This window comes from Hippocampus guttulatus, chromosome 18, assembly GCF_054856545.1.
Source record: "Hippocampus guttulatus isolate MCC_2025c chromosome 18, RoL_Hgut_1.0, whole genome shotgun sequence".
NCBI lineage: Eukaryota > Metazoa > Chordata > Actinopteri > Syngnathiformes > Syngnathidae > Hippocampus > Hippocampus guttulatus.
This window is the reverse complement of record NC_141278.1, coordinates 12,346,119-12,413,375: the sequence shown is the minus strand read 5'-3', so window position 1 is coordinate 12,413,375 and position 67,257 is coordinate 12,346,119. Positions and strand designations below refer to the sequence as shown.

At 45.1% G+C, this 67,257-nt stretch overlaps 1 non-coding gene and 2 pseudogenes across 1 annotated transcript; 1 reads left to right on the top strand and 2 right to left on the bottom strand.

Annotated features, from left to right (window-relative positions):
* Window positions 1-23,637: 23,637 nt before the first annotated feature.
* trnaf-gaa (transfer RNA phenylalanine (anticodon GAA)) lies at window positions 23,638-23,710 on the top strand. The gene has a single exon. It is a non-coding gene; the product is annotated as a tRNA-Phe (tRNA).
* A 13,596-nt stretch (window positions 23,711-37,306) lies between these two features.
* On the bottom strand, window positions 37,307-66,843 carry LOC147191271 (stAR-related lipid transfer protein 13-like; annotated as a pseudogene).
* Window positions 57,876-58,954, bottom strand: LOC147191272 (uncharacterized; annotated as a pseudogene).
* Window positions 66,844-67,257: the final 414 nt, after the last annotated feature.

Here is a 67,257-nt window from a genome sequence, read left to right as displayed (position 1 = left end):
GAAGCAGCGCTTAGATCCAGGAGCATCAACAGACCAGTTTCATGTTAGGTATGCATACATTAAGTCTGGCTGTGCGCGCATCTTGGAGGCAGAAAACACGCTTTACAGTACAAAAGCGTGTGAGTAATGCCGTCCTCATGCTGTACCGTGGGTTATCAGAATAGAAAGAGCACACTCAAAGATCTAGTCTTTTATAGAATTCCTGCTGGTAAACACCCCTTTCAGAAAAAAACTGCGAAAATTATTGTTCCAAGCTTTATGACGTGAGAATTGGATTGAGGAGGCAATTAAGAATGCTCGTCTTTGCAGTGCTCACTTCATATATTGTAATTACTTGGGAATTAGATCAAATGATATTCTATGTCGTGAAAGCCCAAAATAACTGAACTGTAAAACTGAATTATAGTTTATCTTTAAAATAAATTTATTACAAGAAAAATACAGTATAGACTGATGTCCATCCATCCATTTTCCGAACCGCTTGATCCTCACTAGGGTCGCGGGGGGTGCTGGAGCCTATCCCAGCCGTCTCCGGGCAGTAGGCGGGGGACACCCTGAATCAGCTGCCAGCCAATCGCAGGGCACACAGAGACGAACAACCATCCACGCCCACACTCACACCTAGGGACAATTTAGAGCATCCAATCAGCCTGCCATGCATGTTTTTGGAATGTGGGAGGAAACCGGAGCACCCGGAGAAAACCCACGCAGGCCCGGGGAGAACATGCAAACTCCACACAGGGAGGCCGGAGCTGGAATCGAACCCGGCACCTCTGCACTGTGAAGCCGACGTGCTAACCACTGGACTACCGGGCCGCCCTATAGACTGTACACCAAATTGAAAAACTTGTAGAGATACATGAGTTTAGAAACACACACAAGCATATATATATACTGTAAATATATATAGAAAAAAAGATTTTCCCACAGATATCTACGCCAACCATGAAGATACTATGACAGTTGCAGAAGGTTTAGTGAGCCTTCATTTACAAGTAATTTGTAAGTCATCTGAAAAATAATGTCCACTCATTTGGTAATAGCAAAACAAAACAAAAAAAGCCCACTGGTAAAATTTTTATCTACATGTACAATATGTGATATGATTTATTCTACAGACGATCAAACTGTACCCTTTAATGTGCAGCTGCCTCCATCACAACAATGTATGATCAACCTTCGATGAAAGTTCTTCAGGTGTTAGATCATATGCTGACTCTTCATCCAACGTTGTAACTGGCTCAGGAAGACAGTCCTCGCACTCTGAAGCAGTCTTTCTATCTGTGGAGTCCTCATGTGAATAAATGCTTGTGAGAACTGCAGCTTTTGATGTAATTGATCTCAGCAAGTTTTTGTGTTCGTAGGTTAGCCCTAAATATGAAATCAAATATATAATCATGAATAAAAGCATTTGAAACATGCTACATTTAACATGTTGAGTACAAGTGCCTGTTTCATATGTGTGTATCAATATTCACATTTGGTTGAATTAGGATATTGCTATTGCAATCTATTTTCAGCAAATTATCGAGACATCTTTGCTTCATTATGTGACTCACGCCCAGTTACCACAATGCTGTCTGGATATCCTGCTTAATGACATTGCACATGATGTTTTATACAATACAATACATCCTGATTCATAAAGCGCTTTCACAACAGCTACAGTTTTGCCAGTTCTCTTAACTTTCTTCAAATTGATATCACACACACATACTGGTTCCACTTTCTTTCTGGACATGTCATTCCATACACAGGATCGTGACGTGCAGGCTGAAGAGGAAAGGCCCAGTCTCACTGCCATCTCCACCTTAAACATGATTGCTGCTGCATGGCTGCAACATGAAGCAACGCTGAAACAAAAACACTCATAATTCAAACTGAATAGAAAACCGTTGAACATTATTTGTGATTTTATTGAGACAAAGGTGTAAATATGTAGAATTTATATTAAAGTTGTGTTGAATCTTATATCTCTTTAAACTTCAACTACTCTACATGTTACATCAAACTGCCACAACAACTAAACTTATTATAATTCGTAAATGCTAGATACAGCTAACAACTATTGCAGTGTTTTTCCAACTTTTTTGAGCCAAGGCACACTTTCATTGAAAAAATCTCGCGGCACACCACGAGCTGAAAATGTGAAAAAAAACCCCCGCTTATTTTAACAATTAACGTGTTATATTGTTACTATGACTGTTTTTAACATTGAAGAATGACGTTATAACAGCTTGAATTGGAATCAAATAAGCATAAAGAAAAAAGTACTTAAAATCTTTCATACTTATTGTTTCACTGTCGTCCTTCATTCATTCATTCATTCATTCATTCTCGCTGTTGCTGCTCCCTAGCGGTACGGGAGGGTACTACACGATTACTTTCTGGGCGATAGACCGCACAGGCATACAAATGGGATATTTTTCAGCGGCACACCTGACAATGTGCCGCGGCAAATGTTTTGAAAAACACTGAACTACTGCATGGTTATTTGCTAAATGATCCTCTCAGCATTTATTAGTTTGATAATTGAATTACCGTATTGGCCCGAATATAAGACGGCCCTGACTATAAGACGATCCCTTTTTTCAAGACTCATCCATCCATCCATCCATCCATCCATCCATCCATCCATCCATCCATCATCTACCGCTTATCCGGGGCCGGGTCGCGGGGGCAACAGCTTTAGCAGGGAAGCCCAGACTTCCCTCTCCCTAGCTACTTCTACCAGCTCTCCCCGGGGGATCCCGAGACGTTCCCAGGCCAGCTGGGTGACATAGTCTCTCCAGCGTGTCCTGGGTCTTCCTCGGGGTCTCCTGCCGGTGGGACATGCCCGGAACACCTCACCAGGGAGGCGCTCAGGGGGCATCCGAATCAGATGCCCAAGCCACCTCATCTGGCTCCTCTCGATGTGGAGGAGAAGCGGCTCGACTCTGAGCCCCTCCCGGATGACCGAGCTTCTCACCTTATCTCTAAGGGAGAGCCCGGACACCCTGCGGAGAAAACTCATTTCGGCCGCTTGTAACCGGGATCTCGTTCTTTCGGTCACGACCCATAGCTCGTGACCATAGATGAGGGTTGGAACGTAGATCGACCGGTAAATTGAGAGCTTCGCCCTTTGGCTCAGCTCCTTCTTCACCACGACAGACCGATACAACGTCCGCATCACAGCAGACGCTGCACCGATCCGCCTGTCGATCTCCCGCTCCCTCCTGCCCCCACTCGTGAACAAGACCCCAAGATACTTGAACTCCTCCACTTGGGGCAAGATCTCCTCCCCGACCCGGAGGGGACACTCCACCCTTTTCCGACTGAGGACCTTGGTTTCAGATTTGGAGGTGCTGATCTTCATCCCAACCGCTTCACACTCGGCTGCGAAATGCTCCAGTGAGAGTTGGAGAGCCCTGTTTGAAGGAGCCAACAGCACCACATCATCTGCAAAAAGCAGGGATGCAATACTGAGGCCCCCAAAACGGATCCCCTCAACGCTTCGGCTGCGCCTAGAAATTCTGTCCATAAAGGTTATGAACAGAATCGGCGACAAAGGGCAGCCTTGGCGGAGTCCTACCCCCACTGGAAACGATTCCGACTTACTGCCGGCAATGCGAACCAAACTCTGACATCGGTGGTATAGTGACCGAACAGCCCGTATCAGGGGGTTCGGTACCCCATACCCACGAAGCACCCCCCACAGAACTCCCCGAGGGACACGGTCAAACGCCTTCTCCAAGTCCACAAAACACATGTAGACTGGTTGGGCGAATTCCCACATACCCTCGAGGACCCTGCTAAGGGTGTAGAGCTGGTCCACCGTTCCACGGCCGGGACGAAAACCACACTGATCCTCCTCAATCTGAGGCTCGACTTCCTGACGGACCCTCCTCTCCAGCACCCCTGAATAGACCTTACAGGGAGGCTGAGGAGTGTGATCCCTCTGTAGTTGGAACACACCCTCCGGTCCCCCTTTTTAAAAAGAGGGACTACCACCCCGGTCTGCCCATCCAGAGGCACTCTCCCTGTTGACCACGTGATGTTGCAGAGGCGTGTCAAACCGGACAGCCCCACAACATCCAGAGCCTTGAGGAACTCCGGGCGGATCTCATCCACCCCCGGGGCCTTGCCACCGAGGAGCTTTTTAACCACATCGGTGACTTCAACCACAGAGATAGGAGAGCCCACCTCAGAGTCCCCAGGCTCTGCTTCCTCCAAGGAAGGCATGTTGGTGGAGTTGAGGAGGTCTTCGAAGTACTCTGCCCACCGATTCACAACGTCCCGAGTCGAAGTCAGCAGCGCCCCATCCCCACTGTACACAGTGTTAGTGGTGCACTGCTTCCCCCTCCTGAGACGTCGGATGGTGGACCAGAATTTCCTCGAAGCCGTCCGGAAGTCGGCTTCCATGGCCTCACCGAACTCTTCCCACGCTCGGGTTTTTGCCTCGGCGACCACCGAAGCTGCCTTCCGCTTGGCCAGTCGATACCCATCAGCTGCCTCTGGGGTCCCACAGGCCATAAAGGCTCGATAGGACTCCTTCAGCTTGACGGCATCCCTTACTGCTGGTGTCCACCAGCAAGTACGGGGGTTGCCGATACGACAGGCGCCAACCACCATACGGCCCCAACTCAGATTGGCTGCCTCAACAATAGAGGCACAGAACATGGTCCACTCTGATGCAATGTCCCCCGCCTCCCCGGGACATGGGGAAAAGCTCTGCTGGAGGTGGAAGTTGAAACTCATTCCGCCAGATGCTCCCAACAAACCCTCACAATACGTTTGGGTCTGCCAGGACGGACCGGCATCTTCCCCCACCATCGGAGCCTACTCACCACCAGATGGTGATCAGTTGACAGCTCCGCCTCTCTCTTCACCCGAGTGTCCAGAACATGCGGCCGCAAATCCGATGATACAACTACAAAGTCGATCATCGAACTGCGGCCTAGGGTGTCCTGGTGCCAAGTGCACATATGGACACCCTTATGTTTGAACAAGGTGTTCGTTATGGACAATCCGTGGCGAGCACAGAAGTCCAATAACAAAACACCACTCGAGTTCTGATCGGGGGGGCCGTTCCTCTCAATCACGCCCCTCCAGGTCTCACTGTCATTGCCCACGTGAGCATTGAAGTCCCCCAGCAGAACAAGGGAGTCCCCAGCAGGAGTACTCTCCAGCACACCCTCCAAGGACTCCAAAAAGGGTGGGTATGCTGAGCTGCTGTTTGGTGCATATGCACAAACAACAGTCAGGACCCGTCCACCCACCCGAAGGCGGAGGGAGGCAACCCTCTCGTCTACCGGTGTGAACCCCAATGTACAGGCACTGAGCCGGGGGGCAATGAGTACGCCCACACTTGCTCTGCGCCTCTCACCTTGAGCAACCCCAGAGTGGAAGAGAGTCCAACCCCTCTCGAGAGAACTGGTACCTTCTGAGAGACTCTTTGACTAAAAACTGAGCAGGATAAAGGTTTCCATCCTTTGTGGATTCTCATGTGTTGTTTTAAACAGCTCTTATATGCAGAGGTATTCACCCAATGACATCACTGCGTTTCGCGTTGGGATTAAGTTTGTTTGAAAGACGTTGCCGTACATCATTGTTGTGGGCTGTGCCTACGCCGAACACACTACTTATAACCGTTTCACTTAATTAAAAATTGGACGGTTCAAAATACCACCCTCTCTTCTTTCACTACAACTGAACGCATGAAAGTCTCGATGCCGTATGTAAATCATTCCTTTATTGGACGATAACATCATTTGCTCAAGCTTCTTGGCCTAGTTTAGCTTACTTAGCCTAGCTTGCTAGCCGCGAGCAAAGAGACGCGTTTCGGCGCCCAGCAGAGATCGAGAGTGAGTGAGAAATCTAATGTATGACTCATGTAAAAATGTGTGCAGGGGAACGGCAGATTACGAGGATGATTTGCTCGGCGAAAAAGAGGAAGGCGACACTGGTTTCGAGATGTTTCGAGTTTGGTCGACCAAAGCAGGTTTGGTACTTGTCGTTCTTTCGATCGATTGCAGGGGCCACCAACCGTTTTTGAAAGCGAGAGCTACCTTTTGGTCGCTGCCATGGGCTACATCTTTTATACACAATTCTGAAATAACACATTTGCGCAGATTACGTTTTTATTAATGTTTTAATGATGTCTCTTTGTACCTAAAACGGGACCAAGATGGCTGCTGGTTAGACACTGTGCTGCCAGCACTTCCTATCCGACAAATATCATGAAGATAATTTGTCATCCAATCTCCTTGTGATTTTTTTTTTTACTTTACAAGAAAGTAAAGATTAAATTTGCATGATTACTTTCTGGCATTTTTGAAGATTTGAGTTCTTCCTGACATGTGCTTGACATTTTTATTTTTATTTTGTGCATGCAAATACGTAATGTTTTTTTACTTTCTTTCCTCCAAATTTTGCTGCTGTAAATTGTGAATTTTTCCATTGTGAGACAAATCAAGGTTTTCTTATTTTACAAACACTGAAACTGGATTACCTAAAATCTCAGCAAGCCCCTCCCCGCCCCATAGCTTCTTAAGGTTTTTTTTTTAATTTTTGTTTTTTGAAAGTATAATTTTGAAATCAACAAACGACATAACAACAAAGAAGTTGGCAAAGAGCATGGAAAAAGGTTTTCTTTAAATCTCTCAACTTCATGTCAGAGGATCTTAGTCAAGTCAAGATTTATTGTCAAATATGCTCTATGTGCAACATACACTGCAGATGGAATTACTTTTTTCTCTTAACCACAGTGAAAACATGCAGTGCATTGAAACACACACAGCTAAAAATAAGGGCGGCAAACTGAACTGCATAAAAATCCATAATGACATAAATATAAAAATATGAAAAAATAAAACAACAAATAGCAAACAACAGACAACCAAGGGCAGGTTGAAGTTTAGGTAGTGAATTGTTTTAAGTGCAATAATCGGATGTCAGATGCTGGGGGAGGGTCACCGTCTGTGGCAGGAGGGAGTGGGGAGTGGGGGGGGGTGGGCAGAACTTTGAGGGAGTTGAGTCTCCTGACCGCCTGGTGGAATAAGATGTTCTTGAGTCTGCTGGTTCTAGCACAGAGACTCCGCAGTCTCCTCCCCGACGGCAGCAGGTCGAAGAGGCTGTGAGATGGGTGGGTAGGGTCACCTGCGATATGGATGGCTTTGTGAGTCAGACGAGAATTGTAAATGTCTGCGAGTGGAGGAAGACAAACACCAATGATCTCAGCTGCTCTCACAATGCGCTGCAGACTCTTTGGGCAGGACACGGTGTAAGCGCCGTCCCACACAGTGATGCAGCTGGTCAAGATGCTCTCAATGGTGCCTCTTTACAGAATGTCTGCATCATGGGGGGTGGGGCTCTTGCTCTCCTCAGTTTGCGGAGGAAGTACAGGTGCTGGTAGGATTTTTTGGCCGGTGAGGTAGTATTTAGGCTCCAGGTCAGGTCTTCAGAGATGTGCATAACAAGGAACATGGTGCTACTCACCCTCTCCACTGCGGCACCGTCCATGGTCAGCGGAGCATGCTGGGTGTGCGTTCTCCTGAAGTCCACAACAATCTCCTTCGTTTTCTCCACATTCAGGTCTAGATTGTGTTCTTTGCACCACAAGGCCAAGATTTAACTCTCGTTAGAAGACACACAGGTGCCTGTTAACTGACAACTTGGAAAGGAAGATTTAACTTTGGGCAAAAGGGAGTACTCGGTACGCTTCATCATGAGAAAGGGTCATTAGCCAGGTTACAGATGTATCAGTTCAGGGGAAAGGTCACTCATTAAAATGTCTATGTGTCTATTGATGTATGGATGTTGGTTCTGGTACAAGGGGAATGCCTTGTCCTACAGGGGTCCACTGAGGGGTGACCCAATGGGGCCGTCCTGGGGCTTGGTATGTAAATGAAGATGGGAGTGTTTTTCTGATGTATTACTTGTAATTTGCATACACAATCAATAAAAGGGCTGGCAGAGGCTGCAGAGGTCGGGTGTCAGTTGAGAAGCGCACACGGAGTGGCTTCAGAGAAAACTGCGCCTCCTGCAGGCAGTGAAAGTCGATCTGTTCCTGCTTTCGAGCCTTTGTTCAACTGTCCGAACGAACATCTCTGACAGAAGGGAACCTTAAAAACACACACAAGAACCAACACTGGTGAGAAACCTTTTTCCTGCTCAGTTTGTGGGCAAAGATTCTCTGAGAAGGGAATCTTAAAAACACACAAGAACACACACTGGTGAGAAACCTTTTGCCTGCCCAGTCTGTGGTCAAAGATTTACTCAGAATGGAGCCTTAAAAGGTCACACAAGAACCCACACTGGTGAGAAGCCTTTTGTGTGTTCCAACTGTGGTCAAAAATTCTCTTAGAAGGGGCACTTAAAGACACACACAAGAACCCACACTGGTGAGAAACCTTTCACCTGCTCAGTTTGTGGACAAAGATTCTCTCAGAAGGGAAGCTTAAAGCATCACACAAGAATCCATGCCGGTGAGAAGACTTTTTCCTCCTCAGTGTGTGTGCAAAGATTCTCTGAGAAGTGAGAGTTAAGAAGGCACATAAGTACACACTCTGGTGAGAAACCGTTTTCCTGCACATTTTGAGGTCAAAGATTAGTACGTAATTTGAAAATGCACACAAGAACCCACACTGGTGAGAAACCCTTTTCCTGCACAGTTTGTAACAAAAGATTCTCTGAGAAGAGAAACTGGACAAGACACACAAAAACCCATACTAGTGAGTAAGTCTTTGCTTGTTCAGTTTGTGGTCAAAGATTCTCGTGGAAGTATCAAGCTAAGAATCACAGGTGTGTTGGTGCAATGTGCAGTCATCAATGAAGTTTTTCATCTGAGCAGGCTTCATCAGTTCACGCTCCAAGAATGATTGAATTCGATGCAGCATCTTGCAAGGTTGCTCTAATGTTGTTTTTCTTTTTCGAAGTGAAATGTTTGTATTTTTTTTCTTTCAAAATATTGTGAGTTGTCATCTTGTTTATGGTAGTTTTGTTTTTGTTTGGATTTGAAATTTTGTTTGACTTTAGTTCATTTTCAGAGTGTGTTTGATCATTTTTATACATTTTATTTCTTTTTGTATTCTTGATGTCGGGATTTCAATGCGCGGGTGGGCCGGGACCATCAGCTTTGGGGAGGGACTCTGGGGAAGGAAGGCGTTGGCAACTGCAACGAAAATGGAGAACTACTCTTTGGTCTCTGCGCAGAGACGGAGATGGTAATAACCAACACACTGTTTCGGATGGCCAACAAGCACAAGACCACCTGGCAACATCCAAGATCCGGCCACTGGCACCTGATCGATTACGTCCTTACCCGAATCTGCGACCGATCCGACGTCATGGTCACGAGGGCCATCCACTCCATGGATGACGGATGGTCCGATCACAGGCTGGTAGCCTCAAGACTTAGGCTGAAGATCGCGCCTGCGAAAAGAAGGAAGAAGATCCCCAAGAGGATACGTTTCAATGTTGGGCTGCTGAGGAATCCCCAAGTCCTCAAACAGTACCAGACGTCCCTCGCGGACAAACTGGACACTCAACCTCGGACCCTTCCTGCCACTGTCCACTCAGACTGGGAGCACTTGAAAACTGCGCTCACCAAATCCGCGGAAGAGGTCCTCGGTGTCCGGAAGAGGAGAAATCCCGACTGGTTTGCCGAAAACCTGGAAGAAATTGAGTCACTGATTTCAAGAAAGAGAGAGGCTCGCATTGCATGGCAGAACTGCGTTTCCTCCAAGAGACTTGAAGAAGCCTACCGGACAGCCAAGAGTGAAGCACAGAGAGAGATCCGGAGGATCCAAAATCAATGGTGGGTCAACTTTGCCCACCAAATGCAGAGTTCCGCTGACCGTCACGATACCAGATCCTTCTTCGAAGCAACGAGGAGGATCATCGGTCCGGCTCACAGTCCTCCAATGGCTGTGAAGGCAAAGGACGGCACCATCCTGCAGGAAAAGGAGGATACTCACCAGCGATGGAAGGAGCATTTCATGGAGCTCCTGAACCGTCCGACATGCGCAATAGACGGCTTCCTCGATCCTGTCCCCCAGCTCCCCGTGCAACACTGGATGACGGAGCTGCCGACTCTCCGGGAGATCTCCGGAGCCCTGAGGAGGATGAAGAAGAACAAAGCTGCTGGAGTCGACGACATCCCCGTAGAACTTTTACAAGCTGGGGGTGCACATCTCCTCACCCGCCTCCACACCTTCATCCTTCAATGCTGGGTTGAGGAGACGGTGCCTGGGGAACTGAAGGACTCCGTCATCGTCACGATATTCAAGAAGGGCGACAAACTCGACTGTGAAAACTATCGTGGAATTTCGCTGCTGTCAACTGCTGGAAAACTCATCTGTCGTATACTGGCCGACCGACTCACTTGTCTCGCTGAGCGGGTTCTTCCGGAGTCCCAGGCGGGCTTCCGTCCAGGAAGGGGAACCGCGGACATGGTGTTCTGCGCCAGACAGCTCCTGGAGAAGTGCCGGGAGCAGCGGAGGGAGTTCCACGCCATCTTTTATGATCTGGCCAAAGCGTTTGATTCTGTGCCCCGAGCAGCACTCTGGAAAGTGCTGGAACGTCAAGGCTGCCCCCCCAAATTCATATCCCTCATCCGGATGTTTCACGACGGCATGAAGGGTTGCGTCCTGACTCAGGGCGAAATGACTCCCCCATTCCCGGTTCGGACCGGAGTCAAACAGGGCTGCACTGTGGCGCCGACGTTGTTCTGCCTCTACATCGCCGCGCTCATCCACCACGTCACCCCTGTCCAGGAGCACGGAATCACTCTACGCTACCAAACTGAAGGGTCGCTCTTCAACCTCAGCCGTTTGAGGAGCAGGCGGGGGACCATGGTCACGACCGTCAGCGAACTCCAGTACGCTGATGACAATGCTGCGGTCTCCAACTCCTCCGGGGGCCTCCAGCTCATCGCGGACGGCTTCGCCGCGGCGTACAGGACCTTTGGCCTCTCCTTCAACACCAAAAAGACAAAGACCCTCCACCTGAACCATCGTCCACCCCAAATCTCCATAGACGACGAACCCATCGAGCAGGTCTCGGCGTTCCCTTACCTGGGCAGCATTATCCAGGAGGACGCCGGCCTCATGGAGGACCTCACTTACCGTATCCAGGCAGCCCACACAGCCTTTGGACACCTCGGTCGTCGGGTCTTCAGGAATCACGCCATTTCCACCAACACGAAGATCATGGTGTATAAGTCTCCTCCCGACCCTTCTCTATGGCGCCGAATGTTGGACCCTCTATCGGAGCAGCATCAAGAGGCTCGAGAGGTTCCACCAAGGACGACTCCGATCTCTCCTCAACGTTTCCTGGGAGGAGAGAGTGACTAATAATGAGATCCTCACCCGGGCTGGCCTCACGAGTATCGAGGCCATGATCACCCTGGCCCAACTGCGGTGGGCCGGCCACGTGCAGCGGATGAGCGACGACCGTCTCCCGAAGCAGCTCCTCTACGCGGAGTTGCTGGAGGGCACCCGTCCCCGCGGTGGCCCGAAAAGACGATTCAAAGACCAGCTAAAGGGTCATCTTCAGCGGTGCCGGATTCCCCCAGCACAGTGGGCTGACCTGGCCGCGGATCGGGCGGCCTGGCGTGGGGCTGTGCGGGGCGGGGTCCAGGTCCTCGAGACTCGACGCGTCGCTGCGGAGGAGGACCGGCGAGCGCGGAGGAAGGAGAGGGCCCGGCAACCGCCCGGCCCCCCAACCCACTTCTGTCAATCCTGCGGGCGGGGCTTTCGGGGAAGACTGGGCCTCCACAGTCATCGGAGACACAAGCACCAGGAGCCGTCGCCTTGTCCTGGGGGCCGCATTCCTAGTTAACGAGGGCCTTCACCGACCGTCACAGTGTTAAAATAGAAGGTCACGTTTGCTTTTAGCGCTATGTTGTGCACATCAGACTGATCATCAGACAGATACAAAAATAAATGAACATCGACAAACTGTAACGCAACAATCAGTGTGTTTACAATAATGTGCGGTCCTACAAGATCGTAACGTCGCGCCTGTGCCTTGCAGCTGATATGAACACACCCATTTGATCATGAAATTTGCCATCAAAGTGCAATAAATTAATACAGAAGTGGATTTTGCCTCTTGAGGATGCCATTCCCAGGTCAACAGATTCATGACTACCAATCAAGCCGTACGTGTTTATTCGGCCAGAATCACTTCCAAGGTCTCCTGTGGATAGGTGTTAAGAATTAGCACTATGCAAAATCATTGCACTCATACATCTGTTTTGTCCAATGTTTGTCAAATAAGAAAAGCACTGATTAAAATAGACTCCGTAGAAACCAAGTTCGATATTACTTTGTTTTACTCTGCTTGTACGCTGCCAAGTCTCCATTGCAAATTAAAATATGTTCTCAATGGGGTTTTCTGCATAAATAAAAAGTATTAAAAAATTTATTTTGTGAATGCAAACACTTTGTTTTTCTTCTTTCTTCTTTCTCCCCACAATCTTGCTGCTGCAGACTGCAAATGTCCCCAGTGTGGGACAAATAAAGGATATCTTATCTTACAAGCGACTGAAACACTGAACGCTTTTTAAAACGGTGATCGTAAATTGTAAATCAAGCAAAGCACGTCAAATGTGAGGACAATCTACATGACCATATTAGGAGTTAGGAAGTCATACAACCAGGTAATGGCGCAACTGCAGATTTAGAACCATCAATTTTGAATGGGACTCTCCCACTTGCCACTCTTTTTGATAGATATTACGTATTGCTTGCTGACCAACAAAGAGAGTCCCATGCAATATTGGTGGCTCAAAAATGAAGTGACACCTCAGCTTGCTGTAAAACTTCGTGTGGAGGCTGGCTTGACAGCAGGGAGAAGGTCCAACGTGCACTGAGACGACTGAAAAGGAAGAACGATTTAACGCGAGGTCTTTATGTAGGAGACTGTTTATGTTATTCAATCGATTTTCTGTTTTGTGGCATTATTTTCACTTTTCTGAGCGTCATTGAAGTGATCATTAATTTCGGAGGCGGCCCTTGAACGCCTCTCGAGTTAGTAGATGGCAATTGAGAAGGCGCGCAGTCCAACGTCAACGTGTCTGTACCTGCTTCAGTGTTAAATGTATTAATAAAGTGTATGTTTTAAAAATAAAACAACACGACAGCTTTCTTTGTTTCGGAGCTGCAACATATTTTGGCGAGCTAGCCAGGAGAAGGGTTCTTAGTGACCGGTGGAAGTTACAGTTAGCGACGACTGTTAGCGCTCGACTGTTAGCGCTCTCCGCACCGCTGAAGAGGGCCCTTCTTCTACGAACCGGGATATTTCTGAAAACGGATCCGCTTGTGAGTACCAAAGATGGAGTGCGAAGTTACCACCACGCTGTGCAAGCTAAGTTGGGATCAACTAATGGAGGTGTGTAACTTTCTTGGTGTCTACGATGACGAGGAAAGGGAGACTACCAACGGCAACAGTCGGCGAGAGTTAAGGAAACTGATCGAAAACAAATTGGATGAACGTGAGCAAAGCCACCAATCGGATGATGGACAGTTTATTCATGAACTTTTATCGTTTATCGAAGAAAGTCTGTCGAAAGGCGATGCTCGCGAGTGGCGCTCTTTTTCCCGCCCCACGCCTGCGGCCCACCAATACGACTTGCGGGAAGAAATACAAGCGTGACAAGAAAAACTGAAAATGGTTGACGCCCCACCCGCCTGGACACAAAGTCAGCCATCAGAAAAAATACCTGAGGTGACTATCCGAAGGGAGTTTCGCATCAGTGGCCAAAAAGGCGAAGGCGGGCAGCGCGACAGGCTGTCATACACCAACTTGCTCCACCAAATGGAAGTTGGACTTCGTAAAGGTCACATTGAATCAGAAGTGATCGAAGCAGTTATCAGAGCCATCTGCCCAGGGCTCAAACTGCTAGACATGCTTGAACTAAAGACCGATATTACACTCTCTCAGTTAAAAACAATATTGAAAGAACATTACAGAGAAGACGACACATCTGACTTGTATCAGAAACTTTGAAGTCAAGATGGCGCCCGTGGAGGCAGCCGTCGGCAAGTGTTCTCATGAGCCTTGCTTTTTTTGTTGTTGTTGTTTTTGTGTTTGTTTTGTCACTTTCTGTTTGTTGTTACGTCGTGTGGACCTGATGTGGACTTTTTTTCAGCATTTTTTGCCCACGACATTCATCAAGGAGGAGACTCTGTGCTTTGTGGTTGCGCCTTCTCGGCAGCATGGGTATACCAGCACTGTTTTTGACTGGGAGGAATGTCGGCGCCATTTGACTGTCGTTGCTGGACAGTCCCGGGGCGCTTGTGTCTTGTGCCTGTAATGGGCAGCATTTTTCACAGCCCCGCTTTGTTCAGCGGAGAGATCGGTGCTGTTGAACGGTCTGCGGCTGGATGGATGTAAGGCTTGAGGAGCCGATGATGAGAAGAAAGGAGCGTGAGCCAATGCGGATTTGGAACTGGGGGTTGCGGCTTGGAGTTTGAAGCGGATTACGTGGGACAGGAGAAGTGAACTAATCTCTTTTTGTCAAGCTACAGCTTCGTGTTTGCTTTCAAAACTTAGCTTGTAGCCACCCACTGGTGAAAGGACACTTTGATGACTGAGGGGAGTAGCTGGAAAAGGTGGTGGGCAGGGTGCGGGGGATCCAGGAGGATTTTCCGTGCCCTTGTCTTGATTCTTGCAGTGTGCAAGTCCTCAAGAGTGGGTAGGGCGGTGCCAATGATTTTTTCCGCCTTCCTAACTGTCCGTTGAAGTCGGATTTTGTCCTTTTTTGTGGCGGCCCCAAACCAAACCGTGATGGAAGAACACAGGATTGATTCGATGACTGCCGTATAGAACTGTCGTAGCACCTCCTATGGCAGGCCATGCTTCCTCAGCAGCCTCAGGGAGTACATCCTCTGCTGGGCCCTTTTCAGGATGAAGATGGTGTTGACTTCCCACTTCATGTCCTGCGAGACTGTGATTCCAAGGAACTTGAAGGTCTCGACGGGTGACACAGGGCAGTTGGATAGTGTGAGGGGCAACTGTGAAGAAGAATGTTTCCTGAGGTCCACGATCATCTCTACAGTCTTGAGCGTGTTCAGCCCGAGGTTGTGTCGGCTGCACCAGAGCTCCAGCTGCTCCACTCGCAGACTCGTCGCCGTCTTTGATGAGACCGATGACCGTGGTGTCGTCTGCAAACTTTATGAGTTTGACAGCTGGATTTGTTGAGGTGCAATCGTTTATGTAGAGGGAGAAGAGCAGTGGAGTGAGGACACATCCCTGTGGGGCTCCAGTGCTGGTGGTGCGTGTTGATGATGTTGTTGCTCCCAGTCTCACCTGTTGTGTCCGTCCCGTCAGGAAGCTGAGGATCCACTGGCAGATCGTAGGGGACACACCGAGGTGGAGAAGTTTGGGGGTGAGGAGTTCCGGGATGATGGTGTTGAACGCAGACCTGAAATCCATAAACAGAATCCTTGCGTAGGTCCCTGTGCTGTCGAGGTGCTCGAGGATGTAGTGCAGACCTACAGTATGTTGACTGCGTCTTCCACAGACCTGTTTGCCCGGTAGGCAAACTGGAGAGGGTCCAGCAGGGGTCCGGTGATGTTCTTTCCGTGGTTCAGCACAAGGCGTTCAAAGGACTTCATGACCACAGACGTCAGGGCGACAGGCCTATAGTCATTCAGTTCCGATGTTGCCGATTTCTTGGGAACTGGGATGATGGTAGACTGTTTGAAGCAGGATGGGACCTCACACAGCTCCAGGGATCTGTTGAAGATTTGTGTGAAGACCGGAGCCAGCTGGTCAGCGCAGACTTTCAGGCAGGAGGGGGACACTTTGTCGGGCCCCGCAGCTTTCTTGATCTTCTGCTGCTTGAAGAGCCGTCTCACGTCCTGTTCGTGGATCTGTAGTGGAGAAAAAGAGGGTGGGGGGGCAGATAGAGTAGTTTCTGGTAGAGGTGGGTGTGTGTGGAAAATGGGGGTGTCCTTTTCAAATCGGCAGAAAAACATGTTTAGTTCATTAGCAAGACCCTTATTGTTCACTGTTTGGGGGGATGGCATTCTATAGTTTGTGATTGCTTTCAGGCCATTCCATACAGATGCAGAGTTGTGAGCAGAGAACTGTTTTTTCAGCCTCTGCATAGCTTCTCTTAGCGATGTTAATTTCCTTTGTCAATTGGTTTCGGGCGTGTTTGTACAGTGCCCGATCTCCACTTCTAAATGCGGCCTCTTTCTCTTTCCTGAGTTGCCTGAGTTTGGGAATAAACCATGGTTTGTTATTGGTGAAGGAGCGGAAGGACTTCGTTGGTACACACATGTCCTCACAGAAACTGATGTATGATGTTACAGTGTCTGTGTATTCATCCAGTGTGCCCGTTGAAGTTTCAAAGACGCCCCAATCAGTGCAGTCTAAGCATTCTTGTAGAGCTAGCTTTGCTTCATCTGTCCATTTTTTCACAGTCTTAACAACCGGCTTAACACATTTCAGTTTGTCTGTATGTAGGTATTAAGTGGATTAAATTGTGGTCAGAAAGACCCAATGCTGCACGGGCGACCGATCGGTATGAATTTTTGATTGTTGTATAGCAGTGGTCTAGAATGTTGCCTTCTCTGGTTAAACAGTCAATGTGCTGCTTATATCTGGGAAGTTCACGGTTAAGATGTGCTCTATTAAAATCGCCCAAAATGATCAGGGGTGACTCTGGGTATTTTAGTTCGAGTTTGTTTACTTGTTCGGCTAGCGTTTGTATTGCCGTGTTAGCGTTAGCTTGTGGCGCAATTACCTGTTCATATACCCAACAAACAAACAAACAAACAAACAAACACCCATCAGGAAGCGATAACAAAATAGCAGGGTTAAGCACTGTGCATTTTTCCAGTGTTAAATGGGATCGACATTACAACATAGCCATGCAAAATAAATGCCTAGCAGGTGACAAAAACTCTCATGTTAGTGTGCAGCAGCTCATCCATTTGGGTTTTTTTTGGGGGGTTTTTTCCCTAGCACTCTTCCAGCATGCAGAGATCGCACCATAGACCGCTCAAGGCTGCCAAGTGGCTTATCTACGCCGCAACTGTCTTTGGTAAACACCACCTAGGGTGTGTGGTTTTCAAAAATGCCACTGCTGACCTGAAAACGTGCAGTCATTCGAAGTGCTTTACACATTTCTGTGTCCAGCAGTTAAGGAAGAAGAGTGACTACAAAATTGGTTGTTTGTGCCTATCAAAAAAAAAAAAAAAAAAAAAGCATTACATTCACACTCAGACAATAAGAAGGAAACGTTTTGAACACTGAATTATAATTTGGCCATCAAATGAGACATTCAGTTAAAATTTTCATGGTGTGTGCAGGGATGTGTGCATCCTGTCCTGGGATGCCTGGTTATGATTTTGTGTGTACCCCAACTCACACTGGCTTTGCTGCGCTGCGGACCACAAAATCCCCTGTAAGTACTGCTGCATATTGTTCGCCTATGATCGATTTGCTTTTTTAAAAATATATTCCATCTATTTTCAACACCACTCATCCTGCTCATGTTTGCAGAGATTTTTCTTTTGAAAATTGTTAGACGTGATACAACCCCCCTCGGTACATATAAATCTAAGGGGTAGAAGGTGGAGAATGTTCCACATATGAATATATGTATTAATATATGTATATATATATATATATATATATATACATATATTAATACATACATATATATATATATACATATATATATATATCAATCAGTGGCAGGCGGTGTGTTTTGGACCCGGGTATTTTGTGATCTAATCCACCCGCACGCATTGATAGGAAAGAGGCTTGGCATTAAAGAGCATTTCATGTATTTGACGATATTACCAAAAAATTGTGACGTTTATCTTCCAATAAATCACCTCAAGAACTCCAAACCTCTATTGTACAATAAAGTACTTTACCGTGAAATTTTTATCAATATGAAAACTCAAAATAAATAGCATTGGCAGAGATGCTTTGCATAACTCCCTGTGGATGCAAAATTCATCATTCACCCCCACCCACTGCGCAATTCCACAAGTTCCGTTTTTCTTGAAAATTACACCTTGAAAGTGAATTTTCAATCAGCTTCCTCAATCTTAAATCACGCTCCAGCCCGCCTATCGAGCTGAACCAATGAGAAGATGGATAAACTCCCTCGTCATGGGGCCTGCGGGTGGCGAATCTCAAATCTGATTGGCTAAAAGAAGAACCAGCCATTTCAGTGTGTGTGTGCGTGTATTTGGGACCATATCAGCGGTTGTTTCTGAGTTTTACCATTCAATGTGTTTTGATGAGGAGCAAAATGATAAATTTGTCCCACAAAGAGCGATAGAAGGCCGCTTATTTCGAGCCTTGCATTACTTCTGTTCTATAAATCTTTTCTTTGACAGGAGGCTTCTGTTCAACTGGTCTCATGCTTTGATCGCAGTGGTATTAAAAATTCTGGCGAGTAAGTACTGCGCTTTTACAAATACACATCACAGTCTATTTTCTTTTTTTTTTGTACAGTGGAACTGCCGCCGTGGGATGTCTGAACGAATATTGGCCCGTTTCTCGGAACATATTGTGTTGAACCCTTGGGCCTAGTTGTTCAAAATTAATCCAGACAGATTTTGGATCATGGATTGGATAAATTCTTGAAAATGGGCAGACACCAAATTCTGAAATTGGTTCGATGACGGAAGCGGTCGTGATTGGGGAGCCTCCCCTTGGTGCACATTTGTGTCGTCATTTCGAGACTTCTATTTATGAATGAGCACACATGCATGTGCTCCATTTGATGGACTCTCAACACCAAAGTTAATTAGCACCCTTGGTCAGCAGAGCAAGGTACGTGAGCGAGGTACGTGTGGTTTTGTTTAAAACCCACCAATTGCAGCGCACACATGCAACCCGTACTCGCTCACTTCCACACCATCAATGAGCAAGAACTGATCCCACACTGCCCGGAAACCAATCAAGCGAGTGTACCACCACACCATCAGCAATAGTGTAAAAATATTCAATCAACTCTAATTAGAAACTCAATATTTACAGACATCAAAATGTTCAAAAAATAATTTCTGACAGTTGCATCCCTTACTACATGTCCAGTCACTCTCTCATCCTGAGAGATTGTCAGGGGTACCTCATGTCTTTCGTGTCAGCTGGCTCATATGGGGACATCCCACTATGACAAAATATGAATATTTCTGACTGATCCAAGTTTGTTATGAGCAAAGGTGATTAAAGTATGATGGATTAAAACAGGGATTTCAAAAATTCAAATAAATTGTCACCAAATTACACTTTTTGAACAATTGGGCCTCTAGGTTCCACCACAGTATGTTTCATTTCCATTCAAACATAAATTTTAATATTTGAGACGATAGATGATTGCTCAGGAGCAGCTCTTTAACCAAATTCTTCTCTTTTTGGTGCACAAGTTGCAGCGATATTCACTGGCCTGAAGATAATGGACAACACTATTGATCAATGGCTGATGAAAGTGATGGGTGGGCTGGTCACCTGGGAGGCTTTGTTCTGTATCTTGTTGGAAATCAACTTCAAGCGGAAGGTTGATGCGTTAGGTGAATACAGTGTACTGTACTTTGACTGCCATTTACATTTTTTTTTTTTACCGTATTAAAACTTCGACCATGAAACATATTTATCCGCTTTATCCTTACAAGAGGCACGGCCGTGCTGGAGCCTATCTCGGCTGTCTTCGGGGCAGTAGGAAGGGGACACCCTCAACTGGTTGCCAGCCAATCGCAGACATACAAAATCAAAACCCACAGAATTTTTAAGTTAAAAAAAAAAGGTAGATGAATTATTGCGGGGATGAGAGTGGCTTGTGCGGAAAAAAGCGGAAGAGGGCCAGGACGGGGGCGGGGCCACTTACAAAAGTGGCACTAAACATGCTGAAGTGTATTCAATTTACACACTATTTGAAACTTTAACAGAAAAAAATCCCAAGATTGTTCACTATTCTTTCAAGTGAAAATTTGTGAAATTTTGCTTATGCATTCCTGGTGAGCACCAACATGTAACTTCAAATTTGCTGCTCAAAATCAAAACTAAAAAAAGGAAACATTCCCTGCCATATTTAAGATTTGTTCATTACTTGTATTCATAAAGTGTTGTGTAAATGTGATAAAAAGCTGTTGATTCTTACCTCATACAGTGATAGTGAAGTCCCACACTGTTTACTATATATAGGTTATGAATGTATTTTATTATATAAAGTGGATGTCTATTTACAGTATATACAACAATATACAGTTTCGTGAGGTACAATACTTTATTTTCTCTTCATTTGAAGCTTTTTAGCAAGCACTAAAAGCTTATTGGTCCTCTCCGTCTTTTTCCACTCTCTTTTTAGCCAACTCTTCTTGTTTTTACACATGCTCCAGGCTGTCGAAAAGCGCTTGAGATCGAGTAGTTACTTTTCAGTAGAAATGTCTGCTTTCCATCCTCTCGATGCATATAGAATGACATCGTCACACACTGTACACAGAGCTTTACCGGCGACATCGAGCTTTTTGACGAAATCTGACACAAGCACAATGGTTCCTCTTTACTGTTTCCCACTGGGGACACCGTCAGCTTTCTATCCAACCAGTCCCATCGAAACGTGTTTTTCAGATCCGCATCTATCTGACGCAATTTAGCTTCCTCGCGAATCTCAATAACATTCGGGGTTCGCGAGAAAGGGGTTTAGGAAGGCGAACACGGCTTGGTTGTGATTTGCATTTGCCGATAGAGCGACCAATCACAACAAGTAAGACCAGTGGCAGGCCGTGCATTTCAACCTTAGCTCTTCAGTGACGTCACATATATGAACACAATATAGGCTCGTCAAGCAGCACTTAATTTCAGGAGCATTTAAAACCATCAATCTGCCGAAGACAAGTCCGGAACCCCCCCACAGAATTTTTTTACGGATTTGGAACAATATAAAGTAGGTACATTTTGACTGGAAAAAAAGCGGAAAAAATGAATCTCTGATTATGAATTGATCTTGCCACATTGAACCAACTAATGCAACATTTATCGATTTAAATATTACAAAATATATTTTAGATGACATTAAAACTGCACAAATCATGTACAAAATAATTTAATTTGCCGCAAGTACTCAGACGTTGTCCAAAGTCAGTTATGATTTGAGGGAACGTTTTTTTTTTTTTTTTTTTTAACTAATATACTATAAAGCAGAGGTCCCCAAGCTTTGTAGCCTCACAGACCGTCTTATTGTGTGACGGATAAATACAACAAAATAATATGATGTGACCTGCATAAAAACTGTGGTATTTTCGAAACAAAAATAACCACGAATCATGACACGAGGAACGTCCTATCTGGCCGCAACAGTCTCTGGTCGCTGGTAACATTGAAACGTGCCTTCAAAATAAGATACACGGCAAATACAAAGTGCATGAAAAATACGACTCACCATCGGCGCATATTTAGCAGAGTGGGCTTGGTGCGTGGGAGTCTCCTCTTGAGATAAATCCATATTTTAAGTATGACTCCTGATACGGTCTATTAAATGTAACCTTCTTTTTCTTGAAAGTCGTAAGCTCCTCTTCTGTCTCCTGGCTGGGCCTTTTCCCCTTCCCACAGACGTTTTTTTTTTTTTTACACATTTTACCAGCTCCTGGGTTTCATTTTGGCAGTAACCTATCACGTGACCAAGACGCATGCCCTGACCCACATCAAGAGTAACACACTGTAGATGGATGTAACAGAGAATCTGGTAATTTTTCAAAATAAAACATCTTTCAGATTTCGAAATAAATAAAACATAAGTAATCTAAGGTCTTTAATTTTTTTTAATTACCAAATGACCCACGGACCGGTACCAGTCCTCGGTCCGGGGACCGCTGCTGTAAAGGATAGATGTTTGTGACTTTGTGGAATGGTTAGGAAATGAAGGTTCAGTTACACATTTTAAAAATACCGTATGTTTCAAACAAAAATACTAGAAAAATACACACATCAGGCTGAAAAAAACTTGAAAAAATGTACATACTACCTATACGGGGGGGGGGGGTCGCTACTTCTTGGGGGTTGCTTCTACTTGGAGCTTCACATTAATTGTTGTAAATGCGTGCATCAAGTTCGCTTTTTGTGTGTCGTGTCATTGAACGTTTTGTTGCCATGAAGTGTGTCGAATAGTAAGCCGTTACTTCACCATTTGTCTTTTTCTCTTAGCTTTATTATTGATTGTATTTTTTTGTCGTGAGGATAAACAGATTAGAAAATGGGTGGCTAGGTTTATTACCTGATCACGTATAGCAAAGGAACAAAAAAAAACAACTCGCCCCAAGGAACTGCTGACATTCTCGAACAGAATTTAACACAAAGCTATTCAAGATTCAAGATGTGTATTTATTATATGCATAGTAAAAACACGATGGTAGCCCCACAAATATTCATGTTCTACTATTTCTTCGGGTCCCCTTCACGCTTTAGCATTGTCCTCACTTAAATTAACTATGATTGTATTTACATCTCCACAAGATTGTCAAGGTTGCTCGAGAAAAAGTTCTGACTGCTTCTTTCATGAGCCTTTATTGTTTCATGTAACAGTCGTTTGCTCTCCCATCGCGCCACGGCATTTCTACCCCCCACGCCTTTCTCGGGGAGGAATCCAGCGAAAGCTTTTGAGGGAATTCCCCCGGGCTCGGCGATCGGAAGAGGCAATCCTCCCGTTGCTACTCCCACAAGGATCGCGTTGTTAAACGCCCGGTCGCTGACGAACAAGACCCATATTCTGAGGGAGTATTTCCTTTCCAATGACTTGGATTTCCTGTGTCTGACGGAGACTTGGGCAGGTACTGGTGAGTACAACGCTTTGCTTGAATTGTTGCCACCTGACTGTGGTTTCCTCGATACGCCGAGGACATCAGGCCGTGGTGGAGGAACGGTGAGCATCTTTAAGAACAATTTTAAATGTAAACGATGCACATTCACCACATCGGCCACCAGCTTTGAAGCAACCTTCTTTGAAGTCGGTCATGTTTTCCCGGTGCTCTGTGCTGTCATTTACCGTCCTCCTAAATACAACAAAGACTTTTTGAGCGACTTTTCAACCTTTCTTGCGGAAATCAGGCTGATATGATCATATCCTCCTAATGGGGGATTTTAATATCCATGTGTGCTGTCCGGAAAAACCACTAGCAAAGGATTTCTTAAGACTTATCGACTCTTTTAATTTCGTGCAGTATGTGACCAGCCCAACACATGAACAAGGACATATTTTAGACCTTGTCCTTGCTTATGGTCTACCGGTGTCAAATCTGGAAGTCCTTGAAAATGGGATTTCTGATCACATGGCAGTTTTATTTGACGTAGTTAAGGTTTCTGGTTCAACCCTGGTTTTCGGCATGTAAAGCACAGAAACTTTTTCTTTCATGCAATTACTGGACTTCAATGTGTCCTTTGACTCACTTTTGTGATTTTGGCCGATAAGGTCCCATTAATTGACTGGTTAAGAGGGCCTAGTTAAAGCTATAAGAGGCTGAAATAGCTCATTTGGGACAGCGTAAGACTGAAGATCTTAAGTTTTCTGATTCAAACCTGGGTTTCGTCATGTGAGGAACAGGAATTGATTCTTTGTTGCGATTATCGTACGATGTGTCCTGTCCCATTAACTGACTGGTGAAAAGGCCTGAGGAAATTCCACAAGAGGCCGAAATAGCTCAGTTGGGAGAGTGTTAGACTGAAGATCTGAAGGTCCCTGGTTTAAACCCGGGTTTCGGCATGTGAGGGACAGAATTCTTTTACTTGTTGCGATTACTGTTTGACGCTGTGTCCTTTGACTCACTGCTGTTATTTTGGTGATAAGATACCATTAATTAACTGGTGAAAAGGGCTGAAGAAACTCCACAAGAGGCTGAAATAGCTCAGTTGTGAGACTGTTCGTCTGAAGATCTAAAGGTCCCTGGCTCAATCCTATGTTTCGGCATGTAAAGCACAGAAGCTTTTTCTTTTATGCAATGACTGGACTTTAATGTGTCCTTTGACTCACTTTTGTGATTTTGGCCGATAAGATCCCATTAATTGACTGGTTAAGAGGGCCTAAGTTAAAGCTATAAGGAGGAGGAATAGGAATTGATTCTTTGTTGTGATTACTATATGACGCTGTGTCCTTTGACTTGCTGTTGAGATTTTGGCCAATAAGATCCCATTAATCGACTGGTGAAAAAGCCTGAGGAACCTCCACAAGAGGCCGAAATAGCTCAGTTGGGAGACCGTTAGACTGAACATCTAAACTTCCCTGGTTCAAACCCAGGTTTTGGCATGTGAGGCACAGGAATTGTTTTTGTTGTGCTTACTGGACGACAATGTGACTCTGGCCGAAAAGATCCCATTGATTGACTGGTAAAAGTGCCTTCATTAACATAAATCTTTTACAACAAAATTGTGTTTTGGGGTTAATCTCATGCTGTGTGGCAGTCAATGAGCATTGAGAATACTGAAAGGCCAAGTGTGAAGTAATTTCATGAAATGACAAATAGAGTCACAATGAAAGTACTTAAACATTGTCCACCAAATAAAGCATGAAAAACTACTTTATATGTTGTATATTTGACAAAATAATTGATTTTCAGAAGTTCCAGCCCTGAAAGGGGAGCAACCCGGAAGTGATACGTCACATGGAGAACAGCGATGGCAGGTCTCCATACAGCCTAAATGCAAAGCATTTCAAACAATGATTCAAACAGTGATACAAGTGATCGATCGAGCGCAAGTGAGGATATCCAAGTTTTTGAAGAGTTGGAGGAAGAAGAGGAGGTTGGAAATTTAAATGTTGGACCTTACATATATGAGCCAGACGCTAATCAGGATGCAAACAATGTGCCCAGATGACCTGACATGGAATGGAGACAAGACCCTTCAAGATTGGTAAGATATAGGCTGGTATTATTTTAATGATTTGAAGATGCAGGCATGTGCACATAATTTTATGTTTTTGTCTATCTGATGACATTGTTTAAAAAAAATCAGACAGAACTCATGTTCAAGCAGTTAGCCTACTCTGTACTTGAGTATTCTTTTTAGCAAATCATTTTTTGACTCGTACTTGAGAGATTTTTTTAATGACTTTCTTTATACTCAGTGTGTCATGCATCTGCCTGGAATTGCTTTTTATTTCATAACCTACCATAAGTTGCATCCACCAGTATCTTTCTCAGAGAATACCCACCACTCTTATATTTGAGATAAATGATACAGTAGGAGTGTATTTCTTCCTTTGTCACTTTCTGTGGTCTGCCAGCATTTTCATTATAATGCATAGCAGCAAGAATTATTCTGGAATAGAACAAAAAATGCCTTATCTTATTTAAAAAAATTGTCAAATTGTGATGAGATAACTTTATATCTCAAAGTTCTACATTTCACTATAGTCTGTCTACATTTCATGCATATTAGTTTTCTTTAACACACCTGCTTTTCATTCCTTTGTACGAGAAGTGGTACCATTTCCCCACCTGGCGATGCCTGTCAGTGACGACAACGTTTACATTGAAGCCTTACAACTCCTGATGGCATCTTTTCAGGCCCTCCAGTTCCATTCCATAGCTTCCCCCAGTCTCGTTACTCTAAAGGACAAGTTTAATACGCATCATGAGACTAAAATAATTGGCATTTGTGACAGGGGTCACAACTGTGATGGTCTCGAGCTCCACGTCGCTGCCGCCTCAAGAACACCAGACACTGGGATGTGGCTTTTCTCTCTTTTTTTATTGCTGCAACACAGCATGGCGGGAGGTGAAGTCATGGGGCGTTTCGGTCTCAAAAATAACCTGTGACTTCCTGTGAGCTCTGCCTGAACTAAACATCATCCATAACAAAACAGAATATACAGCATAGGTGATTGTATATTAACTATTTACAAAAAAAAGGAAAAAAACGCACATACACTGGTATTTACGTGATGCCGCTGAACGCATCACATGCAGCAGAACGGCCGCGCAATGTACAATAATTGCGGCCGCGGGCACACGCCAGCCACACTAACAGCCAAATGAAAAAGGACACGAAAAACTATATACAGTTCAACCAAAAGGAAACAAACATTACCTGCAACACAGTATGGCGGAATGGATAGGTGAAGTCACGGGGCTTTTCGGTCTCAAAAATAACTGCGTAACAAAAAAAGCACCTGTTAACTCAATGGATAAAAACTTTCATTCGACAAAACTTAAATTAAATAACGACACAAAAAGCAATGTGGACTCGGAACAAATCAGGGAACTAATTAAATACACAGCACCGTAGAAAGAGGAAAAACAAAGTGAAATATTGAAATTAAACTAGAAATGAATCCGGACCGTCAATGACACGTGACTTACCCTGTGACTTCCCTGGTAGCTCTGCCTGAACTACGGCGGGAAGCTGGTGCCATACTGTGCGCTGTTGCGTCACTTCCGTCATAATTTAATAAACGCAATATATCACTCCGTTATATATATCCTCATCTCACCCCTTGGGTGGTGTCCGTCCCTCATTCAGCTCGGGTCCTCTACCAGAGGCCAGGAAGCTTGAGGGTTCTGCGCAGTATCCTTGCTGTTCCCAGCACTGCACATTTCTGGACTGAGATGTCCGATGTTGTTCCCGGGATCTGTTGCAACCACTCATCTAGTTTGGGGGTCACTGCCCCGATTGCTCTGATCATCAGAGGCACGACTGTCACCTTTACCTTCCAGACTCTCTCCAGCTCCTCTCTGAGCCCTTGGTATTTCTCGAGTTTCTCATGTTCCTTCTTTCTGATGTTTCCATCACTTGGGACCGCTGCATCCACTACAACGGCTTTTCTTTGCCCTTTATCTATGATCACGATATCTGGTTGGTTCGCCATTACCATCTTGTCAGTCTGGATCTGGAAGTCCCACAGGATCTTCGCTCTGTCATTCTCCACCACCTTCGGAGGTGTTTCCCATTTTGACCTTGGGGTTTCCAGTCCATACTCCGCACAGATGTTTCGGTAGACTATGCCAGCCACCTGGTTATGACGTTCCATGTAGGCTTTACCTGCCAGCATCTTACACCCTGCAGTTATGTGTTGGATCGTCTCAGGTGCCTCTTTGCACAACCTACACCTTGGGTCTTGTCTGGTGTGTTATATCTGGGCCTCAATGGCTCTGGTGCTCAGGGCCTGCTCCTGAGCAGCCAGGATGAGTGCCTCTGTGCTATCCTTCAGGCCAGCCCTCTCTAGCCACTGATAGGACCTCTTGAGATCAGCCACTTCAGTTATGGTCTGGTGGTACATCCCGTGTAGGGGCTTGTCCTCCCATGATGGTCCCTCTTCCAGCGCCTCATCCTCTGTTCCCCATTGTCTGAGACATTCTCTGAGTACGTCATCCGTTGGAGCCTTCTCCTTGATGTATTCATGGAGCTTGGATGTTTCATCCTGGACAGTGGCTCTTACACTCACTCACACTTACAGTCTCAGGGTGCTGGATTTGGGATGGAACCCTCCATGCATGGTGAGGAGCTTTCGGGTCTTAACGTCTGTGGTCTGAATCTCTTCCTTTGGCCACCTTATTATTCCTGCAGGGCATAGCTGTTTATTGCCCGGGTCTTATTCTTGCCATTGAGCTGGCTTCTTAGGACTTGCCTCACTCGCTGGAGGTATTTGGCCGTAGCCGCTTTCCTTGTTGCCAGTTCGAGGTTGCCATTGGCTTGTGGTATACCGAGGTACTTGTAGCTGTCCTCAATGTCTGCTATTGTTCCTTCAGGGAGTGAGACCCCTTCAGTGTGGACTACCTTTCCTCTCTTAGTCACCATCCGACTACATTTCTCAAGCCCGAATGACATCCCGATGTCGCTGCTGTAGATCCTGGTTGTGTGGATCAGGGAGTCTATGTCCCTTTCGCTCTTAGCATACAGCTTTATGTCATCCATGTAGAGGAGGTGACTGATAGTAGCTCCATTTCTGAGGCGGTATCCATAGCCTGTCTTGGTGATTACTTGGCTTAGGGGGTTCAGTCCTATGCAGAACGGCAGTGGGGAGAGTGCATCACCTTGGTATATGCCACATTTGATGGACACTTGGGTAAGTGGCTTGCCATTGGCTTCAAGTGTGGTTTTCCACATCCTCATCAAGTTTGCAACGAAGGCTCTTAGGGTCCTGTTCACCTTATACAACTCCAACCATTCAGTGATCCATGTATGTGGCATCGAGTCATAGGCTTTCTTGTAATCAATCCAGGCTGTGCACAGGTTGGTTTGTCGGGACCTGCAGTCTTGTGCGACTGTTCTGTCAACCAGGAGCTGATGTTTGGCTCCTCTGGTATCTCTACCAATGCCCTTCTGTGCTTCGCTCATGTATTGATCCATGTGTCCACTTATCTTAGCCGCAATGAGCTTTCATGTTGTGGAGAGACAGGTTATTGGCCGATAGTTGGATGGGACTGCACCCTTTGAGGGATCCTTCATGATCAGGATCGTTCGCCCTTCGGTTAGCCATCCTGGGTGAGTCCCATCCCTCAGCAGCTGGTTCATTTGTGCTGCTAGGCGCACATGGAGTGCTGTGAGTTTCTTAAGCCAGTAGGTGTGGACCATGTCCGGGCCTGGTGCTGTCCAGTTTTTCATATCCGAGACTCTCGCCTGTATGTCTGCCACTGTTATGGTAACTGGGTTCTGTTCAGGGAGGTTGCTGTGCTCCTCTCTCAGGGTTACCAGCCATTGTGCACTGCTGTTATGTGCAACCTCCTTCTCCCATATGCCTTTCCAGTCCCTTTCAGTTTCCAGTCTTGGTGGGTTAGCTCTGTTGTTAGGACCCTGCCACTGAGCGGACACTTTCACTGGTTGTGTTGCGAACAGCCTGTTTATTCGTCTGGCCTCATTCTCTTTCGTGTACCACTTAAGGCGGCTGGACAAGGCTTGGAGCCTTTGGCAGTTTCGAGTGCTTCAGGTATGGTCATCTGGATGTACCTCTCGGGTATCGTCCTTTTCATCACACCTCTCTGGGCCTCTGTCAATTGACTCACATCTTTCCGAGCCGCCTTGATCTTAGCCTCCAACCGTCTTTTCCATGGTGGTTAACGTATCTCATGGCTCCCATGGTTGCTCTTATAGCCAAGCATCTCTAGGATCACTGATGCTGAAGCGTATATCAGCTCATTGGTTTCCGTGATCATTACGGTAGGGATCGCCCTCAGTGCTGCATTCACACTTTCCATGAGACTTTCAGGTGGTACTTCACATAGCCATTGTAATCGGTTTCTCGGTTGCCCAGCTTTCATTCTCGCCATGATCTTAGCTTTCAGGTCAGTTGCTGCCTCGCTCAGCATTTCATTCATTGGGGCTGGCCTCCCAATCTCATCATCTGCATTCATTGGGGCTTGCCTCCCAATCTCTGGTATGACCTCCTCCTGTGATCTGGCAGCCTGGGGCCCTTCACCATGGAACCTGCGTTGTACCTCATCAATCTCAAGTTGTGACAGCAGTTGCCGTTTGTGGATATTGGAACACTGAGCTACTAGTTGTTTCGTGGTCAACCGTGACTGTGGGTTTCGAAGTAACCATTTAAACCACATTCTCTGCATGTAACCCCTCTGACTCGGGTTGCTTGAGTAGTAGCATTCCAACAGAGCCATGTTATCGCATCTCGCCCATCTCCGCTTTGTTCCAGTAGCCCATTTTTCATCAAGATGCTCTGGTTCCCCAGCACCTGACGCAGACCTTGTTTGGCCGGGCGACGTCTGATGTCATTCATTTTATTGTCTCTCATCATTGTATGAGGTAGGCATTCGTGTGAAGGATCTTGCCCAAGGACCCACATTGGATGGTATTTTATGTGCTCATTTTTTGCCCCAAGCAACTGAGCTATCCAGCCGCTATATATATATTTATATATATACACACACACACACACACAGTAAACATTCTCTAGTACGGACTCGTGTTTGCGCTTTCCAATCAGTCCTGATAACAGAAATTCCTCATTTGGGAAATGAGCATGGTACATGTCCTTTATGAACCTGCAAGTATGTTGACAAAATGCACGTGTAACAACACAATCAATTAAATGGAAAGATATACTGTCCAAAAACTGTTTATATAACAAAAACTGCAATACAGGTGTATCCAAAAAAAATCACAACAGTACAATATGTGCAGTATTTTAATGTTTATTTTTTCTGTCTTGGGAAAAAGTGTGTCTTTTTTGGATTGTTTTGTTGGATGCATTCTTTGGTTTATGACAATGTTTGCCTGTGTGTCATACAGTTTTCTTGCTAGTTGCAAGTAACTGTCCCGTTGATCACCGATGTCTGGTGATTCTTGTGCATACTGAAGGATTTTTGTTGCCATTTGCATTGCTTCCTTGCTGGATGGTGGCTTGTCATCAGGAGTTGAATCGATGCCTTGTTTTTTTAAAGTTTCGTAGATTTGCGTCTTTCCGACTCCAAGTGTCTCCTGGATGCTTTGTACTTTGTGTCCAGCCTCGCTCAAACGGATGCATTTCACTCGCTCCGCTACAGTCATTACAGTTCTACGTTTCGATGCCATGATCTACAGGACGCAAGTGAATAAAGTTAAAATCTTTCGCAACTGTTTAAAAAAAAGCATTTAAAAACTGCACGAAAATATCAGTGAAACAGCGAAGCCGCGGAAGGTGAACCGCGTTCTAGTGAGGGATTACTGTATGGAAAAACGTCTTTTGGCCATTAATGTGAAAGACGTGCAAAACGGTTTTTCTTGGCTAGCGTTGTTCAGCACTGTCATCAATCAAGGACTCCCTTTTGATTTACCAGCCAGTTGTCGGCGACACGATTTTGGTGACTGACTCACCATTCCAGAAGGACCGCCCCAGGTGAACATGCCGACAACTGATGAACTACCTGCGTGATGATGCTCAAAGTACTTTATATTTTATACCAGAATTCCCCGCAAACTTGTGCTAGCTATAGCTTCAGCAGGCTTGCAAACACGAACGAGTGAAAAACAATAATGGGCAATGTCAAAATACACGAACACGTTCTTGCTCCATGCGTTTGAGGAAATCTTCTGGTCCACAGCGATTTTGTAAAAAGCTCAGCAACTCCGGCATGAGTGCCTTTACGTTCGGAAGCACCTCTGCGGACTGCGGTCAGGCCAGCCTCCACTCGCAAAATTGAGGTCCAGCCAGCCGCCACAGCGATTGTTCATACTCTGCAATACGGTAATGTGGGGCCGTCGAGCGCCGTTAGCCACATTCAAAATGAAAGCCTTCCAACTGATGCATGCACATCAGTGTTTTGTTTGTTTTTGTAAATCTCCAAAGAATTACAAAATAAAAATAAAATACAACATCAGGCCCTTAAAAAGTGCTTAGGTTAACATATCAAAAACAGTAAGAACAATTTTCTGAGCAATACAAGTACTCAACACTGAACTTGCTTCAGATAATAAACAATAAATAAAACATATCCGTAAATCACAGTGCTGTTCATGTGCTGTTGTCATGATGAACACTGTTCATCATGACAAACTAAAAATGCTGAAATAAACATCAATCACTTCTTGTAGTCTACAGAGGACACATCAACTATGCCTCGTACCTGGGGTATTCTCGAGTTTAGTTTGCCGAACACAACACTCTACCTTTATCAATTGTGTCGTCAGGGCGTTTTTGGAATGTACACTTTCCATTCATTGCGCTGAGAATTCTCACATCCTGCTCCATTTTCCCCTCTCCACTCCTCACCGCTGCTGACTACGCCCGCCCAACTCCAATGGGAGCCTATCAGCTTTGGCTAAACAAGCCCCAACATAATGGCAGCCAATCAATCAATGTCCACTTCAGGCTGTGACTGACAGTTGTTTCCCCACCCTCAACAACTCGAACACAGGAAGCCAATGCATAAAAAGGGCTATTAGAAAAAAGCAAGCCACTTAGAAACAATAAAGGCAGCGATTAAAATCTAGATAAATGCAATTAAAAAAAATAACGCGCTAAATGTGATGTAATTAATTAATGTGTGTGTGTGTGTGTGTGTTTGTGTGTGTGCGTGTGTGCGTGTGAGCTTCCCCATCCAACTCATCACGAATGGCTGAAAAGCCGAATTACAGTAATCAACAATAACATGTCGAGCGTGGATGAAGGTCAAGGCATTTAAAACGAGGGTTAAATGACCTCGCGTACGATGCATTTGTGTGGCTCCTTTCAAAATGTTTGTGATCACAAGACGGCGCCAAAAACAACCACCCAAAAAGTTCAGTCTGCTCGTCAGTTATTTTCGCTCGGTTCATTACACCCCTTGGAAAACACTCAAGGCCCGTGACGTCTCCTTGACAAAGCCCCTCCCACCTCCCCGCAGGCCTGCGTTTGAAACATGGCGGCGGCGCGGCAAACACGGCGGTGGGGATTAGCCGCGCGTCTCGCGGTCTTTCGCGCGGCTCAAACAAACAAGACCGGCGCGCTCTCTCTCTCTCTCTCTCTCTTGCTCTCTGTCGCTCGCCGGCTGGCTCGCTTGCAAATTGAAATGTGACTCAGCGCCCCAGGTTGCGAAGGCGGCGCAATATTCAGTGTTACACACTCGCGCGCACACTAAGTGTCGCCGCGTAATTAATACGTCATTAGCAAGCCAGCGGAGTGGATTGAGAGTACGTCATGACTATGCATCACGATTCCGCGCACGCACTTCAGCAGCTTCGAGCACTCAAAGGAAAAAAAAAAAACACACACACACACACGCACACACACACACACACACATCATGCCAACCTACATTACTTGAATAAATAAAAATGCGGTATGTGTAAAATGCAAAATATGAGGTGGACCTTGTCGCTTGCGCCTGCTGATGCTGTATTATCACGTTGCAAGGTGGGCAAGATGAGAACTGCCTCTTAATGTTTGTCTATATGACCTCGCTGAAGGAGCAGTACTTTTCTCCCAAAGGGTTCGCGCACGTTTGTGTGTGTGTGTGTGTGTGTGTGTGTAAAATCCTTATGATGAATGTCTCTCAGTTTCTCTTGCCCGGATGTTTCTCAAAGGCGGGTCACCAGGGCCCCCCTCTGGATCCATGCCTGGAGGTGGAGCTCGTTGACAAGTGCCTGGTGGCCAGGCCTACACCCATGGGGCCCGGCCGGGCTCAGCCCAAAGAGGCAACGTGGGTCCTCCTTCTCATGGGCTCACCACCCATGGGAGGGGCCAAATGGTTCGGGTGCAGTGTGAGCTGGGCGGCAGCCGAAGACGGGGACCGTGGCAGTCCGATCCTCTGCGACAGAAGCGAGCTCAAGGGATGTGGAATGTCACCTCTCTTGCAGGGAAGGAGCCCGAGCTGATGTGCCTCCACACACAGCCTGGGCTCTGGTACCAGTTCTCTCAAGAGGGGTTGGGCTCTCTTTTACTCTTGAGTTACACATGGTGAGAGACATAGAGCAAATGTGGGCATGCTCTTTGTCCCCCGGCTCAGCGCCTGTACATTGGAGTTCACACTGGTAAACGAGAGGGTTGCCTCCCTTCACCTTCGGGTGGGGGGTGACGGGTCCTGACTGTTGTTTGTGCTTATGCATCCAACAGCAGTTCAGCATACTCACCTTTTTTGGAGTCTTTGGAGGGTGTGCTGGAGAGTACTCCTGCTGGGGACTCCCTTGTTCTGCTGGGGGACTTCAATGCTCACGTGGGCAATGACAGTGAGACCTGGACAGTGAGATGCCAGCTGCAACTTGGTGTTTTTGATTACGTACATGATTGCACACATGTACGTAATTTTCATTCACGTACACACCCGTAGTCGAATAAGTTCAGTGTGTCTTCAACAGCCCTCACCATACAGGTTGGATACACCCCTGTATTAGATTCCCACTGAGAAGTAAATTCGAGGGTGAACAGGGAGATCATTGGGGTGACGTACAGAGAACTGAAACCTCACGCTTCTCCTCGTTTCCCCCTTTGAGTGATTGGTACCAGAATCCAGTGTGTCCTCTCCTCATTGGGTCTTTATTATGAATGTCGAATTCAGTGTTTTTCAAACCCTGTGCTGTGGAATTGTCAGGTGTGCCGTGGGAAATTATCCAATATGTATGCCTGTGCGGTCGATCGCCTGTAAGAGTAACCATGTAGGACTCTTCCATACCGTTAGGAAGCAGCAGCAGCTAGGAAATTGCCTTCTGCTTCGAGACAAGCGAAATTTCTGGACGTGAGGCAATACAATGAAAGGTATCTTTCATTTAGAGTTACATTTACCGGAGATGCAACACCACCAATGTTCCCTCTAAGCACACTGGTCGCACACTCTCAGCGCACCAGAAAATCTATCGAGCGCAGTGAACGCACTGCAAATGAATTAGATTTGAACGTTTTTTTTTCTGAATCAAGTTGCTGTGTAATTCAGTGAGTGACACGTGTCCAGCCAATCACACGATACGATGCAATGACGCCATGCAGCCAATCATGGCATTGACAGTACTTGCGCATGTTCTCTGCTCCATAACGATAACTGTGCGGGGGCGATCAGTGACACGAATTCTAATCCTTTATCATGGCGAAACGACCGGGCAGTGAATGTGATACGTCGACTCCCCAAACCAAAATAAGACTGAACTGCATTTTTTTTTAAGTTGGAATGACTGTTGGAGTATGTGCCAATAGAAGAACAAGCAGTGAAACTCGGTGAGATATATATATATTTTTTTCTTACCCCCCAATTTTGCTGCTGTAGACTGCAAATTTCCCCAGTGTTGGACGAATGAAGGCTATCTTATATTTTCTTTTTTGAGTGAGAGAGGTCTGCTCTACAAAACATAAGATAAGAAAAGTTTTATTAGTCTCGCAGTGAAGAAATTCCCAATTCACAGCAGCAAAGTTATGAAAGGAAGAAGAACAAAATATAGGCGCTGCTGGAAAGGCATGCAGCAAACCTGAAACTGCAAGCAAATTTTCTGATGGAAAAATGCGGACTAAATGGGAGCCGGACTACCTCAAGCGATAAATTCAGCAGAAAAGTCATTTGAATGATGTTGGAATTATACAAAGACTGAAGATGGGAAAAGGGATTGTTACAATATTGCAGGAGAGCGTAAACGACCGTGAGAAAAAGAATCGGCTGGCACACAGAAAAAAATTCGACCCTGAGCAAGTTGAAGTCTTAATTGACTAGATTTTACTTGCCATTAAAACGAATGCACCAAATATTGGATTGATGTTGATTTGATTTCTATCTATAAATACAGTTGACTTGATTTGACTATCCAATGTGTTATAATATTGCGTTAATTTTCAATGTTTAAAAAACGCTTATCGTAACATAACACTGAATTGTTAAAATACACTTTTTTCACATTTTCAGGCAGTGGTGTGCCGTGGGATTTTTTTCGATGAAAGAAATGTGCCTTGGCTGGAAAAAGATTGAAAAACACTGGTCTAATTGATAACCCTGACATGCGGTATGTGTATGTGGGTACCAGCATGTTTAAAATATGAAAACAGTGATTCTACTTAACATATTTGACTACTATATTTACTTAAATACATGTACTTTCTGCTTGGCTCTCGACGAAGGCGGACGCTTTTTTGCCCTGCTCCTGCTCCTGCCCCCCCCCCTCCCTCCTTGCTCGCCACTCAGTCTATGTGCTGTCCTTGTGCTGTCTTCTCCTAGCCTCCGCCGTATTTTTCACCCTAAAAAACAAACCATGGAATTGGTTGGCTGATCTCTTGATGCAATCGACAAGATTTTCTCGACGAGAAGAGCAGGCAGTGGGGAGCCTGCTTGCCCCTCGGGACATTTGCTGCTGGGCACACCCTCGATCCACGGAGGAAGCGGAGAATGGTGTGCCTGTCAATAACTGTCCGTTGAGGAGGAGGAAGACATCTACATTATCGGCCTTCTGATAGCAGGTATGCTGCAGTTTGGTGTTAGCAGTTTCCTGTTCTATCGCAAAATCCAACCGACAGGAGCAGCTTTATTGGAAGTGAAGAAGCTGCCGGTCATTCTCGATGGTCTAGCGCGAATGTCCAACACTCAGACTCAAGCGGTGACTGAGCTCGGCCGCAATTGCGGTTCTGGAGCGTTTCCGTACGATCAACAACAACAGGGAGAAGTGGAATTCTCGCTTCGAAAGGGAATTGAGGATTTGGCTGATCGGCGCCAGTGAAGGGATACAGCCACGGACTCAAGGCCACCTGAAATTGTTGGCGGCCGTCCCTCCAAAACAAACAACACTATTTGGACCCCTTTCCCTTGGATGGAAGGTATGCACGGAAGCTAGCGCCCCCACCATCACCCCCTCCTTCTCGGCCATGGACTGATAAGTCAGGACTGTCTTCATGAGCAGACCTTGACGAAGCAGCTGCGGCCTGTTCACGCATACACATACACAACCAGACAATTACACGCGCATACACATCCTCATCCTCACCGTCTTCATCGCTCCTCTTCTTTTCCACCGCGACGTGGAATGATCAGCGGAGCGCACATCGGCCGTGCAGCTGGTCGGTCGGGCCGCGTCGCGGTCACTCCCCTCCCCCTTTCCCATTTATCCTCCCCCTCATTACATGTTATGTCTTGTGACTTGTTGTAACTGTCATGAGCTTATTTATGTGCTAGGGTCTTTAAAATGAAGGATATCTTAAAGGGACAAATTAAGGATATCTTAAATATTTAATTATAAAATATGATACAATCATTAACATTCATCAGCACTGTCCCCTGAGACAGGCAAAGAGACTTGTGATGGTGGTGTCGAAGGCGGCTCTCATTTTCCGCTCTGACGGTGTAGCCGCCGTTAACCTCCGGCTAGCTCCTGCTGACGTGTTTATGAGAAGACAATCCATCGGTTTTGATGAGGAGGAGGCAAACAGAAACGGGCTGCTGCTTTCGGTGAAGCCCAAGACCAATCTCTCTCTCTCTCTCTCTCTCTCTCTCTCTCACTCTCTGTGGTTGGTTAAAGCCGCAAGAGGCCCAACTACCTCAGTTGCGAGAGCGTTAGTCTGAAGATCTAAAGGTCCCTGGTTTTAGGGCATGTAAGACCCTTTGTTTCGACATGTAAAGCACAGAATTCATTTCTTTGTTGCGATTACTGTACTACGATGTGTCCTCTGACTCGCTGTTGTGATTTTGGCCAATAAGATCCCATTAATTGACTGGTGAAAAAGGCTTAGTTAATGCCAGAAAAACCGATATAGCTCAGTTAGGAGAGCGTTAGACTGAAGATCTTACGGTCACTGGTGCAACCCCGCTTTTCGGCATGTAAGGCACAGAAACGTTTTCTTTCATGCAATTCCTGTCCTTTTACTGACTGTTATGATTTTGGCCGATCAGGTCCCATTAATTGACTGGTTAAGAGGGCCTAGTTCAAGCTGTAAAGGGCTGAAATAGCTCAGTTGGGAGAACATTAGACGAAAGATCTAAAGGTCCCTGGTTCAACCCTGGTTTTAGGCATGTAAGACACAGAAATCAACTCAAGAACAACTTTGTCAAATGTGCTGTATATGCAACATACAGCACAGATGAAATTTCTTGAATCCTTTTATTTGTTGCAATTACTGTACTACGATGTGTCCTGTGATTCGTCGTTGTGATTTTGGCCGATAAGATCCCATCAATTGACTGGTGAAAAGGGCTGAAGAAACTCCACAAGAGGGTGAAATAACTCAGTTGGGAGAGCATTAGACTGAAACTTTCAGGGTCCCTGGTTCTATCCCAGATTTCGGCATGTCAGGCACACAATTCATTTCTTTGTTGCGATTTCTGAAAGATGATGTGTCCTGTGATTCGACGTTGATATTCTGGCCGATAAGATCCCATTTATCGACTGGTGAAAAGGGCTGAAGAAAGTCCACAAGAGGCCCAAATAGCTCAGTTGTTAGAGCGTCAGTCTGAAGATCTAAAGGTCCCTGGTTCAACCCGGGGTTTTGGCATGTAAGGCACAGAATTCATTTCTTTGTTGCGATTACTATCCTCGGATGTGTCCTCTGACTCACTGTTGTCATTTTGGCCCATAAGATCCCATTAAGTGACTGGTGAAAAGGGCTTAGTTAATGCCAGAAGAGGCCGATGTAGCTCAGTTGGGAGAGTGTTCCACTGAAGATCTTAAGTTTTCGGTTTCAACCCCGGTCTTTGGCATGTAAAGCACAGAAACTTTTTCTTTCATGCAATTACTGTACTTCAATGTGTCCTTTGGCTCACTGTTGTGATTTTTGCCAATAAGATCCCATTGATTGACTAGTTAAGTGGGCCTAGTTAAAGCTGGAAGAGGCTGAAATAGCTCAGTTGGGGGAGTAATACACTGAAGATCTAAAGGTGTCTGCTTCAAACCCGGGTTTCGTCATGTGAGGCACAGGAATTGATTCTTTGTTGCGATTACAGTACTACGATGTGTCCTGTGACTCGCTGTTGAGATTTTGGCCGATAAGATCCCATTAATCGACTGGTGAAAAGGCCGAAGTTAACGCACGAGAGGCTGAAATAGCTCAGTTGGGAGAGCGTGAGACTGAAGATCAGAAGGTCCCTGGGTCAAACTCGGGTTTTGGCATGTGAGGTACAGGAAGTGTTTTTGTTGCGATTACTGTACTACAATGTAACTCTGGCCAAAAAGATCCCATTGATTGACTGGTGAAAAGGTCTTCATTAACATAAATTTTTTATAACAAAATTGTGTTTTGGGGGTTAATCTCATGCTGTGTGGCAGTCAATGAGCATTGAGAATATTTAAAGTGGTTCTCACTTTCCAGTTATAAATAGAATCAGAAATGCAAATCATAAGAAATAAATAAATAAATAAGTAAGTAAGTAAACCTGAAGAAGGCGTGGACACTCTGTGATCATGGGAGCCAGGCCTTGAGTCGCAGATCTCATTCAAATCCTTCTGATCTGGTCGGCCACTGCCATACGTTCTCCGGATGGACCTTCACCGTCTTCTGAAGACAACAGTGAACATCAATCAGTTCATGATCAACAATCCACCCAGTGTGTGCTGAACAAGTCCTACACCCAATACCTTTTGTTGCTGCAGTATATTATAAATCTTGCATATTGGACTGCACAGCAACAACATACCTTGGCAAGAGCGTGTTGCTCTTGGTTCGGCTGAGGTGGAAGAGGGACGGCGCCAGGCACACGGCGAGGTTGGCGGCCGTCATCTGGTTTTCGTCAACCTGTGCAGCCACATCGCGCAGGAAATAGAGCAGCGTCTGCAACGCCTGGCGGTTTTCGTCCGCCATCTACAAGATGGCTGCCTGCATCGCCTTCAAACACTGCTCCTTGGGTACGTCTGGGGTGTGAGTAGACAAAATATTGAGACGTTATGGTAAAATCTATTGTGATGAATTCTGAACTCATTCAAGTATTGACACAATGACATCCTGGCAGAATGCATTATTCCCTCAAACTATTACTACTGAATAATCTCTCAGCATGAACCATCCGAAAATCCACAAAGGTATTTTAGCAGAAGGCCTGGCTACCTACACTGGTAGATGTGCAGGCAGGTTTCTCCCAGCTTGTTACTCAGTCAGGGGCTCCAGAAAGTCCCAGAAGAACTGCTTGACCATGTCGGCCACATCATAGGCCGACTGCTCCTTGTAGTCCACGCCATCCGGAGAGGTATTGCACCGATGACACAGCGCTTGGATGCGAGACTTTGCAGTAGACTTGCGGAACAGGCCCACCTGGAGGGAAACCCGTACAAGATGAGAAGACAGTGAAGTGTTCCATGAGAACTCCATATTTGGTCAAATGTTGTCTTTTGTGGCAAAATCCTGTGTTTTATTTGTATCTTTAAGATCTGCTTGCCACAAGTACCTGGTCCAGACAATGGTGCGTGAGGTGAGCAAGAGCCTGCTGAAGGCAAAGGGGCAGCGGGAAGCCGCAACGTCGTATGTGCATGACGAGCAGGACCCCAAACACACTCTTCAATTGTGATAGTTTTATACACAAGGAAAATGTTGATCGCAATCAACATTTCAAAGAATTTGTTTCTGAGGCACCCATGACAAAATTACCCTTTCATGGCCACTCCAAAACAAAATGGCTGCCTTTCTGTGCTTGCCATGCTGCAAAACAAAACTGGCTTTTAGGGCTGAATTAAAAATGCAAAAACAGGTTGGGTGGACCTGAAAAAATTGATCCGAAAATGGGCCGCAAAAGGCAAGTCAGTAGCGAGCAGACGCTCTTGTACCCACCAGGTCCAACCATGCTTGTTGGACATGGAGTTTTCTCCATAATGGCAGTGAGGCCTAGCACGGAGAAGTTGTGCAGCAGACTGAGCTGCATGGCTGACTGGCTGCGAATGTGAAGTGACGAAGACGGCTGGTTGAGATGGTGAGACGTCCTGAAACTGGGCCAGCGCACCCTGCAAAGGGTAAGCGGCTCAGATCATGGATGGAAAAATTATCTTGATTCTACTATGACCTGCCCTGCAATGCAAACGAGTTTGGCACCCCTCGTCGTAATGTATTTCTTACCGCGATCTTGTCAAGGAGGCCCCAACACCGGAATCCCTTTTGTCCCGACTGGTCCAGATGGTGTCTGTATAATTCTGGGAGAGGGGTGTGGTTCTGCCCTCACCATCTTCACCATCCTCGCTGTCCGCGGCTTTGCACCGCGGCTCCAGTGATCCACGATCTGCTGCAGGCCACTGACATGCTGGATCATGTCATCCAAGTGCGGGAACAGGTTGTCCTCTTTCTCCAAGTCGAGGATGTCTCCCGTGCTGGCGTATAGGTGGGAACCAGGGACATTGTCGGATATGCTCACCTGGCTGCCCCTCGGAGCTCTCGGGCATGGGGCTTAGACAGTGGACAGCAAGACCAAATGTCGTCCAGGTTCTTGCTTTACAATACTGTATTGTATACTGCAGTTTTTTGGGAATATATTGTTGCACTTTGTTGCATGTGTTGTCACAGATGTATGTTGGACTTTCATACAGGACATACAGTTTACCATAGTTGTTTCACTGTTCTCATTTTTAAAAAAGTATGTTAATACTTTAATGTTTTGTTCTGTTGATGTTTGGTATGAACTGTCAACATTTGCAGTTTTTTATTTGTACCGTATCTTGTGCTGACCCGGCCCGCCTGTCAAATTTTAGAAATCAATGTGGCCTCCTGAGCCAAAATGTTTGCCCACCCCTGATCTATATACACACACATGCACGCACGCACGCACGCACACCCACACACACACACACACACACACAGATCTCTTCTTTTACTTTTTATTACGACTTCAAATGTAATGTCTTAACAAACTGATCGAACCCAAACTATGGATTGGGCCTGAAGATCTGAACGGGAGATGTTACTCAGCCACTTTGATTGGCGTTTTAGTTTTTTTTCTGTCTCTGGGCCCTGGTGGATAATTATCTTCGTAATCCGAAAAAAACATCAGTCTTTTTCTCTCTTGGCATTGTGTTAGAATAGAAAATACAATGTTGTCATGTTTTAAAGTTTCATCTAGTTACATGCTTGATTGACCTCAAAGTGCTTGGGTTCAGAACATTTTGCACACATTAGAAGCACAGAGAATCAGAGGTCAATTTGAGGTCAAAGGACCCGAGCGCATGGTACCTGACCATGCGCTCCCCATCTCAGAGAGAAAGATTTAACCCTCACTCGTAGACACGCTGGCGCCTGTTAACCGACAACTTGGAAAGGAAGATTTAACTGTGGACAGAAGGGAGTGCTTGTACGCTCCATCATGAGAAAGGGTCACGAGCCAGGTCACGACATATCAATTCAGGCAGACACCGCTCGTTAAAATGTCGATGTTTCTGTTGGTTTATGGATGTTGGTGCTGGTACCAAGAGAATGCTTTGTCTGAGGGGCGACCCAATGAGGCCGTCCAGGGGTGCGGCATGTTAATGAAGATGGAGTGTTTTTCATCTTCTGCCCTTCTATTTCTTGTAATTTGCATATACAGTCAATAAAAGGGGCCGGCAGAGGTTGCAAAGGTCGGGTGTCAGTGGGAAGCGCCCACGGAGTGGCTTCGTAGAAAACTGCACCTCCTGCCGGCAGAGAAAGACAATCAGTTCCTGTGTTCGAGCCTTTGTCGACCATCCGAGCGAACATCTCTGACACATTGTTATAACATGGGGAGTGTAGATCTGCTTATTATTGTTTTGGTAATGTCCCTATTACACAGTCATTGTGACCTGCTGTCATACCACTCGTCCACAAGGTGTCGCGAGAGTTCTCTGGTTGATTTGCTACACGAGTAAGCCTGTCACACGTTCTTGGTGCTGCTGAAGTAAAATCACTTATGAGCACATAAACGGAATGGTTTCTTTCTATCAACACTACATGGTGTCAGAAGTGGGATTCTACAAAAAGTCTGCAGGGTCCATGGGGACAGTCTGTGCTGGTGGTGAGCAAAAAGGACAAGATTTTACCTCAGTGAAAAGGCAGGAATGGCGGACGGATTTCCGCGGCCTGATCCTTTCATCTTCGACAGGAATTTCGCTGAAAACTGGCATAAGTTCGAGCAAGAATATGATATATTCATAGCCGCAGCACACAAAATGCCAATACAAAGGCCTACATACTCCTCAATCTGGCGGGAACGGAGGCCATTGAAAGAGAGAGATCGTTCACATATGCCCCAGCAGTTGTGTCAGACCAAGGCGTGGAAATAACTGCAGCGGAGTCAAGGGAAGATCCGACATGTTTGAAAAGAAAGTTCAAGGAAATATGCAACCCAGAAACAAATATAATGGAGAGGCAGAGTTTCAACGCGAGACAACAAAAGCCATGGGAAACGATTGAAGCTTATGTGAGTGCATTACGCGACATGGCAAAAACGTGCAATTTTGGAGCATTACAAGATGAGCTAATCCGGGACCGATTAGTGTGTGGAATTAACAGTGATAGCATCAGACGTTTACTTCTCAAAGAAACTGAGCTGACACTTGCCAAAGCAGTGCGCATTTGTCAGATAAACGAGCTCACTGACCAACACAGCAAAGCACTAGCTGCTCCAAAACACGTGGCAACAACAAGTGGAAACGATGCATAGATTTAGTTAAATTATACATTCATATTATAAGCATGACGTCTCTTTCTCCATTTGAAATATTGTTTGGGGGACCATACAAATTGCTGATATTTTCTACGCAATGGGAACTGGATAATGGAGCTAATTTGGCAGATTTTTTGTGTGTGAAAATTTAGAAAAAAGAAATGAATTGAGTTTGCCGGAGAACAATTGTGCTTCTTCACAGAACGAGTTTTGATTCGAAGCATGAAAAAGAACCATTGGAACTCTCCGAGGTGTTGCTGACGACACCGGTTGCCGTGAAGATAGCGGAAGGAGGGATTTGGACACACCTTTCGCGTTGTAAAAAGGTCATCTCAATAGAAACATCCACTGAGCAAGGTGAGCGAGGGCTAGTGACGTGATGGGCGCAGTATTTTAGTAACTGGGAACATCAAACGGCCGGCGGAAAATGTTTCAAGGCACCGACCTCATTTAGGGTGTGTTTCTGTCAACATGCCAGAATATCGATGGTTACGTGTCCCCATTTCTTGTTATATGGCCACACTGACAACTGCACTGATCTTCCACTTTTTCTGGTATTTGTGTTGTCCTTGAGCACACAAAGGTTTTTGTTCTACACTTTGCTAATTGATCTGAACCATGGGTGTCAATCTCATTTTTGTTGCGGGCCACTTTGGGGTTACATCTTCCTTTGGCTGGCCGGTAGGACAGGGGAACTGAGCTAATGTTTAAATGTTATTACTTGTCCACAGCAAATTGATGGATTACCAATTTTGAAACCAGTTATATCAACAATAATAGTTTGTTCAATTATTGTTTGAGTGAGTGTTAACAAAGTAGCAAAATGATCACAAAATCTCAACATTATTTATTTTACGTAACAATTTGATATTTCGGAACAAATTTTGGCAAGGATTATGGAAGGAGATACGCATGATTTGCTCTCGCGGGCCACATAAAATCTCGCTGTTTTTCTTCATCGTTTCAGCCCCTGACTCTTGATGCCTTTATGGTGACATGTCCAGCTAACCAAAAATAAACTTCTGCCAATTTTCAATTGAAGCATAATGGAACAAACTAATAGGGAAAGAAAGAGAGATGGGTGGCGGGGCACTGAAGATACTGATGAAAGGTTCGCGCGTGAGATCAATATTTTTTCACGCAAATAAGATTACATTAATTTTTATATTACATACATTTATTTAACATATTTTCTAAGCCTTTTTTGGAAATGATATACTGTTAATATTATTAAAATTCCAATTATAGTTTTTTATGAGATTTTTTTTTTTTTTGGTGGTCCCCACCAGGCTGTTGGTGCCCAACACGCATTGTGTGATCAGCGTATGCCGAGCACCGTGCCTGGTCGTTGCTCATCCATGAGCCACAGCTGCAGTCCAGCGTGAGCTGCACCCTCTGTGGTGTGGATGTCCCGTTCCGGCTGGTGAACCGTCTTGCCGCTGATTCTTGTCAGAAAAAGGCAACAAAAGCGGTCAGATATGAGTGGAATGTGGCAGTGACCTCACATGTTGATTACGCATGACCCGACCAAGGCTTGGTATCAACAACCACCATTTTACTGTACATGAATAAATACATTGAGACCTGGAACACAACGTGCACTTGCTGCCTTAAAAATGCATTTAGAAAAATCTGAGCTGGGACGATATTTCCAAACTCGAATGAAGATCCAAATCTCACCGAACAAGCATTTTTTTCATCACTTTTCACTTCACTATATGACAAACATTGTCTCTCGAGAAGATTGACAAGGAAGTATCAAGGCTTGAATAAGCCATGGAGGACAGGGGACATCGATAGTGCATGTAAGAGGGAAAACTTGCCATTCAAACATTTTCTAAAGCACAAAAGCTGCTGAATCGAATGAGAAGAGAAATAAAAATTAATTTGGAAATATTGGAACAAGCAAAAGACAACATTAGCATACATTGTTAGAACACAACAGGAGTCACAACGCACAAGAAATTTGAAATTGTAGAATAAACAATGGCTTGAAGAAAAATGATATATCCAGAATATTTTAGGATAAAAATGTTTTTGACTGATAAAATACTCTATCATCAATGAATGTAATGACGATTTTAACCACGGTGGTAGCGATCGAGTGATAGAAATTCCAGGGTCAAGAAATAAATATGGAATAGATAAATACAGTACAGTAATCCCTCGTTTATCGCGGTTACTTGGGACCAAAACCACTGCGATAAACGAAAATCCGCGAAGTAGCGACCAAAATATAAAAAATGTACAGTACATATATAAATTGCCCCAGTGGGCCTTTGCGCGCTCTAACACACACACACACACACACACACACACACACACACACACACACACACACACACACACACAGGCCAGCGATCCAGCTCGCGCAGCAGACGTGTTTAGGATTAGTGAATTAAGGTTGTTTAGACAATTAAGGATGGAGAGACCTGCTTTTGTTCTTAGAAGTCTCTCTCTCTCTCTCTCCCACACACACACACACAGGCCAGCGATCCAGCTCGCGCAGCAGACATGTGTATGATTAGTCAATTAAGACAATTAAGGATGAAAGAGACCTGCTTATGTACTTATAAGCCTCCTCGCTCTCTCTCTTTCTCTCATCAACACACATACACTCACCTGCGCGCCCATGCGTGCACGCGCGCACACACACGTGCCCCACGTGGACCTTCCGCGCTTGAGCAGAGTGCGCACACACTCACACGCATAGTAAACAACCCTCAGACACAGATTTTTGCGGACTTCAAAAAAAATGTTATTAATGTTTGAAAAAATCCACGATGCACCTAAGCCGTGATAAACGAAGCGTAAAATAGCAAGGGATCAATGTAATCCCTCACTTTTTGTGTTTAATAGGTAAATAAATAATGCAATACTGGAGTTTCCATATTCATTTGACAAAATAAATTAATGCATGAAGAGAATAGCAATAAGTGCATATCACGTTGTGCTACGTTAAGTCAAATAAATTAATGTCATGAGAATTAAAGACATCGAAATTTTCACTCATTTTTTCGTTTTCCGGTGGCACGGTAGTGTAATGGGAATTTCACATTCCACCAGGGCAAAAAAATATATAAGTAACTGTTCTTACCTTTGAATGCTCACAAGTTATTTTGCAGATCAGCAAACTTGCCTCCTAATGCACCAGTGTGCAGTCTGTGGAGTTGCTCAAAATGCTGATTGTGCCGACCCTCACCACCTCCCAACAAGATAAAACGAGAGCACAAGACGCAGGGGGGATGCTCCCTTGACAGATCTGTGAACAGTGTCCCTCCACATTTTTTTTCTTTCTTAATTAGATCTCATCATTTTTTATAAATACTTTCATTGTCTTGGTTTGCCTGGACAAGACAGTGGGCGACTGGTTAGCATGTCAACCTCACAGTGCGGGGGTGAAAGGTTCGATTCCGGCCCAATGTGTGTAGAGTTTGCATGTTCTCCCCCTGCCTGCGTGGGTTTTCTCTGGGTGCTCCAGTTTCTCCCCACATTCCCAAAACATGCGGTGCAGGTTAATGAAGCACTCTAAATCAGGGTTGGGCAAACTTTTGGGCTCGGGGGCCACATTGATTCCTAAAGTTTGACAGGTGGGCCGGGTCAGCGCAACATACGGTGCATATAAAAAACTGCACATGTTGACAGTCCATACCAAACACTAACAGAGCAAAAGCATTTAAGTATTAACATACTTTTTTCAAATGTCCTGCATATACTGTATGTCCTGCATGAACGTCCAATTATGTTCACAATATACATGTCTGACAACACAAGCAACAAAGTGCAACAATATATTGCCCAAAAACTGTTTATAACACAAAAACTGCAGCATACAGTACATGTATATAATAAAATAGAAAATAAAACTAATTTAGGACTATTTGCTACAAAAAGAGGCAAGTATGAGTCCTGGTGGCTTTCGTTTCCACTCACTCACTACATTTAACTTAAAAAGGTTTCTCACCAGTGTGGATTCTTTTGAGATAAATTAAGGTTTGCTTCTGAGAGAATCTTTGGCCACAATCTGAACAGGCAAAAGGTTTCTCACCAGTGTGGGTTCTTACATGCTTTGTTAAGGTTGCCTTCAAAGAGAATTTTTGGCCACAATCTGAACAGGAAAAAGGTTTCTCGCCAGTGTGTGTTCTGGTGTGTGTTTTTAAGCTTTTCTTCCAAGAGAATGTTTGGCCACAAACTAGGCAAGAAAAAGGTTTCTCACCAGTGTGGATTCTTTTGTGATAATTTAAGGTTTGCTTCTGAGAGAATCTTTGGCCACAATCTAAACAGGCAAAAGGTTTCTCTCCAGTGTGTGTACTTGTGTACCTTTTTAAGTGTACCTTCGGAGAGAATCTTTGGCCACAATCTGAACAGGCAAAAGGTTTCTCACCAGTGTGGGTTCTTGTGTGCCTTTTTAAAATTTCCATCCTTGTGAATCTTTGGCCACAATCTAAACAGGCAAACGGTTTCTCACCAGTGTGAGTTCTTACATGCTTTAAGGTTGCCTTCTGAGAGAATCTTTGACCACAAACTGTGCAGGAAAAAGGTTTCTCGCCAGTGTGTGTTCTTGTGTGCCTTTTTAAAATTCCCGTCCTTGTGAATCTTTGGCCACAATCTAAACAGGCAAACGGTTTCTCACCAGTGTGAGTTCTTACGTGCTTTGTTAAGTTTGCCTTCGAGAGAATCTTTGACCACAAACTGTGCAGGAAAATGGTTTCATGCCAGTGTGAATTCTCGTATGTATTTTTAAGTTTCCCTTATGAGAGAATCGTTGGCCACAATCTGAACAGGCAAAAGAGTTCTCACCAGTGTGGGTTCTCACGTGTCTTTTCAAATCACTCTGAGAAGAAAACATCTTCCCACACCGAGAACAGTTCCAGGGTTTGTTGTCAGTGTGACATGTCAGATCACCATCAGACTCTTCATCCTCCTCCTCATCATTATTAACATCATTCTCAACATTTGATGACATGTCACTGTCTTTTGTGCAAGGGTGCTCTGGCTCCTCTTCTTTTTTAATGTGTAGGAGCTGCTCCTCCTCTTCCTCCTTTAAGTGGGAGACTTCTTTGTTCTCTTCCTCCTTCAAGTGAGAGGGCTCTGCAACCAGCCGCTCAGGACAAGCATCTTTGCTGATGTCTGCAAGACACAAGGAGACAAACACACTTGGAATTCTGCAACTCAGAGAGCAAGATGAGTTCAGATTTACTCAATATGAGATATTAAAAGCATCACATGTTAGTGGTGAATTTTATATTGTAATTTGGATTATTTTTAATCTACAGTGGTGGTTTGTTAAATTATTTTTTTTATCCTTGGTTATTTGTGAAAAGACTTGGACAGAGTGTGACATTGCACATTTTTGAGTGGTGGAAAAGTCCAGAGCACAAATTCTACCTCGTGCTTTTCATCTTTCGCGCGGCGTTTGTGAACCGCGAAAAAAGCGATTATTCAGTGATCCCTTGCGATAGGCTTCAGTACATCATGTTTTTTTTTTCCAAACTACTGTATTCAGAAAAAAAAGGCCGAACGACTGAGTTTTTGTCCATGCTTGGACTGTATCAGCAACAAGCACTCATTCAAGGCGCATGATTGGTTTTTGGTGCAATGTCCACCAATGACAGCACGAGTGGATTTATCCCGTGAGCTGATTGGTTGCGCATCCTCACAGCCCCACCCAGCGTGATGAGAAACTCTGGAAGTCTTGTGTCACGTCACATCACGCTGTTGATTCTCTGGCATACTGTCTCTTCTATTTGATCCGTGCGCAGCCGTGTGTGTGTGTGTGTGTGTGTGTGTGTGCGCGCGCGTGTGTATATATATTCAAATATCACACACACGCACACACAGTGATCCCTCGTTTATCAGGGTTCATGGGGACCAGAACCCCCTGCGAAAGAGGAAAATCCGCGATGTATGTATATAACCCTCCCATGGATGTATGTACATGTGTTTGCGTATATATAATATTTATAAGACCATATTTAATGGTATACGTGCATGTAGAAGTAAATGTTTGTGGTAATTAACATTACTTAATGCTGTATACTGATATATACATACATATATAAGATTTACTGTATAAATTAGTGTTACTGAGCAATGTACAAAAGCTCCGAGTCATTCGGCATTTTTTTCTGAATACAGTACTTTGGAAACAAAAAAACGCGATGCAACGAGGCCACGATAATCAAAGTGCGAAATAGCAAGGATCACTGTACTTGGATCACACAGTTGCAGAGCAGCAACTCTTCGGTGCTCGAGGATGCTCTTGTCTCGTTTTTTTTTTTTTTTTTACTTTACTCAGCTCTGTCGTGGGCCTCATACCTTGTTTTCTCTTGAGTTTATTTAATCCAACACTATATGTAGATTTTGCTCGTCATGTCTCTGAAGTTATGTTGGCAGTGCAGCTCAGACATGAATTAGGAGGCCGATGATGGGCAAGCTGCTTGGCAAATGTATAATAAATAAATAACTTCTTGCTTGGCTCTCGACGAAGGCGGACGCTTTTGCTTTCTGCTCCCCCCACCCCCACCCTTCCCTGCTCGCCACTCAGTCCATGTGCTGTCTTTGTCTGACTTTTCCTAGCCTCCTGTCGTATTTTCATCCTAAAAAAAACATGGAATTGGTTGGCTGGTCTCTCGATGCCATCGACAAAATTTTCTCGATGAGAAGAGCAGGCAGTGGGGAGCCTACTTGCCCCTCGGGGACTTTTGCTGCTGGGTACACCCTAGATCCTTGGAGGAAGCGGAGAATGGTGTGCTTGTCAACACTGTCCGTTGAGGATGTGGACGACGTCTACATTATCGGCCTTCCGATAACAGGTATGCTGCTGTTTGGTGTTAGCAGTTTCCTGATCTATCGCAAAATTCAACCGACGGGAATCTGTTGGAAGTGAAGAGGCTGCCGGTCTAAGGATGGCATTGTGCGGATGTCCAACACTCAGACTCAGACTGTGCTCAACCACAAACTGTTGCGGTTTTGGAGCGTCTCTGCAAGATGGTCAAGAACTTGGAGAAACTGTAATCCGTGCTCAAATATTGACTGAAATCACGGATTTGGCTGATCGACGCCACTCAAGAGACATAAGCCATGGACTCAAGGCTGTCTTAAATTCTTGGGCAGCCTGCTACCAAAACAACATCTGCTATCTCCACCTTCCCCTGATGAAAGTATGCACGGAAGCTAGTCCCCCACCATCACTCCCTCCTTCATACATTCCCTTGATTCACCGTCTTGATTGTTTATGTCTTGTGACCTGTTGTAACTGTCATATGCTTGTGCAGGAGTTTTTTGCCTAACTCAAATTATCCTCAAAATGAGGGTAGTTCGAGCGTGTTTTTTTTTCTCCCCCTCTCCCTCCCTTGTGGTTTCTTTCTGACTTCCGGGTTGAGTGAACGCTGGCGCGTTTTGGCTGCCGCTGCTCAACCCGTATTGTTTTGTGTTTTTTGTTATTGTAAAGTGTCCTTGGGTGTCTTGAAAGGCGCTTATAAATAAAATGTATTATTATTATTATTAAATAAAATAAATGAAAATTATGAAAGTAGCTAAACCACACATGTACAATGTAATATAGAAGTTCCTGCACTGTAAGGCACTTTTGATTATAAGGCACATGTTCAATAAATGGCTGCATATTTATGTGAAAAGATTCATATCCTGTGCGGACCTCTCGTCAGTCTCCCATTGGTGCCCACCACCAACCTTTTCTTCATTCCCAAATAGTTTGTTCCATTCTACTTCAATCGCAAATTTGGCAGAACTTTCTTTTTGGATATAAGGGTATGTCGTCAAAAAGGCATACAAAATTGGAAAAGAGGAAAGGGGAAGAAAAAAAAACTGTGAGATGATGCGCGCGTCAATGTTTGAAATAATGTTTTTTATTTTGAGAGAACCATGTTGAGAAGACCACAATCACCACAGCCATGTTTAGACAATGCGTTTACAAGCACTTCAGTCATGCGTGAATCAGAAAAATCTGGTTTACATGGTTCATTCAATCGTTCGATTTATTTCCAAAGACATGACGTAAAACACCAGTTCAAAAAAAACTCCTGCTGAAATGGTGATTGCATTTTCAGCCATCTTGTTACCTCTGCGTCCCGCACCCTAGACACATATTTTTCCCGCCAGATGCACAGTTCCAAACAGTGGCGGGCCGTGCATTTCAATCTTAGGCCTTCAGTGACGTCACATACATTCACACAATATAGGCTCGTCAAGCAGCACTTAATTTCAGGAGCATTTAAAACCATCAAGTATGCATTCACAATTAAGAGCAGGAAACTAAATTTACAGATATTGTTAAAAATAAAAAGAGGATTTAAAAATACTGAATAAAATGCCACCCAAATTACGCTGTGTGATCTTAAACAAGTCTGTCCAATAAATTGCGCAATGTCGCAGTTTCATATAAGACACCAACCAACCAATGACAAAACAAACTATTCTTTGAAAATAAAGTAAACAGATCATTTGCATTTTGAGAATCGGCGATACAACAACAAATAACTGAAAATGAAAGTGAAAATGACAAGAAATGTAAAATAAAATACATTTACTCACCAATGTAGTGCCTGAGCTGCAGATCTACGCGAGTGTCTCCAAACGTTTTTAAACGCACCGTAGCTTGTAAGTGCCCAGCCGTGCTCTGATGTTTCCTTGCTGCCTTGGTAAAACAACTTAAATTGGTAAATCCAGTGTGGCTCCAAACACCAAATTGGTCAGTTGCAAGCAATAGGCATTCCCAGCAGTACAATTTGCAGCGTTTCTCAGAGGCTGTGAGCCACGGGTACCGTTCATAATTGCTCGTCTGAAAATGACGGACAAACCGTTGCTGGGCCAGGCTAGCTAGCGCAGGAGTTCGGCGACCTCTTCGCACAATATCCAGCTTTTCATGGAAGGCCCGTCTTGAAAAAAGCACTGCAGCACTGGAGCGCCGCAGGGGACTGTTCTGGCTTCCTGTTCATCCTCTACACCTCGGACTTCAGACACGCCACTCCAAACTGCCACCTTCAGAAGTTCTCCGATGACTCTGCGATTGTTGGCCTCATTACAGAGGGGGACGATCGAAAGTACAGGGGAATGACAAAGGACTTTGTGGACTGGTGCCAGCAGAATCTCCTCCAGATCAACTCTAGGAAAACTAAGGAGTTGGTTGTGGATTTCTGCAGGAAACAGTCCTCACCAGCACCGATGAACATCCAGGGTATGGACATAGAGAGGGTGACAAGTACCTAGGTGTTCTTCTGAACAACAAACTGGACTGGTCTACAAACACGGACACCCTGATTAGGAAAGGACAGTCTTCCTACTCAGGAAACTGAGGTCTTTTGGGGTTCAGGGGTCACTCCTTAAGACTTTCTATAACTCGGTGGTGGCCTCGGCCATCCATTATGGCATTGTCTGCTGGTCAGGCAGCATCTCAGCACGGGACAGAAAGAGACTGGAGCGACTGGTCAGGAAGGCCAGTTCTGTCCTGGGCTGCTCCCTTGACACGCTGGAGGAGGTGGGCAACAGAAGGATGCTAACTAAGCTAAAAGCTATGATGGACAGTCCCTCCCACCCTCTCCAGCCCGCCCTGACAGCACTAGGTAGCTCCTTCAGCCAGAGACTGTTACACTCGCGCTGCAAGAAGGAGAGATACCGACGCTCGTTCCTACCAACTGCTGTCAGGCTGCTGAATAAAAAATGGCAACAATAATATTAATAATAATTAAATGATGTGGAAAACAACTGTAAATAGCACTGCGATTTATCCATTTTGTATTTATATTGCACTTAATTGAACGGTGTTTGTTTGTTTTTTCTTCTTTCTGCCTACATTCTTGCTGCTGGAGGCTGTAAATTTCCCCAGTGTGGGACAAATAAAGGATATCTTAAAATTGTGTGGAAAGTAGTTCTGCAACCAGATCAACGTCTTCTCCTTCGGCCATTTTGGGTTAAAATGCAGTGATAGCTCTAGCAGGCGCTAATCCAATCACCGAACGCGCACGGCCAGTCTCGACGTAAGCTCTTCTAGCTGGCCCTAGTACGCAGACAACTCAGATCACGAGTCTGAGACTCGTGATCTGAGTCTGAGACTCGTGATCTGATTGGCTATTGCAACCTGACTGTGCCCGTTCACTTACAGCGCACAGGGGCCTGCTCTGTTTAATCTGAAGGCCCCAAGCAAGTTTAATTTACCTGGCAACACAAGCAAGCTGAAATATCATTGGTTAAAAACTCTACAATAATAAATAAGTTATTTATCGAGTGGCTTTCAATGTTATTTAAAATAACATTGAAAGCCACTCGACTAAGTGGAAATAATATGATGTAAAGAATACAGAGAATAATTTTGTTTACATATTTATGAAAATAAAATAACACAAATTAAATTTATGTTATTCTCAGAAAAGTACATTTATTAAATTTACTTTTCTGAGAATGTTTAGGCAAGCAGAGAAGGCCTTGCTGGCCCTGACGGAACGCCACTGGTTCCAAATAATGTCGTTTTTGAGACGCAAGGAAATTTCTCAGTCCAAGACAAAAAAAATCCAAAAAAAAAGAAAAAAACTATGGTAAATCTTTTTTTTTTTTCCAAAAGTTTGATAATCGCCACCATTGTTGTTTTGATATTGCGTTAAGTAATCTCGCGTGACGAGATTTCCGTTCTTGCAAGACAATATTGGCGAGATTGGCCTTCACCGAGTGGACAGCAGACGATTGCCAAGTCGTGTAACAAGTGTTGCGAACAAGTGTTGCAAATGTTTATTGCGGAGAGATCACAGAGGAAGCAGCTAAAGTTGGATAGTTTTTTGCAATAATAATCTTGTATGCCTGAATTATTTAAAATTTTGCAGCATTTGTTTATAAGAAATAAATCAATTATCAATGTATATTTGATAGGTTGATTATTTTTAGTTTTCATACATTCGCTGATTATTAATGTTATTATTAGTGTTATATTGATATTGATTGATTGATTGATTATGCTCGCAAAGAAGAACGCGTATGCCTGCAATCATTAATTGACTATGCCTGCAATTAAGAACACTTATGCTTTTAATAAAGATATAATGCTTTTCATCATTATATACATTCATAATCAAGAATGCTTAGTGCACTGTGTGGCAGTTTAAAGACGCAACCACCTTTTCGAGGACGTGGTTGGGAAGAGATAAGTATTAAGACTCAACAGGAGCAAGGTTGGACAGTGGATGGAGCCATCAACACCAGCTACAACGTGATGTTTTTGTTACAAGTGCACACATCTACGTAATTTACACTCACACACACACATACTCAAACAAGTTCAGTGTGTCTTCAACAGCCCCCACACTTTAGGTTGGACACACCGATGTACAGTGATCCCTCGCTACTTCGCGGTTCGTTTATCGCGGGTTCAGTGCATCGCGGATTTTTTCAAACATATTTTAAAATGTTTTAACATACACATGGAGTACAGTACTGTATATGTTGCTCTATGTGACTCGCTGTTGTTTTGCAGCTTCTCGCGGACCGTTTGCGGACTTAAAAAAAAATGTACCGTATTTTCACGACCATTCGGCGCACCGTATTGTTGGGCGCAGTCTCATTAACGGGTGCTATTTCTGTATTTGACACATAGACAAAACGCACTGTATTATTGGGCGCAGTTTTACAGTGGTAAAATCGCCGCATGCCTGTCCTCACTCTCGTCTGCCTTTTCTCTCTCTCTCCATATATGTATATATACACGCCCACCCTTCACTGATTGGCCGACTTCTTTGCCGCATGCCTGTCCACAGTCACCTCCGCCTTTTCTCTATATAAACAGCGTGTCGGCTGTCAGTCAGGTTTTGGAACTCAGCGCATACACAAGACGCTCCGCATCATAAGGCATCCTGTCCATTTTGGAGAAAATTTAAGACTTTTAATGGCGCCTTATAGTCGTGAAAATACGGTAACCTGTTTATGTTAATTAGATGCTACTTCGCGGATTTTCGTTTATCGCGGGTGGTTTTGGTCCCCATTCACCGAGATAAACGAGGGATTACTGTCGTACATTTCCCAATAAATGAGGGGGTGATGGGTGACGTGCAGAGAACAGAAACCTAACGCTTCTCCTCGTTCCCTCCTAGTACCAGAATTGAGTCTCCTGTCTCCTCCTTTTGTTTTATGTCTACATGTCAAATTGATTGCCCTGACAACCACATTGGAGAAATTTACAGTCTACAGCAGCAAAATTGGGGTGTAGAAAGAAGAAAAACAAATTGTTTGGATGCACAAAAATAAATGTATCAGTATAAGTGCAATATAAATATAGATATAGATATATAAATAGTCAATATAAATAAAGATATCGATACATAAAAGCATATATGCAACTGGTATAAGGTGGCTGTGTTATTTGCAATTGTTACTCAGTGATAATTTTACAGTTTACCGCCAGCGAGTCCCAGGAACTCGCTGATCAGAAAAGTATGAGTCCCATTCAGCATTTAGAGAGTCCCAAATTTCGAATTCTGAAATGGTCTACTTATTCAATTGCATATGATAATAACACAAACAACAACATATACAACCAATTATAAACAAATGCTGCGAAAATTTAAATAATTCAGTAGGAGGCCTGAGGATTTCGGAAATTCACGGTAACTGTTTCTCGGTTCCGTCGGATTACCCAATCGGGAACCACTAACTAATTTTGGGTTCCATAAACGTTCATCATGGGAACCCATTTTTCTGTTTTGACTTGATATTCATAATCAAGAATTTTGAGACTCAAAAGTATAGCGTTTCAAGGGTAAATGTTTGAAAACTATGCATTAACAATGAACATTACATCAGCAGCTGTGTACTCCAGGTTTATTCAAAAATATAAATGGATGAAAATGTTGTGTACTCATATGGCATCATGAATACAGCATACCACAAAATCAGAGTATTTTTTCCAATTTCACACCGCAGAGACTATAGACTAATTTACTGGTAATCATTAATACAGATAAGTATTGATGTGGCTTGACATCGTCTACCCAAAACGATGCACGTGTAATCTACTATCAATTTAACGAAAGAATCTAACACACGTCATCATTAATTCTACCAACAGTTAACATTAGCATTACTACACCTTGTGACGAATGTTTTATTCATGAAGTTACCATGCTACAACCAGTAAATTATAGAATACTGTAACCAATACTGTTTCATCATATTTTTCAGAGCGATTAACCGATAGACCTAATGACCAACTTGCCTCGTAATCATGCCTCATGTCGTATCTCGCTCTCATGCATGCATCACAGGTGAGTTTAGTGATACGCCCTTCGGACGATTCATACAAAAAATCAGACTGGCATTCCCATTTCTTAAATGTCGTAATTTGTAGACCTTTGTGAGGTTTTTTTTTGCCGCCATCTCAAGCGTTGATCCGCGCGATTCCTCAGTTTGCAGAAGAAAATAGCAACCCACATGTGCACATAACGTTATCTGTTCCGCCACCGCCCCCAACACTGAAAACAAAACAAAAGTAAATTAGAAGAAACACACTCATACACAACACCACAAACACACATACAGACACAGTGAAATCGCGTTGATCACACAGGAGAGGTTTGATCGCGTACAGTCAACTCATGTGCGGTGACATTTATGGTTAAACGATTTTTCGGTACCGTCAAAATGACGCCACGGAAACGACCCGCTCCGGGTAATGACAGTTACCGTGAAATCCTCAGGCATGGCGTATTTTTTATTTTTTATTTTTTTGTGTTGACTGAGAAATTTCCTTGCATCCCAAAAACACACATTATTTGGAAATGTGCGTCCCGCTGGAAAATTATGCAACTAGGACGTGGGGCGCAGAGGTAACGAGATGGCTGGTTACTCGTTTTCACATATTTTACTTTTTATTCAGCAGCCTGACAGCAGACGGTAGGAACGAGCGGCGGTATCTCTCCTCGCAACGCTGGTGTAACAATTAATTAATTAAATTTAAGTAAAATAAATTCAATTTAAAAAGTAATTAATTAAACGCGAGAAGTGGGTTAGAACAGTGTCTATGTATACACACTTACACAAAAGTGTTTGTTATGGACAATCTGTGACGAGCACAGAAGTCTAATAACAAAACACCACTCGAGTTGTGATCAGGGGGGGCTGTTCCTCCGAATCACGCCCTTCCAGGTCTCACTGTCATCACCCACGTGAGCATTGAAGTCCCCCAGCAGAACAAGGGAGTCCCCAGCAGGAGTACTCTCCAGCACACCCTCCAAACACTCCAAAAAAGGTGAGTACGCTGAACTGATGTTGGGTGCGTACACACAAACAAACAACAGTCAGGACCTCCCACCCCAAAGGCGGAGGGAGGCAACCCTCTCGTCTACCAGTGTGAACCCCAATGTACAGGCGCCAGAGCCAGGTGGCAAAGAGTATGCTTAACTTCTCTACTTCGCACACCAGCTCGGGCTCATTCCCTGCAAGAGAGGTGACATTCCATATCCCTCGAGCTGCTTCTGTAGCCGAGGATCAGACTGCCAGGGTCCGCGTCTTCGGCTGCCGCCCAGCTCACACTGCCCGGCGCCTCTCCCCGCCTTCGACGTCGCCGCCGCCTCCGCCGCCGCCTCCGCCGCCGCCTCCGCCGCCGCCTCCGCCGTCCTCCTCCGCCGTCCTCCTCCGCCCATCTGTTCCCTCCGGACTCGGGGGGCCGGGGCGCGCCGGGGTGCGCCGGCGTCGCCGCCGACGGCACCGCGGGGTCGGGCCGCGGGGGCTGGGGGCGCTTACGGGTCGGGGCGGGGGAGTAGGCGACCGGCCAACGACCGGCACCGTACCCCCCGCCCGTCCCCTTCACGCCCCAGCCCCGCGCCTCTCCCCGCGGGCCGCCTTTGACGTCGCCGCCGCCGCCGCCGCCTCCGCCGTCCTCCACCGCCCATCTGTTTGCATCTGTCCGCTCCGGACTCGGGAGGCCGGGGTGCGCCGGCGCCGACGGCACCGCGGGGTCGGGCCGCCGGGGCTGGGCTACCCCATGGGTGTAGGCCCGGCCACCAGGTGCTCGCTAATGAGCCCCATCTCCAGGCCTGGATCCAGACGGGGCCCTGGTGACCCGCCTTTGAGAAACATCTGGGCAAGGGAAACTGAGATCCATTCATTTCTTTCATCATAAGGTTTTTTTTTTTTACACACACACACACACACGTGTGTATCATACCGGATCGGTCGAGGCCCGGGTTAACATCGGCATTGTTGACCTACAGGGTGCCGGTGGAAAATGGACTACTGTTGGTCGAAGAAGGACAGGAGGAAGGTGTGTCCGTAGGAAAAGAGAGAGGTGGAACCCCAAGAGAAAAGAATTGAGAGTCGGGATTTTGAATGTTGGAACTATGACAGGAAAAGGAAGAGAGTTGGTTGACATGATGCAAAGGAGGATGGTACACATAGTAGGATGCAAGTAGGAAAGTACTTGGTGTATCATCTGGAGGGAAAGTAGATAAGTAGACTTGCTGTTGGAATGAGGAGATGCAGGAATGAATACAGAGAAAGAGGTTAGCTAAGAAGAAGTGGGACACTGAGAGAACTGAAGAGGGGAGACACGAGTAGAGGGAGATGCAGCGCACGGTGAAAGTAGAGGTGGCGAAGGCCAAACAAGAGGCCTACGATGACTTGTATGCTTGGCTGGACAGCAAGGAGGGAGAGACTGATCTTTACAGGTTGGCGAGACAGAGAGACAGAGATGGTAAGGATGTGCAGCAGGTTAGGATGATTTAGGATAGAGACGGAAATGTATTGACAGGTGCCAGTCGTGTGATGGGAAGATGGAAAGAGTACTTTGAAGAGTTGATGAATGAGGAAAATGAGAAAGAATAAAGAGTAGAAGAGGTAACTGTTGTGGACCACGAAGTAGCAAAGATTAGCAAGGATGAAGTGAGGACGGCATTGAAGAGGATGAAGAGTGGAAAGGCACTCCGACCTGATGATTTACCAATGGAGGTATGGAAGTGTCTAGGAGAGGTGGCAGTGGTGTTTCTGACTGGGTTGTTCAACAAGATCTTAGATGGCGAGAAGATGCCTGAGGAATGGAGAAGTGTGCTCGTGCCCATTTTAAAGAACAAGTGAGATGTGCAGAGTTGTAGTAACGACAGAGGAATAAAGTTGATGAGTCATACAATGAAACTATGGGAAAGAGTATTTAAAGCGAGACGAAGAGCAGAAGTGAGCAGCAATATGGTTTCATGCAAAAAAAAAAAGAGTACAACAGATGCAGTATTTGCTTTCAGGATGTTGATAGAGAAGTACACATAAGGTCAGAGGGGCATTGTGTCTTTGTAGATCTCGAGAAAGCGTATTACAGCAAAGAACTGTGGCATTGGATGAGGAAGTCTGGGGTGACAGAGCAGTACGTTAGAGAGGTGGAGGACATGATGACTGTAAGACAGTGATGAGGTGTGCTTGTGCTTCCGGTGTGACAGAGGAATTCAAGGTGGAGGTGGGACTTCACCAGGGGTCAGCTCTGAGACACTTCTTCACGATGGTGATGGACAGGCTGACAGACGAGGTTAGACAGGAATCTCCATGGACTATGATGTTTGCAGATGAGATTGTCATCTGTAGTGAGAGCAGGGAACAGGTGGAGCAGAAACTGGAGAGGTGGAGGTTTATCAGGGGTGACATGCGATAGAAGAGTTTCAGCTAAGATGAGAGGAAGGGTGTATCAAACTGTGGCGAGACCAGCCATGCTGTTTGGACTGGAGACAGTGCCACTGAAGAAAAGACAGGAGGAAGAGCTGGAGGTAGCAGAGATGAAGATGTTGAGGTTCTCTTTGGGAGTGACCAGGTTGGATAGGATCAGGAATGAGTCCATCAAAGGGACAACTCATGTGAGAGGTTTTGGAGAGAAAGTCAGAGAGGCCAGACTGAGATGGTTTGGGCATGTCCAGAGGAGAGAGAGTGAATATATTGGGAGAAGGATGCTCAGTCTTGAACTGCCAGGCAGGAGGCCGAAGGAAGACCAAAGAGGAGGTTTATGGGTGTTGTGAAAGAGGACATGAAGGTAGCTGGTGTGAGAGAAGAGGATGCACTAAACAGGGTTAGATGGAGGCAACTGATTCGCTGTGGCGACCCCTGAAGGGAAAAGCCGAAAGGAAAAAAAGAATAAGAGTTGACGCACACGGCCCTCTTTTGTTCCACAAAGGTCCTCCTCGTACTCTGCTGTCCTTTCTTGTGCACATTTTCACACGGAAATTATAACAACACTGCGCTTACGATCTCTGCGGAGCGATGTGTTGAGCACAAGCGCCTCTATGTTAGCGGCAAGCCGGCTCAGTTAAGCACTGCGGTCAGACCAGCCTCCACTCGCAAAGTTGAAGTTAAGACAGCCGCCACAGCTATTTTTAATCCTGAGCATTACGGTTATCTGTTGACAGCGAGCAGCGTTAGCCACCTTCAAAATCAAGTCAGTGGTTTGGAATTAAAATAATGCAACAAAATAATTTCTGATCTGTCAGACAACCATGAGTTCACCCAGGGAGTATGAAAACTTTCAGAATAGCACCGAGAAGCGTTCTGAAGTTTCGATGAAAAAAAGGTCAATGTTAACTTAATATCAATGACAAAAAATTTCACCTCATTTATAAAAAATAAAAAATAAATCATTGTCATGTTCTGTTTGTAGTTAGATTCGAGGAGACTTTAATTTTGGCAAAACAAACCGGAAGTACCTTGTCATGTTCCGTTTTTGGTTAGATTCTAAGGCACTTTAATTTTGGCAACACAAACCGGAAGTACCTAGTCCAGTGAAGACCGTATGGTTTCGTGCTAGCTGTTGTCCATCCATCCATCCATTTTCCGAACCGCTTGATCCTCACTAGGGTCGCGGGGGATGCTGGAGCCTATCCCAGCTGTCTTCGGGCAGTAGGCGGGGGACACCCTGAATCGGTTGCCAGCCAATCGCAGGGCACACAGAGACAAACAACCATCCACGCTCACATTCACACCTAGGGGCAATTTAGAGCGTTCAATCAGCCTGCCATGCATGTTTTTGGAATGTGGGAGGAAACCGGAGCACCCGGAGAAAACCCACGCAGGCCCGGGGAGAACATGCACACAGGGAGGCCGGAGCTGGAATCGAACCCGGTACCTCTGCACTGTGAAGTCGACGTGCTAACCACTGGACTACCGGGCCGCCGCTAGCTGTTGTCGTCATTTCTCATTTTCTTTTTGAGTATATGCCTTGGAAAGCATCGTCTATAAGTTGAACCCTGTTTAGACTGCACTTTCATGATGTTTACCAAACCGTTGTTTCAGTTCTAGCATTGGAAATATGCAATATTAAGAACGATTTTCCGTCCGTTTTTGCTATGCTACATTAGCGCTTGGGCTATCCATATTAGCATATGGGCTACTGCATGCTAGTTGCGGCTATTTTCAATGCTAACCGTGCATATTTTGGTTATTCCTGTTCCAAGCTTATATTGCGTTTTGACAAGTTAACATACAGTGATGACACAGAGACATTTAATTTGAATGGTGTGAAACATCCCCCTTTTTGTGTTTCTATTTCTTTGTACAGTTTTACAAAACATAAGGAAAAAGAAACTAAAGCTCCATCTCAACATTGTGGATTCTTGGTCCTTTTTCGTTGTTCATTATCTGTCTATCTGTTTACAAATTCAAGACATAAAAGACACATTTATTAAAAAGAGAAAAAACATCTACATAAAATTTCAATACATAAAGTATACGTTTTTTAAATTGTGCACTAAATTTCCCCACTGTGAGACAAATAAAGGTATTCTTGTCTTGTCTTAAACCGTGGAGAACCCACGGGGTCAAATTTGGCCCCTATAAATTCTGCTACTCAAATGCTATCCTTAAATCCCAAAGGGTCAAATTTGGCCCTAATCCTAAATTAGGATTGAAGCATTGAATATTTTGATGTTCGGTGAACATATAGCAGTCATAAAATGTATAATTCATCATTTTCCAAAGAAGAAAAGGGTTCTTAGGTTCTCCAGGGTTAAAATGAACCAGCCAGTGATGGCCAAATGGGTGTGTCATAACTAAGTGACACGTTGAGTTGGGCGTGACTTAACCTCCATGGCAGAGGCTCTGTCGAACCCCTGAAACCGATTCACCGAACCCCTTGGGTTTGATCAAACTCAGGTTAAGAACGACTGCTCTCAAATCTGACATTTATCTCGCAACCAGACAGGATAAAAAAAACGAAAGTCGTCTTATTAGATAAGATAAGTTAAGAAAACCTTTATTAGTCTCACAGTGGAGAAATTCCCGATTCACAGCAGCAAAGTTATGAAAGGAAGAAGTAGAACAACAAAATATAGGAGCTGTTGGAAAGTACCTGGGGCATCCCAGTGTACCTTAGTTGGACCTGGTTTGGTTGCGGGATAACGAAAAAAAAATTTTGAATCGGGTGAAAAAGTCAAAATTGCTGATATCCGAGGCCTTTTATTTTGAAATGTGACATTAGATCTTAATGAAAGTACCGTGGTCGGATACTTGGGGCTGCCAAGTATGCCCTAGACTTGGTCTGGTTGCGGGATAACTAAAATTCATTTTTTTTATGATTTTTTTTTTTTTTAATTAAGTCCTTGAAGTAAAGTTAACATTGAATTAATTTTTTATCTCAACTTTGGAAGGCTTCTTGGTGCGATTCAGGACGATTTTTCATTCTCCCTGGGTTAACTCATCGTTGCTTGACCGCCAAGAAATCGTTTTGTTACATTATATTAAACCCAAACCACTGATGTGCATGCATCAGTTGGAAGGATTTTATTTTGAATATGGCCAATGCTGCTCGACGGCCCCACATTACCGTAATGCAAAGTATTAACAATCGCTGTGGCGGCTGGCTGGACGTCAATTTTGCGACTGGAGGCTGGCCTGACCGCATTACGCAGAGGTGCTTCCGAACGTAATGGCACTCACACCGGAGTTGCTGAGCTTTTGACAAAATCGCTGTGGACCAGAAGATTTCCTCAAACGCGTGGAGCAAGAACATTTTCGTGTATTCTGACATTGCCCGTTATTGTTTTACACTCTTTTGTGTTTGCAAGCGTGCTGAAGCTATAGCACAAGTTTGCGTGGAAGTCCGGTATAAAATATTAAGTACTTTTAGCATGATCACGCAGGTAGTTTATCTGTTGTCGGCATCTTCGCCTGGGGCGGTCCTTCTGGAATGGTGAGTCAGTCACCAAAATCGTGTCGCAGGCAACTGGCTGGTAAATCAAAAGGGAGTCCTTGATTGACGACTGTGCTGAACAACGCTAGCCAAGAACAACCCTTTTGCGCGTCTTTTACATAAATGGCCAAGAGACGTTTTTCCGTACACAGGTACAGTAATCCCTTGCAAGAATGTGGTTCACCTTCCGCGGCTTCGCTGTTTCACAGATTTTTTTAGTGCGGTTTTTAAATGCTTTTTTTTAAACAGTGAATTGTGTTCTGCATCCTGATTGGCTAAGGGACTGACCAATGTGAACAGTCTCCGCACCTCGTCTCTGGACAGCTTGCCAAATTTGCCTTTGCAAATTTTTGGTCTTTGGTTTCATTGTATCAGTGGCGGATGCTGGTCTGTCCAGGAGGGGAAGCTTCATTTCGGCCTATATCATAAAATGTGTCCGTTTATTTATACGTGAATTCTACTCTCCGTTCCTTGTCAAAAAAATGAAAAGGATGCCTTCACCATAAGATCGGTGATTGGCTCATTTCGCTGTCAATCAAAAAGAGATTCAGCCTCAGACAGATCATCCAATCATCATGCAGAAAAGCTGAGCTTCCGCCCACTGTCCATAGACTCCCAGAGACACTGAGCGTCCAATGGGCGGGACAAAACCAGCATTTATCCAATGACTCGTCTCGTTTCAATGCATTGGGACAACCTACACTGAACTCTCGAGACACCCAGCGTCCACGCTGGAGACACTCAGCGTTCACACACTTTCAAGCACAGTGAAGCTGCGGGAATGAATGAGAAGAGAGTCGCGTCGTAACCAGTAATAAGAAGCTGATTCCGAACAAAAGTTGAGCGCGGTTTTGCGCATGTCCACACAATTGTACGTACACACATATATTTGGTCACTTACTTTTTGACATTTTAGGGGAAGCTGAGCTTCCCTTGCAGTCTTAGAGCAATCACCTCTGCATTGTATACATCAGGGGTGGCCAACCAGTCAGAGACGAAGAGCCAATTTTTAAAAATGTGTTACTGCAAAGAGCCACATCAAACCCTTCCTCCCGCGCGCGCGCACACACACACACACACACACTTGAAGGAAGCTGTCCAAAATTGAGCCCACCCTGTACATTGAGTTATGTAATGCGCATTTCAGGTTGGACTTGTCTTTTACACAAAGAAAAAACATTCGACAAGCATGCATCACAAACATTGTAATTGAGGCATGGGACATCTATCTATCTATTTTCTGATTCGCTTATCCTCACAAGGGTCTTCTTTGGGTTGTTTGTTTATTGAACATAGAAACAGATAACAGAAATTTGGCAGCAAGTCAAGGGAAGTTAAAAAATAATGAAGAAAAAAAAATACAAATAGTATATTCAACACAATTTACATGTTCAGAGGAAGTAGGAAGTAAAAATGTTTTTTTTTAAACCTAAGCGAGTCCCACCCCTTGTTTTTTGTGAGTTTAACTTGATTTATATTAAAATTGTCATCGATTGTTCATCTAGCATTTCGTCATCTGAAAAGAAAAAGTCAAACTACTCTCATACTCAAAATCAATATTCCCTTACATTAGAGCACAGATGTCAACGTCAAGGCCGAGGGGCCAGATCTGGCTCGCCAAATCATTTTATGTGGCCCGCGAAAGCAAATCAAGCATGTCAAATGACATGATGCTTGCTAAGTCTGAACCAAAATTTGATCGCAATCAACATTTCAAATAATTTGGTTCTGAGGGACCCATGACAAAATTACCCTTTAATGGCCACTTCAAAACAAAATGGCTGCCTTTCTGTGCTTGCCATGCTGCAAAACGAAACTGGCTTTTAGGGCTGAATTAAAAATGCAAAAACAGGTTGGGTGGACCTGAAACAATTGATCCGAAAATGGGCCGCAAAAGGCAAGTCAGGAGCTAGCAGACGCTCTTGTGTCCACCAGGTCCAACCATGCTTGTTGGACATGGAGTATTTCTCCATCCTGGCAGTGAGGCCTAGCAAGGAGAAGTTGTGCAGCAGGCTGAGCTGCATGGCCGACTGGCTGCTAATGTGAAGTGACGAAGACGACTGGTTGAGATGGTGAGACGTCCCGAAAGATAATGGATGGAAATGGAAAAATGATCTTGATTCTACAGCTAAACCTCGGTTTTCATCCATAATTCGTTCCAGAAGGCTGTTCGAAAAACGAATTGTTTGAAAACCGAAACCACGCTCTTTTTAAAATAAAAATATTTTTTGAACATGTCTGCTCACAATAGAAAGCAACACGAGGAAGTGTCACTTCCTTGTCGACCCGAGGAAGCGTCACTTCCTCGTGTAAGGAAGGCGAGAGGAGTCAAATTAAGATTAAGATTAAGATTAACATATCCTTTATTTGTCCCGCAATGGGGAAATTTACAGTCAGAGTTCAGAAAGGAAAAACACTGGGTAGGGAGAGGGAAAAAACCCCATGCAGTCTTCTGAGGATAATTTAAGTCCAGGATAAAAAAAGACCCAAGCACATAAATAAGCATATGACAGTTACAACAAGTCACAAGACATAACATGTAATGAGAGGGCGGATGGATGGGAAGGGGGAGGGGGGGGGGTGGGGCGACCGTGACGCAGCTTAACTGACCAGCTGCACGGTCCCCGATGCGCTCTGCAGATAATACTACGTCACGGGGGTAAAGAATCGGAGCGATGAAGACGGTGATAATAAGGATATGTATGCGCGTGTGATTGTTCAGTTGTGTATGTGTATGCGTGTACAGGTCATAGCTGCTTCGTCGAGGTCTGCTCATGAGACAGTCCATGGCCGAGAAGGAATGCATACTTCCATCCAGGTGAAAGGGCCAGATAGCGTTGTTTGTTTTGGAGACAGCCTTGAGTCCGAATTGAAATGGTGCATTCAAGTGCGCTCAGTTTGTTCGAGAACTGAAATATTTTCATCATCCGAGGCATAAAAACCTCGAATTTTTTGGTCGAAAACCGAATTGGTCGAGAACCGAGACGTTCGAAAACCGAGGTTTGACTGTGCTATGATCTGCCCTGCAATGCAAACAAGTTTGGCACCCCTTGTCTAGATGTTTTTATTACCGCGGTCTTGTCAAAGAGGCCCCAACACCGGAATCCCTTTTGTCCCGAGTGGTCCCGATGGTGTATGTATAATTCTGGGAGACGGGTGTGGTTCTGCCCTCACCATCTTCACCATCCTCGCTGTCCGCAAGTACGCCGCGGCTCCAGTGAACCACGATCTGATGCAGGCCACTGATATGCTGGATAATGTCATACAAGTGCGGGAACAGGTTGTCCTCTTTCTCCAAGTCGAGGATGTCTCCCGTGCTGGCTTATAGGTGGGAACGAGGACATTGTCGTATGCGCTCACCCGGCTGCCCCTCTGAGCTTTCGGGCACGACCAGTTGTCGTCCAGGTTCTTGCTTTTGGATGGGCATGAGACATTGAGGTCAGCGGAGCTTCTCCCAGGCGCCAGGCTCTCGATGGACAGCGCTTTGGGAAAGGTACCTGGCTTGTGGTCTTTGGCGACATGAATGAGGAGGTTTTCATGTGAGCGGAACTGGGTCCTCTGTGCATCGGGCCTCTTTCCCAGGTCCTCTCTGCATTGGGCCTCTTGCCCTGCAAGGGGAGCTCCATGTCTTCCAGATATTTACTGCTTCATTTGCTGGCTGTCCGTGCTCGTGGAGGTGTGGGATCACGAATGGGGCTCACGTTTATCCTGGAAACGTCCGCGCAGTCGTCGTCAAAGTCGTTGCCGCAGTTGCCGACCTCGGCAGGGGATGTTTCGCCATTGTTCTGTCATGGTTCTGTTTGTGACCAACAGGTGGCACTGTAGGGCTCCGCCTGCAGCTGCACACCTGTTGGTCATTATGTCATTAGTTGTATAAAAGGACTCCCGGCACGACCACTTGGTTTCGTGTCATTGTTCCTGTCATTGTTTGTTCTGTCATTTTTTGGTCATGTTTCAGTCACTGTTAGTTTTTAGCTTCAGCTATAGTTTTTGTTTGATACTTTGGATTTATTTTGCTCTTATGACTTTCCTTTGTTTTAGATTTAGTTCTCGATGGATTTCATTAATACAATTTGTACAAGATGTTTCTGCTCCAAAATTCCAAATCCGATCTGCTGATGATTTGCATGAGAGATTTTTTTCTACCAAATGGATATTTTGGGGGTGTCAAACTCATTTTTGTCGCGGGCTAATTTAAGATATCCT